A 72,089-nucleotide genomic window follows, 5' to 3' on the forward strand; every position below is an offset into this window, starting at 1 on the left:
TAAATTTTTCCTAAAATCATTGGTTTTTTTTTTTTTCTCTTTTGGATAACATTTTAGTATGTTACATTTTCTAAAAAATTTTCCTTTTCACCTGTTTACAATTTGGGGCACAAATCTATTTCTATATCCTACCTTTTTAATATCTACAGCAACTATAGTTTACTGTTTCATTCATAATGTGATTTTTTTTTTTTTTTTTTTGGCTGCATTAGGTCTTAGTTGTGGCATGCAGGGTCTTTTGTTGCTGTGCGTGGGCTTCTCTCTGGTTGTGGCGTGTGGGTTTCTCATCTCTAGTTGTGGTACACTGGCTCCAGGGTGAGTGGGCTCTGTAGTTTGTGGCACATGGGCTCCCTAGTTGTGGCACATGGGCTCTCTAGTTGAGGTGTGGGCTCAGGAGTTGTGGCGCACAGGCTTAGTTACCCCTTGGCATGTGGGATCTTAGTTCCCTGACCAGGGATCGAATCTTCTTCCCCTGCATTGCAGGATGGATTCTCTACCACTGGACCACCAGGGAAGTCCCCATAAGATGATTTTTTTAAATGATTGATTTTTCTTTTTTGATCAGTATAGTCTGAGGCTTGTCAACTTTATTGCACTTTTCAAAGAACCTGATTTATTGATCCTCACCGTTGTATGTTTATATTTAACTTTATTAGTTCCTACTTTTATTATTATTTCTGCTTTGATGGGGGTGGGTTTATTTCCAGTTTACCCTAATACTGACAGTACTGGCCTGTAGGTTCTCGGATCTACTAGGGGGACTCCTTATGCTTCTTTTCTTGCATGAAACCTAGCTTTTGAGTTCTCACCGTCAAAACGAAAGTTCAATGACACCGGGGTTTGGCTTAAGCCCACAAGAGCAAAGTGGATTACCTATCTAAATTCTTACTTTTACTATATTTCTGGCCTCTGAGAAGTCCTTTACTTACCAGCTCAGTGATCCATTTATAAAGGTCTATTTGTTAATGTTGTTTCAGCATGCTAGGTGTTTTGAGTAGGAGGGCTGCTCTGGGTGTCTAGTCTGCTCTGCTGATAGAAATAGAAGTCACTCCAGTTTACTGTTTCCCTCTTCTTCCTCACATCTTCTGTGTCTTTTGCCCCAGGTTTCTGGCTTCAGATTCCAGGGTCTGCATCTTATCCATGGGTCTTGTGTATCTTCTATGTTGACTTCGTATACTTCAGATTGTAACTCTAAACAATAAAGAACCCTTTTTATTGTTGATATTGATGGTCCTTCATTGCCTCATTAACAGATGTTACTATGTGCACATTGTCTCTGTTTCTTCTCTCTGGAAAGCCAGGGGCATGGCATATGGGAAGACAGAATGAATGAGAGGAGAGGTGAGTGTAAATCAAACTCCTCCCTCACTGCTCTGAGAAGTTCTGGGTGTTTCACCTCCTCCTCCTCCTTCTTCTTCTCTTTCTTTCACACATCACACACACACACACACACACACACACGCTTACACACTCACATGAGGGCCTTGTCCTAGACCAGGCTAACAGGGCAGACATCTCCCTGATGATGAGACAGAGATGGTCAGAGGCTGTCCCTATTTTTTTTCCAATTAAATTTTTCAATAATAAAAAGTTAGTTTCTTTGTACACACACACATAATTTTTCATAAATGTGAACATCTTCAAGAGTCTTTTTTTTTCTTGTCATTTTGTTCTTGACTCTCCTCTCCTGGGCTCTTCCTTATCGCTTCTTGTTTATCAGCCATGGACCTCCGCCTCCACCAAGTAACACATTATAGCCCAGGGTGTGTTCTTCTAGATATTTCTCCATGCACAGGTAATCATACAAATGACGATTTGTATGATTCATACAAATGAAGATTTGCTATTATGCACTCTACAAGAATAGTATATGATACACACCTGTGCTTTTTTTTTTTTACTCAATATGCCTCATGGAAATCCTTTAAACCAACTGATCAAGCTTTCACTCATTCTTTTAATGGTTATAAAAATCTCCTTTTGTGTGGATACGCATAATTTATTGGGCCATTCCCCTACTGCTGGGCATTATTTCCAGGTTCGTCACAACAAACAAGGCTACAATAAATATGCTTGTAAACTTGTCCTTTGTACTGGTAGTTTTATGTATATAGATTCTCAGGAGTGGAATTGAAGGGTCGAAGGATATGTGATATTTATTAAATCTTAATAGACATTGTCAGATTGTTTCCCAAAAGGCTATCCCAATTTATATTTCAATCAGCAGTGTATGAGAATACCCTCTTCACCCTACCTCTTAGTTTTTATTCTATCCCATAGTCACTTGATGTTTTCAATTTAAAAACTTTTCGGCATATAATGGGAGTAATTGATATCTCATTGTTGCATACATTTGCATTTCCCTAACTATAATTGACCTAAATAATTTTGCTATTTGGATTAGCTCTTTTTCTGAATTGTCTATTTACTGTGTATTTTGCTTGAGTGGTTTTTTTTTGCTACCAATTTGTAAATGCTCTTTTTATATTATATATGCTAATCTTTGGTCTGTCATGTGTATTACATTTTATCCCAAATCTATTATTTTCCTACTAATTTTATTTATGGAGCTTTTTGGCTCACAGATGTATAAAAATGTCTACATGGTTAAATATGTTTATTTTTATTTTCAAGCTCCTTCTGGTTTCCAATCTCAGTTTGAAAAGTATTTGTTAACCTTAGGATTCTAGGTCATAGTGAAGAGGCCCCAGTGCCATCGAGTGAGAGGTACTTACACTTAGATCCCCAGTCTGGATACTGGCTAATGAGGTGAAGGAGCTGGGCTTTGTAATTGAGTAGAATCAGTTCTGACAATGGTGAGTGAATCTGCTTCAGGCAGATGGACCTGCCAGTGAGAACTGACCAAAGAATGATGACATTACACCTGGGACCTGCACCATATCCAAGAGGACAAGACAACTGATACCACTACAAAATGACCTGGAGCCCAGGGGGAGAATTGAAGGAGAGGAGGGAGACTGACAAGGAAATGCCCTTCCCTTCCCCAGAAACAGGGTAGGACTTGAGAGCTCTAAGTCCAAGTGTGGATGAGGAAATTAAAGCTCAGAGAGATGATAAGACTGCCCCAAGTTCACACAGCTTGTTAAATGGCTTTTCCCAGATTTCATAGACACAACTCTTGTAGAATTTTGGTCATAATCATGATAACATAGTTGAAAGCTTACTATGTGCCAGGCAGTGTTTTAAGCAGTTTGCATGTAATAGCATGTTTCATCCTCACAAAAGTCTAGCAGATTGGAGCTGGTATTTTCTCTATTTTTTTAAAAAGCAAACTGAGGCATAAAGAAATTAAATATTTCATCCAAGTTTCCAAAGTTAAAAAGTGATAGAGCTTTGATCCAAAAACCTATACTACTAACCTTATGCTACACAGCCTTCTGACATAAGTTCTCTGCCTCTCTTCATCTGTTTTGCTTTCTACCCTTTGTAAGATATATTTATTGGTGTATATATTTGTTACATTTGTTTGCTTTTTCTCCACTGTGTTATTTTTGAGGTTGTTTCTCTGCCATGACAGTAAGTTTAGTTGAATAAAGTTCATTAGGTGGGGAATTGTCTCATGGCCAGGCCTCAAATTATTGATGGAATGACTGACCTTATGAAACGTATTTGCTGATGTTCTGGATTACAAAAACAAACAAAACAAAAAGGAAGAGTTTTAGAGGAGACACACAGTAAAGATACAGAGAATTCCTGGAGTTTGCCATCTATCTCCACAATGGGGTTGCTGGGGCTCCCGGAAGTTCTCCCAGACCCTTCCGGTTGACAGCACATTAAGCAGAGTTGTTTAGCGTACTGATCATTAGCTGTACTGGCTCTTGCTCCAGGATAAAGAAAAATACTTAAAACAAAAAATAATGTAGAGTGAGGTTTCCCCAGTCTCTGCTGGCATGCTCACATTGTTGAAGAGGTTTAGGACTTCTTTTCTTCTAGTAGAGTGAAAACATATTTTGAAACATTTACTGTGCACAGAGCATGAGGGCAGGGACACAATGCTAGGTCCGTGGCATTGCTAGGGACCATAAATGCATTAGTCTTCGTCTGTGCTTAATGTCCTTAGGGAGGGGGATATATACTAACGTTGACACGAAATTGACTTTGTTGTGTCCCACTAACAGGTAATCAAAATACAAAGGGAATGTAGGAGAGGGAGAAGTGAATTTTTCATGGGGGTTATGGGAAAGCCATCTTAGTGTGATGGATTTACAAAAAAAACTAAAACATTATATTTGAACAGGCAGATTTTTGAGAGTTGGGGGATGAGAAAAGAGGGTAATGATTTTCTCAGGAGTCAGGAAAATGTGGGTTCTACCTCCATTTCTATAATCCTTACCAGCTGTGTGACCTCAGGCCAATCACTATCTCTCTGAGACTCTGGTTGTTCACCTATAATGTGGGGATATTAAAAAGTAGCTACCCAAAAGGTATAAACTTCCAGTTACAAGATAAACAAGTCCTGGGGATGTAAGGTATAGCGTGGTGACTGTATCGTAGACTTCAAAGTTGCTGACAGAATAGATCTTAAAAGTTGTCATCCTAAGGAAAAAAATGTAATTGTGAGGAGATGGATGTTAATTAAACTTACTGTGGTGATTATTTCATAATATATACATATATCAAGTCATTATGTGGTACACCTTAAACTAATACAGTGTTATACATCCATTATATCTCAATAAAACTAGGGGGGAAGGCACTTACCTCGTAGGTTTGTTGGAAGGATTTTAGCTCAGTGTCTGGCATGTTGGAGGTTCTCAGTAGATGCTGGAAATGAAGTGCATGTGTGCATGTGTGCATTCACGTGTGAGTGTGTGTGTGTGTGCTTGAGTGCATGTGTGTGTGGGCTGGGAGAGTGCTTGCCGGTGGACAGGAAGGTGGGAGGGCTATGGTGACTGTGGGTACCGGTGGGTAGTGTTGGAAAAAGCTGGGGGAGGAAGATGAGGGAGAAAAGACTAGAAAGCTAAATAAGAATCAATGTGTAGAAAATCCTAGATTTTACTCTGTTGGAAACATGGAGCCAACAATGGTTTTCATCAGATGATTAGAAAAAGCTCTGGGGTCCTGGAAGAAACGACCAGCTCCTGTGCTTGGAGACTCCAGTATTTACTTAGCGTCTATTCAAGTGTGGTAGATTGATACCAATCTCTGAAGTTGTTCCCCAATCCCACCCTTTCTCTGTCTATTTAAAGGCTGTCTTTCCCTTGTGTTTTGAGGTCTGGAGGCAGAGGTAATTTGAGCTTTTGAAAAGAACCCAGAAAAGTGTTTCACCTGGTTACCTCCTTCAAATCAGCTCTTCCTAAGTTTCCTCCTCCATGCTCCAGAAATTAATGGGGTTGGGGGAGAGCTTTATAAGGTTAGCAGGAAATGTAGAACCACATGAAGCTTGATTTACTTCCATGGAACTGTCTTTTCTTCCCTGGTACAATACCTTGTAAAATTGTAAAGAAGACATAGGAGCTACTAAATCAATCCCGAAGGAGCCTTCTTCCTGCCAACCCATTCTCTGGAGAATAGAATCCTGAGGGCAGATTTAGGGAATTGAAATCCAAATCTGTGGTGTTGCCAAAGTGTCCTGCCTTGGCCTGCCAAGTTCAAGGCTGAACTTTTGCGAACTTTCAACAGTTTGAATCAGCTGCCTTTGTGCAATGCAATTCCAACGTATGGCGCTATTGAATACAGGGTTTCAGGGAAACGTACCAGGCCAGTGAGCTTATTTAAGCCTTGAAGCTTAATTGCCAATGTTAAATCTATGGCATGGGCAATCTTGTCTGATTAAAAAGCTTCTAGGAACTCAATCGCGCACCACTCTCCTTTATTACTGTTTTTCAGAAGAAAGTCTAAGAACTGCGCCTATCGTGAGAGTTAAGATTTTGAGTCAATGATTAATGGCACGATTGCATATGTTTTCGTTCTGAATTAACCCATGTGACCCATGGCATTTGCACCTCGTGTTAACCATTAGACGCATAAATGAGTGTTGTATTTATTTGAGTGGTAGAGTTCTAATGTCTATTGTTTCACTTTGTAGTGAGAGAAGGCCATGATCCGCGGGGCTTTGCCATGAGAGCTGGGCTGGGGGCTGCCTTCCTTCCTCTGATTTGAAGAAGAAGTTCTGTTGGCCTCTGTTTGCTCCCAGACTGAGTCTTGTCACAGCAGGGCCTCCTTTAAGTGTTTCATATAAAAGTCCCTTTGATTGTGCGGCCTGCGAGCGCTTCGCTACCCAATCTGGACCCAGCAGAGGCTGTTTTACACTTCTGGTGAAAATCAGGCACCCTTCTTTACACATGTCTGCTTTCCTTACAGCAAATGTTATGTATTTCCTATTCTTCAAACTCTTTCCATGCTTAATGGGCGAAAGAGGCTGCCTCTCGAGGTACTCTTGCCAAGTTATTAGTTTTAGGTAAAGTCAGCTTGAATTTGAGCAAGAAAATGCAAACTCTGGTTATCAGTTTGTCTGGCACTCTTCTTCCTGCCAGGGGCAATGCCCCTTCCCTCTCTCCTAATTGCTTTCCTGCATTGCCTGAAACTCTGTGTGTGTGTGTGTGTGTGTGTGTGTGTGTGTGTGTGTGGCGCGCGCGCGCGCGCGCGCAATTGCCTGTAATGCTGTGGGGAAGTGGGAAGGAGGGACGGGGATGCTTAGTTCATGGTCCTCTGGCTTTGGAGGGGGTCGCCTTCCTGTTACTTGTTCCCGTAATAAGAATTGGGTGGGGGGGAGGGGTGGGCAGAGAGAGTGAGTTGGGAGGTTAGGATTTCGTTTAAGGACTTTGTTTTATTTAATGGCCTCAATTTGTTTTAAGGGTTGATATTTAACTCATTTTGAGATTTCAATAACGTTAAATGAGGATATGGCTTTTTTATGTTTATCGAAAGAAAGCATGACTTTATTTAAATGGAAATGTATTTGACATACAGCATCGTGTACATTTAAGATGTACAACATATTGCTTTGATACATTTATATATTGTAACATGATTGCCACTGTAGCCATGGTTAGCCACCTCTACCATGTCGCATAATTACCATTTCTTTTTTGTGGTGGGAAATAATTGAGACCTAGTCTCAGCCACCTTGATGATTATAACACAATATTGTTGTCTATGTTCACTATTCTGTGTGTCAGATCTCCAGGACTTCTTTATCTACCAGTTGCCGGTGTGTACCCTAAACAACGGTTTTCCTATTGCCCCACCCTCCAGCCAAGAAAGCAGGAATTTGAAAGGCTGGGCAATGTTAGTATAAAGTCTCCTAATATAAAGGGTTCCCTCACCTGGATCTTCTCTGAAGGGAAATCCACTCATTTCTTTAACGCCTAGCTCACATGGCTCCCCCTCTGAGAAGTCTCTGCCCCGACCATCCCGGCCAGGAATCTTACTCCTTTAAAAATCCTGCTGCACTTAGTTTGAAGCTTCCTTTAAACAGTGTTTTTCTACTGTTGTTATTTATACACATCTCCAAAATTTATATGTTTTTGTACTTCTACAGTGTCTGACGTGAATTTTGTACAAAGGTTAGTGTGTACCTGAAGGTATGGATTCAAAAAATATTTATGGTGTAAACAAAAGAATGATCCAAAAATTCTGAGGAAAAAAAAAGAAAAGAAAAAGATATTTGGTTAGATGAATATATAGGAAAAACACATAACTCTTAGAGGACATCTTAGGTATCTGCGGGCCACAGAGTCTCACCCTATGGCTGCAGAGGTCAGAGGAATGCTCTTCTCCGGGTGGGAGGAAGAGAGGAGCAGACAGCAAGATCCCAGGGGAGCTGGGGCAGCGGGGTGGGGTGGGGGTGTCCTCTGCCCCTCGGGCTCTCAGTTCTGCAAGGTCTGTTCTCAATGGCCTGTATTCTTTTACTTTTCCTGTCCTATTTACTCTAGGCTCCTCAAAGTCAGATTTTTCTTTTTTTGTTTGTTTGTTTATTTATTTATTTACTTATGGCTGTGTTGGGTCTTCGTTGCTGTGCATGGGCTTTCTCTAGTCGTGGGAGCGGGGGCTACTCTTCCTTGCAGTGCACGGGCTTCTCATCGCGCTGGCTTCTCTTGAGGAGCACGGGCTCTAGGTAAGTGGGCTTCCGTAGTTGTGGCTCTTGGGCTCTAGAGCAGAGGCTCAGTAGTTGTGGTGCATGGGCTCTGTTGTTCCGAGACATGTGGGATCTTCCTGGACAAAGGATTGAACCCATGTCCCCTGCACTGGCGGGCGGGTTCTTAACCACTGTACCACCAGGGAAGTCCCGTAAAGCCAGATTTTCTAAGTTTGTTGATTCTGAACCCGAAGTTTCAATTTGTCCACAACTTTTTCTGAAAACCTACCAAGAAGCTTCTGGGCCCTATTGTGGGCTAAGGGTCCACAACTGCATGCTGCTTCCCAAATGCTTCTTTCCTTTCCTAGCTCAGACCACTGTATGTGGGGCAGGGGGCAAAGGGGATACTTTATATGTCCTTTCTGTATCTGTCACCAGATTCTTACATTGAGTTGCCTATTTAACATCTTCCCGTGGCTATCTGGTAGGCGTCTTAACCTTCACGTGTCCAGAACTAAACTCTTGACCTTGCCCAGTACCCACCTGCTGCTCTCCTCGTTGTCCTGTTTCAGCACATGTCAGAACCAGCTGTTCAGGCCAGTTATCTTACAGTCATCGTGATGCCCCTCTTTCTTTCAAACTCCACATCCAGTACATCATCTGCACCTTCAGAATATATTCTTAATCCAACTCTTCTCCTCTCAGCACCTCTCCTGCTCGTATGGGGCTTGGAGCCACCGTCATCTTTTGCCTAGAGTATTGCAGTAGCATCTGCCCGGTTCCCTGTTCTGCCCTTGCCTTGCCTCTGAAATCTCTTCTCAGCAGCCAGAATGAGTGTCAAATCAAGTTGTTCCCTGCTCAAAACCTTTCAGAGTTCCTAAGAATCTCTCAGAATACAATCAGAATCTCTTTACAGTGCCTTCAAAACCTTGTGTGATCTATTGTGTTGGCCAAAAAGTTCATTTGTGTTTTTCCATAATATCTTATGGGACAACCCAAATGAACTTTCTGGCCAACCCAACACATATCCACCCTCTTGAGTTCATCTCCTATTATTCATGCTTCCACGTAGACCTCTTTGCTGTTTCTTAAACATGCTGGCTGTTTAAGATCTGGCCTCAGGTCCCACTTTCTATTTAGAATTCTCTTTCTCCAGCTATTAAGTCACCTCACCAGAGAGGATGTTCCTGTACACCCGAGCCCAGCTCCTCTTAAATTTCTTCTTAGTCCTTCACATTTATTACATAAACATTTGTCAACTATGTTACTACTTTACCACCCACTAGAATAAAAGCTCTATGAAAGCAGAGACTTTCTTTCGTCTGCTCTACCTGGAACTGCTCCCAGCACATAGCAGGAACTCAGCAAATCCTGGCTGAGTGAACCCCATGAGGTGTAGAGAGGAACACTCTGCATAGGTGTTAGCGGGTGCTGTCTCCTGCAGCAGCTGTTGCGGGTCTAAGAAGTGAGCAAAAAGGCCGTGGAGCATAAGGTAGGGCAAACCCAACTGTGGGTTGAGTCCATCTTCTCTTTTTCCTACAATGAATGGTTCATCTGTTTTGTTTTATTTTTTCAAGAGAATGAGATAACATCCGTGGTTAGTCAAGTTAGTCTTTTCTTGGAGTAGGTCAATAACTTATGCCATGGCCGTGTCTCTGTGTGTAATATCCTAATGATCTTTCCCAACTTCCAACTATGTCAGAATAAATGTTCCATATTCGAGCTTGTTCAGACACACACATCCCCACTGCGGGCTACAATCGTAACATGACCCGTACTTCCCAGCCAAGAGACTAACACTCTATTCTGGACACCACTAAGAAGATCCAGTGTCCTCATGAGGGTCCAAACAGCTCTTACCAATGGTTTAGGAACTCTGATTTGTATTTCAAGTTGTTTTTTGGATTCTCTTATTTTTTAAAACAACAACAGCAATAATAACAATAATTTTAAAAACTCTTAGTTTTTAAAACACTCTGATTGCTTCAGAGATTATATTACTAAATACCTAATATAGTAATATTTCCTAATGCTAAATGTTAGGAAATCTTGAACATATAGCTAGACCTAAAAACTGTATTCTGGCATGAATTTCAGACGGTGGATTCAACATGCTTATCTAAGTTAGCTTTCTCCCCAAACCCAATGAAAATGACAGCAAGATTTTTTTTTTTTTTTTTTTTTTTAAAGAATAAACTCATAAAGACAGGACAGAGAGGGCAGGAGAAGAGACCATAGCAACACAATTTTGGAATTTGGACAAAAGATGGACACCTAATAGCTGACTTAGCAGACTGGAGAAAGCTGAAACTAGCAATGAGGAAAGCTGCTAACTAACTTGCACAAAAGGCATAAATGTTTCTGGAGCTGTCACGAAGGGGGAGCTAATAGAGGCAGTAGGGTGAAACCTACTTGAGAAAGTTTTGGATCTCTGTATCACCTTCCCCCAACCCATCCTTCTGAGGGTCATGCCTACCTAAAAGGTATTTAGAAGTCTATTCTCTGGAAAAACAAAAGATCTCTCATTGGGAGATACCAGGTAGATGGGCACCGTGGCCAAAAGAAGAGGATTAAGTGACTATATGAAGACTGAACACTTATCAGTGTTCCCCTCTCCAAACTGACAGGGAGATAGTTTAAGCAAGGCCCCAGGAATAGAGGGAAAATGAGCGACAATTAGACCTTGGTGAAGGAGCCTCTGTAAGCAGCAGGGTCTTGGCCCTTGACAGAATGAAAGCCACAGTGTTTAACAACCAGCAAGGGCACCAGCCAATCAGAAAAATAGCAGACATACACAACTGGGAAAGCTATACCCGGTCCCACATTGTCTGGTTGTGCAGGCTGTGCACTGCACAACTACAGGCAGTAGCTTGGCCACATCACACCATGCAAGCTGAATATCAGTTCTAGTCTTGGGTGATCTGTCCTCATTTTTATGGGACTTCTGTGCCTTATGGGTAGAGCCAAGGAGACCCCCTCAGAATTACGACTTTTGTGATTGGTTATTCTAAGACTGGGAACACATTCTATAGAGCGGGATCACCCTGCAGGTCCCAATTTCTGCCCCCCGACATTTCATATTAGTCAATTGATTTTAGACTCATAATTGTTAATGAAATAACCACAAGAAGCAGTTCCTGCTGGGAAAAGAAAGATAAATATTCCAAGCCTGTCTCCAAATCAGTGTAGTCGAAAAACGATGTTAATTGAAAACAGTTTAACTCAGCAGAACTCACAAACGCAAACTTCTTTCCAATGAGTTTGCTAAATTAATCATTTTAACATTTCTCCTGCATTCTTAAAGCAGGATCATTTGCAAACGAGTGACCTGACTTTGCCACTTTCCATTGCTTTATAGGATGGGGGAAGAAGAGGGGAGAGAGGTAGGTCTAGGATTCTGATACAGTGAGGCATCTAGCGCTCCCCTTCTTTACCTGAGTACTTACTTTGAACTATCATCTTACGTTAATGAGCTTCAAGCTTGTCTGAGAAAATGCCAGCTTTTCATTTAACAGGGCTAAATTCTTTAAAGTCTGAATTTAGGCAAAGGTTAAAAAAAGAGAATCACAGTTATTAATGTTACTGCCATCTTTTAAGCCTTCTGGAATCTTGCATTTCAACTGGGTTTTCATCATTTATTGTGGATGAGTGATCCAGAAGGTTAATGTGCTCCTTTTATAAATAGTCTAGTTGTAAATCATTCACTAGTTCCCTAACTGGTCTTCAGGTGGGGAGAGAAGGAAATGCTTTTAGGCCCAAGGCCCCTCCCTTCTGTGCAGGTTTCCCTGTGACGGTCTGGATTTCCACTGAAGTTTTGCTCTCTTGGGTCTAGCTACGGACCTGCACTCCGAGTGCGTGCCTCTTGGCAGGGGTCAGACCAGCTTGGATGCTGCCACCAGCTATTTCTTGAGATGGAGCGGTGGGTGCGGCTGCAAACAAAAATAATTTCATCCTGATGAACCAGATGGTCGGGACTAGTGTCAGCAGGGCGGATCCCTGCTTGCTCTTGCCCAAGCCCAAGGTGAGAGCCTGGAGTCACACTCTTTATCTGCGGCTCCTGACCCAGGGTCAGTATGCCAGTAAACCCGGCTGTTTCAGACAGCCCTCGTGATGTGTCTGGACACTGGACTGTGGAACGTGATTCCACAGATGTTGGCCATCATCTGACAGTGTTAGAGTGTTAAAGTTTCGTTTTTGGAAAAATCTGGAAGGTTTTGGATTCATCCCCCAATGGATTAAAATGACCTCTTGAATACTTGTTAGTGTTAACAGGCCAATCTTCTTAGCTCCAATTCCCAATAACTTCCAGCCGGCAATTTAAGTTTCTGTTCAGAGTCAGCCCCTGCACTTCTTCCAATAGGGCTGTCCTCTGAACTTGTGCACGTGGCTGAGGCCACCGCTGGGCGTCCAACATGTGTGTGAGGCCTGCCTGCAAGTCCCTGTCACTTGTCCAGGGCCCTGATCTGGCTTTCTTGGGGGAAGTTCTCTCCTGGCCTGGCATGTATAGCCCAGGTGAAAGAGTTACAGAGCTGTTCCTGTCAGTTTCCTATACCGCAGCCCGAGAGATTCAGATTCAGTTTCAGAGTTATTAAGACAATAAAAATAGCTCCTGTATATCTCTGTCAAACACCAGCCTAGGGTGAATTTCCCCAACACCAACGCTCGCAGGAATCTTTCTTCCAAACGATTGATCTAGTGAGGATGCTCTAAGTCTTCCTATTCTGGAAAGCTGGTTATTGGTCCAGTCCAATGACTATAAACCCACTTCTGTAGGAAGGGCCTGACAATCAGATAGATCTCAGCACCTTCACTTCCTAGCTGTGGAGGGATTACTTAATCTTTCTGAGTTTCAAGTTCCTCATTTGTTAAATGGGGATAATAACACCTACTCTGTAGTGTTGGGTTGTTGGAAGGATTCAGTGAAATAACATGCCAGGAGCGGGTGGAAAGAAAGCATTTAATATACAGAAAGACTGTTTCTAGTAAGTAATATGTACCATCTATGGACTAGGCACTGGGCATAAAGGTGAAAGTCCATGCATGGTTTATGGGCCAGTGGGGAAGTTGGATCCACGAACAGATGGCTTCAATAGGGTGGGAGCAGAAACTGAGAGGCACACAGATGGCGCCGGGGCAGCTCAGCTGAGTGCAGCCGGGAACCTGGTATTGCTGGAGTTCCTTCATCTTGTTTTGTAATTGCCTGGTAGTGATGTGTTTTCTGGCCAGGTGGAGTCCTGGGTGTAACTAGGTGGGGCAGGTGAGGCCGGAGGCCAGGTGCAGCCTGGGGAAGAGGGGTGGGGGTGGGGGAGGGAGGGTGTGGTGTGTGGGGCCCTGCCCCGCCACACACGGCCTGCAGGGATGCTACTTCCTGGAGGGGCGAGACTCCATTGCCGAGGTTGGCAGTGAGGTTCAAGACAGTCCACTGCACTGCCTGATCCCTCTGCCCTCGTCAGGACTGAAGGTGAACATACCTGCAGTTGCACCTGTGGCCGAGAAGCTCTTTCTCGTCTTTCCCCAGAGACGCAGCCTGCTCACCGTGGTTGTAGTCACGGAAACCGTCTTGCTGTCATCTTTCCTTCTCACTGGTACCTTTTACCACGAGTTGTTTTTGTGGAGGCTCAAGCTGTTGATGACTTGAAGTTCTTAGAAAAATGCAAACTCTGGGCCCAGTGAAGGGCGTGGTGAAAATGGACGTGATCAATTTCGTTAAGTGAATTTGGCCGTAAACTCAGAAGCCCGGCCTTGGAGCCGTGCACAGCGTGGCTTTCCTGATCTTCCCATTGAATCTCTCCATAGTTCATATTCCGTTCCATTCAGCCTCTGCACCTTAGTTCCTTCTATTTGAAATGTTCTTTTTTCTTGACTCCCTCAGATTGGATACAGTGCTTCTCTTTTTCGAAACCACACCTAGCAAAATTTTGGCACTCCTCTCAGTATATTTTACATGTGTTGTCTTTAATTATACTTAAGTAAATACTCACCCTTTCCATGAGATGGTAAGCTAGTGAGTTGCGGGTAGGAACCATGCCTTCTCCCCTTTGTACGTAGGATGTGCTCAATAAATATTTGTTGAACTAAAGGAAATTAAAAGAACATGATTAAACACTGACAGCGCACCAGATGGTGACTGGAGAGGCCTCTAAGCCACAGTCCCAGTTTTCATAATAAGTCTTTCTGACTCGAGCTGGTCTCGGGTTATAAACACTAAATTCATTTGGAACCTTCAGAGTGTTTTAACAAGTGCTTGCCCTTGATGTGGCTAATGTCAACTTTAGAAATTGATAATGGACAACAGTGGGTAGCGGTGATTAATAATATCCTCTGTAGAAGGGCTGGTGTTGGATAGCTGGGGTTTCTGCAGGTATGTTATATGACGTGTAAATCACTAATTTTTGTTCATACCACTTTCCCCCTGACTAGTCGTTCTGCAAATACCTCAGATGGCTCAGTGAAGCTCATCATCTATAGGGTGTTTTAGATTTCAATTCAAAGAGCAAGAAAAGTCCCAGTGCGTAGGTTTGGAATATAGCGCTGTATGGAAGTGAATTTGTCAGTTTTTATTGCGATAATGTTGTGTAACAAACAACCTCAAGATCTTAATGAACTTCAATAACATATATTATTTGTTCATGTAGCGTGTCAGTAGCTGTGAGCTGTGCCGTGGTGTAGGGCTGCTCCCATATATCTTCTTATTTTGGGACCTGGGCTGAAGGGACAGCCCCCATTGGCCTGCAATGTTCCCATATTGGAGGGCAGGTGTTCAAGACAGCTGGCAGATATTGGCAATGCCTCTTCAAGGCGTCACTGGAAACTGACATGTTATCACTTCGGCCCACATTTTACATGGCAAAGTTCCCAATCAATGTGGCAGAAACTGGGGGAGTGAGAGGAGAAGGCAAAATAGATGTTTGTTAAACTATAATCCAGTTGACTATAAGATGCTTAGAACGTTTTTATTCTTTCTGCTGATGGAGGTATAAATTCCTTGGAGAAACAGCCCAATACCTTGCTCTTTGCCAAGCACATTGACACTTGGCATGTGTTTGTTGAATGAATAATTGAACTGTCATGGCTCAGTTTAACTAGGTGCATGGTCTTTCTCCATTGAATCTGTTTTTATGGAGAAAGACATTCCTTTTAGAAGTGCGGACCAGATAGACGTTTTATGTCATTAGAAACCCTAATCCTATGTTTACTGCTGTCCCTGTGGTGGTGCTGTCAGGAGGGCAGAATCTGTGGGTGGAGTCATCCTGGGGAGGACCTGTGAGTGAGAGGATGTAAAGAGGTGGTTTGGGCAGCTCCGCACCCACTTCCACGCCCAGCGCAGGACCAGTGGTGGATGGAGAGTAAATAGGAGGTTTCACCTGGTGAGGCCGCACCCACCCAAAAAGAAGGATGGGTGTGCCTTGTTGAGGGAAGCTCGTTATATAAAAGTTTAAACTTACAATGTGGGTCGTTGGGGAGGAGCTAGTTCTGTTGCAGAAGCTTTCTCCTTTCAAGAGAAATCACAACAGCATTGCTTTTACTAGTGCAGTGGTGAGGGCAAGAAGGTTGGAATTTGGAGTTTGGAATCCAGCAGGCCTGTGTTGGAGCCCAAGCTCTGCCACTAGCTGTGTGACCTTGGGCAAGTCACTGCACCTCTGTCAGCCTCAGTTTCCTTGACCATAAGCTGGGCAGAATGAAAAAAGCTTCCTTCAAGGGCTCCTGTAGGGATTAAATTAGCTGATGTGTGTAAGCTCTCGGTACAGCGCCTCGTACGTAGGAAACATAGTGATTGGAAGCTATTATTACAATTAGTGTTACTGTCGACACCACCATCATGATTTGGAACACGTTTTCCAAATTTCAAATCTTACCAACTTTAATTAAATACACATCCCCAGGAAAGTATTTTTCAAAGCAAAGAACTCCTGTAGCTCTTTTAAAGAAGAGTGAGAGGCAAACATGTGGAGAAGGAAAGGAGAGAAGGCACAGAAAGAGAGTAGAGAAGAAAGAAAAGAAAGAGGATTGCTTTTTCAGGGCATCTGAAGAAGAGACATTAGTCAGGAAATGGCTGGAAAAAGAACTCTTGGGGTTTGGGAGCGGGTGGGGAGGAGGAGGGATTCCAGAGCTCATGCTGGAAGTTGGGCTTCAAGGAACCAGAATCAAGAAAGGGGCCACTCCTTAAGGCAGTGTGACATAAGGAAAGCCAGGGACAAGCTATATCAGCCTTGCCAGAAGGAGGCAAGAGCCCAAAACTTGGAAGGTCGGAGAGAAACACCTATTTCACAGGCCCAGGGGTCATGGCAGAGGCAGAGTTTGAAGTTCAGTCTCCAGAACAAATGGGCTGGGAGTGAGACTAGGTCAGGAAGAAGAAAGGGGGCTTTGGGGTAATGGCTGCAGCATCTTGGGACAGAAACACCCTGCCAAACAGGCTGGGGCGGGTCAGGTGTGAGAAGACAACAGGCGTGGGGAGAGCAGAGGCAGGGCGGCGGCGTGATGGTGACAACACTGGTGCCGCCGTGACAGGACTGATCTGCCTCGTGGGTGCTCAGGGACAACCTCTGGTTACGAGGAAAATGAGGCTTTTCCCCAGTTTACCTCCCTGTCTACTTGTTCTTCTGGGACTGAAATTTTTAGGATATCATGAAATGGTGACTAGAAACCCCCGGGGCACTGGCCGTCAACCAGTTGGAACATAGTACAAAAGGCACCTCTTTTTATAGGAAGCAATTTCTCCGCAGAACATCCAGGGTTATTGGTCTCTTGGTCCGACTTATTCTCACGGCCCCGAGTGTGTCTGTCTGTCCCAGACGCGTGCCGGCTGTCTAGCTCAGCGTCTGATGCATAGGAAGTGCTCAGCAAATATTTGTTAAGTGAATACATGGAAAATGCTGGAACATCTGAAACAGCTCTTGTTAAGAGAATTTCAAAAGTTTTCTTCTGTATGAAAAAAATGTGAGAACTCCAAAAGGGCTAAACGTTTATGGATCTGAGAGAAGGATGAGAGAGTTCCAGAAGCGATTTGGCATCATTGCAATCTGTCTGAAAGCAGAGGTGACGGACCTTGGCCATGTCCAGCCCAGCCCGGCAGTGCCTTATCCAAGGGCTGGCCATGTTACATGGTATGTCAGTCAGGGTCCCAGCGGAGAGCAGATGGCACTCTCATGTTGGGTAAATTGAGGAGAATTTAATAAAGAGACGATTTATAAGGGATGGGCACGCTGTAGGGAAACCACAGGGGTTGGGTTGGGAGCCTGAGGGTGGTACAATAGGGCTGTTGCCACTCTTGGGAGGGAAAGAGCAAGGAGAGGCTGTGGGTGGGGGACCCTGGAGAGAGCTGTGTAAAGAGGGCTCCCTGACAAGGCAATGACCGTCAGTGGGAGGACTGGGCATCAGCACTCAGCGAGGAAGCTGAATGAGTGGCTACCCTGGTCTCAGACTATCCCTGCCCTCCTTCCCCTGCGGTGCTCCCGACTGGCTGAACCAACTGGATGCTGTGGAGTCCCTTGAGGCGGCCCCTACAGGTCAGCCTCCCGGGTACAGAGCAAGCTGGAGAAGGATCGGGCTTGTAGATGGAAACGTACATGGAGGATTTCCAGCCCAGCGGGTCCTTTAAGGGCCTGGGGAAAATAAAACTTGAGGTGAAGTCTTCAGGTTCTTGGGTATGATCACTGCTTAAGGCAACGTGTGGTCTGACCGTGGAGTCCAGCTTCTCCAGCCAAAGTGTGATCCCATAAAAATTAGAAAGCATGGAAGTATCATGAAATACAGGGATGAAACTGACTCAGGGTGGAGCCCTGGGTGGGACCAGGGAGGTCAGTTTAGGTGTTGCCCATTTAATCTTTATTAATGATCCATAAGATATAAACATCTTGATGAAATTGCCCAAGATGACCAAATTACAAGGTGTTACAAACTCCGGCAGAAACAAATTAATGAAAGACTTACCAGTGGAAAATGCCTCTGTACTTATAAGACAGGATTTAGCCAAGTGAGATTTAGGGATCTGGGGGCAGCATGGTTCAAAGCGTGCACATCCACTAGGAGGCAGAAGACGGGAAGGCAAGACTCAAAAACCATGACTAAGTTAGGGTGAAGCAGGCTGCAGGAAATGCCAACCTCCCGGGGACTTTAGGTAGAAGGAAAATCTGTGTTGGCTGATTCATTTGCAGTATAAATGTACTTGTAGTTTGGCAATCATGAACTCAACACCCAAAATCACTTAATTAACCAGGAACTCACATAGGGCCAAGTCTAGAAGAGTCATATGTGCTGATGGAGGCCTCTCATAAAACTTAAAAGATTATCTCTTGTGGAATAAAAATAAAAGAATTGTTTCAAGTTTTTACATATCCTTTGACCCAGAATTCTACTTCAAGTAATTTATCTTAAATAATCAGGGCAATTCTTAGAGATACAGGTATAAGGATGTTCACTGCAGATTTTGTTATAATGGTTCCAATCTATATATTCAATGGTAGGGGATTGGTAAAAGAAATTTTGCTACATATGAATAGATGTTACGGGGAAAATTGAATGATGTTGGAATATATTCAATATGTGGTCTACAGTGGGAAAAACAGACTCTGCATCACTTTAACCCCATTTTGGTTACACACACACATATACACACACACACAGGCACAGAAAGAAGCCTGGAAAGATGTGTGAAATGATTGAAATTGACTAACTCTAAAAAAGGTATATGAATATATATGATATATAAGAATTATTCCACTTTTTTTTTTCTTGTCCAAACCACCTCAATTTCTACAGTAGACATGCATTACTTTCTGGTGTGAAAGCAATATTTTTTTTGTTCCTCTAGTGAAATACAGTTTTTCTCCTAGGAACACATTAAAGATATGTATAATTAAAAAAAAATCTCCACCTTCTATTCTTCCCATGTCTCATTTGCAGTGATGAAAATCCATTTGGTAACTCATCCTGACAAATTTTCAGTGTCCTCTTTTGGAACATTTTTCAAAATTAAATAAATTTTATTACAATAATAAGCCCTACTTTTTCCATCTAAACCTCTCAACATGTTTCTAGAATTTGGGAGGATCACACATGTTGTATTTTCCCCTTGGGGGGGTTATTTTATTTCATATTTTATTTTTTAAACTCAGAGAGAGAGGACTTTCTTGCCTCTCCTGCACCTGTTAACTCTGGTGTTACACCCAGATCAGTAAGGTGGGATAGAGACAGATGTGCAGAGGTACTTACAGGAGGTTGGATAAAGAACTGAGAGAGCACGAAAGAGGTCATTGTGTATTTTACATGACGTTGAAGAATATATCTAAAAACCAATGGAAGATCATTGATTACTGAATCTCAAGGAAGATACAGCATTTGGCTTATGCGCTATTTATTACTTGACTTTGAATAAAAATAATACCAAGCCAATTGTAGGAGGGGATGGAGTTCGGGTGAATTTAATAATAAATTGTTAGACTGAAAAGAATTATAGAAATTATTAGTCATACATGCCAGAGGCTCATTCTAATACAAATAAAGAAGTAAAAACTTGCCAAACATCTAAATTTCTAACAGAAGGAATTTTTCAAAGTAATTTTTAATAAACCTCAACAATGGAATACAATGCATCCCTTAAAATGAGGTTACAAAGGCATATACTTCAGCCCTTGCAGGTGGCTTCTAAGGACCCTCCTCAGGTTTGCAGGAAGCAATTTATAAACATCAAGATCCTCTGAGCTCTAAAATGTGATGATTTCATGGATCTAGGATTCCTTTTCATCCAAAGGGCCTCATTTAAGGGAAATGATAGGACTAAGATGTAATTTGCATTCCAGGAAGTAAGGAAGAAATGTTTTTTCCCATCATTTATAAAAATTTATGGAACACATACTCTATGCCAGAGCTTGTGCAAGGTGGTAGAGATAACAAGATGAAGACACAAACTTGTCCTTTAAGGGGTTCACATTCAAGTGGAGGAAATAGATCCTGAAACAGACAATGACAATAAAGTGAGGCAAGTTCTTTATCAATTGATAAAAGCTCATAGACAGTAATACTTACATATTTACTGAGGAAGATAAGGACCTTGAGTATGACTTAAGAAAAGGGATATTTAAACCATGCCTTGAAAGACAAGTGAAAATCTAGCAGTCAAAGAAAGGAGTCGGGGTGTGTGTGTGTGTGTGTGTGTGTGTGTGTGTGTGTGTGTGTGTGTGTAGTCCTGGAGGACAATGTATTCATTAAAGTGTCAAATCTTTTACTCACTTTTCATTGGGTTATTTTGTTAATCCTTAGTTTGAGAGTTTTGTATGTACTTTGGAGTCAAGTCCTTTGTCAGAAATGTGTATTGCAAATATTTTCTCCCGGTCTCTGGTTTGCATTTTCATTACTGGTATATTTGGAGGAGCAAACGTTTTAAATTTTGATGAAGTTCACTCTTTTCTTCTATGACTCATGCTTTTGTGTACCAAGAAATCTTCACCTACATTTGGACTGCAAGGATCGTCCCCCATGTTTTCTTCTAGAAGTTTTATACTTTTAGTGTCTAATAGCATTTCTAGTTAATTTGGGGATATTGTGTGATTATAGGTCAAGGTTCATTTTTTTTCCCCACATGATGATTCAGCTGTTTTAATAGTATTTAAAATACTATTCTTTCCATCATAGGAAATCAATGGTTGAAAATCAATTGACCATATCTGTGTAGGTTGATTTACCCACCCCCTAGGCTGCTGCATTGATCTGCATGCCTATTCCTATTCCAATACCAGGCTCTCTTGATTACTGTAGCTTTTCAGTAAGTCTTAAAATCTTGTACTGTAAGCCTCCAACTTTGTTCTTCTTTTTAAAAATTGTCTTGGATATTCTATGTATTTTGCATTTCCCTACGTTTTATAATTAGCTTGTTAACCCCTACCAAAAATGGCAGCTGGAATACAGACACATATGTTGAATCCATAGACCAATGTGGAGGGAATCAATAACATAACAATTCTGAATCATTCAATTCATGAATGTGGTATATGTCTAAATTTGTTTAGTTTCTCTTTGCTTTTTCTCAGTGAAGGTTTGTAAGTCTCATTGTACCAGTCTTGCACATATTTTGTTAAAATGATCTGTCTATATTTTATTTTGATGCTATTCCAAGTTGGTTGTTTTACTTCAATTGCCATTTTTTTAAACTAGTATATAGAAATGTAATTTTTATATTATTCTATCTTGTGACCTTATTAAACTCATTTATTGGTTTTAGTAATTAAAAAATAGATTCCTTAGGATTTTTTCCACACAGGGTCATGTCGTCTGCACAAAAGAGAATTTTACTTCTACCTTTCCATTCTTAACACATGTCCTTCCTTGCTTCCTCCCTCCCTTCCTTCCCCTCTTTCTCTTTCTCTTTGCCTTATTACACTGGCTAAGAACTCCAATACAATGTTGAATAAGTGGTAAAAGTGGGTTTACTTGCTTTATTCCTGATCTTAAAGGGAAAACATTTAGCAAATGGCCTGACACATGGAAGCTGCCAGAGAGTGCCCCAGGGCTCCAAGAGATCTCTGAGGTGTGCAGCAAACCCAACCACTTCTCACTTCTTCACTGCTGACTTTGGACCTCACCATTATCTCTCCGCTGAACCCTCCCAGGAGCTTCCTGACTGCCTCCCTACCCTTGCTCCGTATCCCTGCCCCAGCCCCACTCCCAGTTCTAGTCTCTAGACAGCAGCAGTGTTACCCTTTTAAGTCAAACACGACCATGGGGGCTCCTCCTCCTTCTCCCCCTCACCACATCCCTATTTAATGCAGTGTCTTGATTCTCCTTCCCCAGGAGTGACATGCTTGTTCTTTCCACAAGTACCAGAAGATTGATGGGTCTTAATTCTTCTCTTAGCTCCTTCTGAAGCCTGGGATTAAGCTAACCAGGCTCAACAGGGTTGCTGACAGGGGCTTTTAGAGCCTCAGAATGTCTGTGTCTTGGAGACCAAGTATAGAAAAGTCCAGGAAGGCTGGTAGGTTTGCCAAATCTCAGAAGACAGACATTCCCTGGGGCCTCTCACTGGAAACCCTAAGTAATAAGAGTGCTTCCTAAGGTGAGACATAATGACTTTTTATCTTTCTTGCAAGTCTTCTAATTAGAGACTCCATCACAGATACCTCGTGTTAAATGGGACAGGAATTCCATTAGAGGAAGGAGCAAGTGGGAAACTCCTTGGCCGGAACACAATGTGCAACCAGTTTGACATTTGTAATAATGTCTTTGCTCCTGAAGACTGCGTCTGTCATCCCGTAGCTTCTGGTGAAAAGTGCTTCAAAAAAGGCAGGGAGGGCTTATCGCCCAGGCATTATCAATCACTCAGGCCCTCAGTCAATCAGCAACACTTCTTTGGGTACCTATCACTCCCTCAGAGTTGGTGGAAAGCATTTTCAGATGCTTTGTCTCATTTATTCCTCTCAGCTCCGCTGTGTGGGCAGGACAGATGTCTCTCTCATATGATAAGGAATCTGAGTCCATAGAGGCTGGGTAGCGTGAGATGGCTAGACAGTGACGGAGCTGGGGCTGGAACCTGGATTTCCTGATCATCATCTACTCTTTACTCCCAGGTTGCATCTGTAAGTACCTGATGCTGAGTAAGCACTGGGAGGTGAGGTACAGATGCCATGTGCTTGGTCAGCAGACACGTCTTTATACTGATTTGTGCTTTGAGGTCGCTGTCGATGCTATCTTAAAAAGACTTTCTCACCCTGATCAAAGTCAGCTATGACAGGAAAAGCTGTGGCATTAGGGGTGACCACCACTTGCTGCAGAGAGAGGACAGGAAGGAGGGCAAGGAGGGCTCAACAGCAGCGGTGGCGGTGGTGGTAGTGGTGGTGGTGGTATAAAGGGAGACCCCGCCCTCCAGGTCTTTGCTGGCTTCTCAGGCTGCTGGAGCTCTCAGAGCTGTTAATCTCGGCTCCTTTTTAATCACTAAGTTCTCTTTTAAAGAGTTCTTTCCCCTGCTCCTCCTCCCCCTTCCGCCTCTCTTAGAAAGCCCTTTAAAGCAGACCTTAAACTAAATAAACATGCAAGTGAAACAAGCCAGGGCCGTCAGATGTGAAGGATGCAGCCAGTAAGGTAGGGGCATTCAGCAGTCTTGGGCAGTTTGTGTGTGTGTGTGTGTGTGTGTGTGTGTGTGTGTGTGTATGCGTGAGCACTGACATGGGATGGGGCTACCGGGCCCCCACAGCCCTTGCCTGTCTCTCCTTTGTTCTATTTCCTGGGCCTTGTTAATGAGTCTTTTAAACAACTACCACCTGCCTTGGTAGAGGAGCTGATGCTCGCCTTAATCTTGCTTTGTTTTCATCTGTACCTGCCTGCTGGCCTTCCTGCTCTTTTTTCCGCCCTTCTTCCCTTTTCCACTCCTTCCCTTCCTTTGTTTCTCTTTCCAGCAGAGTAGATCTTTCTGTGATCTTAAAAGATACACATTGGGATGATGGATAGGAGGAGGAGCATGGGCCAAGGTCCCCATGTATAATGTGTGGTTAACTGTGGTAACCTTCACTGATGGTTGAGAATATTACATGGGAGAACACAGGTTGAACACTTAGAACAGCGCCTGACACACAATAAGGACTCGATACTGTGAAATGTTAGCATTACTGAAGGATTTTCTGTCAACGAGGCCCTGGGGCCAGCAGCAGTGTGTTCTGCTTTGAATCCTGGATTGACATTGACCTCTGAAGACCAGGCTTTATGATAGCAGGTAAATACCATTTTCTGTGTGGCCCATTTTTTGCTTATCTGACTAGAGAACTGCTGGACTACATATAAGATTTTCACAAGATCCCTAAACTTAATGGAGGACAGAGAGACACCTGGACAGATCTGGAGCTTGACAGTTGGCCCTCCCTATGGTTGGGACAGGGCCACTTGAAAGATGAGAGCACTGGGTCTGCTTTTTGTGACAGTTTTGTGACTGGGGAGATTAATGAATCTTTCCGGGTTTCCCTTTCTTAAACAATGAAATGGGGATGATTAGCTCCCTTACAGGATTTCGTGAGGGCCAAGGAGCTGAGGTCTGAAAAAGCTCTTCAAACTCCAAAGGTAGACGGGTGGGAGTTGAACTGCTGAGCCTCCAACACAAGGAAAGAACCTTGGGGAAAGTCATAGAAATTTAGAGCTGGACTAAGCTTGACCTGTATGGCCCTGTGAAGGCAATTCACAGATGAGAAAACAGGGCTGAAAGAGGAGGTGATTTGCCCATGGCCACCCAACTGTTTAGTGACAGAGCTGACACTGGGGCCGGAGGGTGTGCTCCTGCACTAGACCACATTGAGGGGCACAAAAGGAGTACAGATCCCAGTGCAATCCCACTGATAGACTTCCCATGGGCAGCTCGAAGGGAGCCCATTTGGATTCTTTGGATGTGGGAAGCCAGGTTTGAATTCTAGCCCTGCCCATCTGCTTTTTTCCCCCCCCCAACCATTCTGTTAGTATCGACAAGTGCATGAGTTCTTGAGACAGAACACTTCCATCACTCCACAAAAATTCCTTCATGCCCCTTTGTAATCAACCCCCCTCCTCGCCCCACCCCAGCAACAATGGGTCTGTTTTTTTGTCTCTATAACATTTTGCCTTTTTCAGATCATCATGTGTCCTAGTTCATTCAGGGTTATTATAACAAATATACCATAAACTGGGTAGCTTAAAAAGAACAGAAATTCGTTTCTCACAGTCAAGAGACTGAGACGCTCAAAATCAAGGCACCAGCAGATTCGCTGTCTGGTGAGAGCCTACTTCCTGATTCATGGATGGCCGGCATTTTGCTGTGTCATCACTTGGCAGAAAGGGCGAGGGGGCTGAGGTCCCTTTTATAAGGGCAGTAATCCCATTCATGAGAGCTCCACCCTCATGACCTAATCGCCTCTCAAAGGCCTCACCTCCAAATGCCATCACACTGGGGGTTTGGATTTAACATGAACTTTGTGGACACAAACATTTAGTTTATGGCATCATACAAATGGAAAATATTGTGCAGTCTTCTGAATCTGACTGTAGTCATTCAGCATAGTGGGTGTGATATTTACCCATGTTGTTGCATGTATTGGTAGTTGGTCTCACAGCTTGTTTAGCCATACACCAGGTAATGGATATTTGGGCTGTTTTAAGTTTTTCACTATTTAAAATAAAGCCACTATGAGTATTCACATACTTAACTTTCTTTTCTCTGGGATAAATACCTAAGAGTGAAATTCCCGGGTCATATGGCAAGTATATGGTAAGCAAATTTATTAGGAACTACCAAACTCTTTTTTAAAATGCTGTACATTTTGTACTCCTGCCAGTAATGTAGGAGAGTTCTACTTGCTCTGCATCCTCACTAGCACTCGATATGGACCATTACTTTTTCCATTCTAAGATGTGTGAAGTGTATCTCAGTATACTTTTAATTTTTGTCTCCTTTGCTACTAATTATGTTGAGCTCCTTTTCATGTGCTTATTTGCCATTTGTATGTCCTTTTGGCAGTGTTGGTTCAAATCATTTGTCCACTTTCAAAAACTGAGCTTTTGTTTTCTTATTATGGGTTTTTGAGAATTATTTATATATTCTGGATATAACTCCTTTATTTCTTTATCTTGCCTAATTTCACTGGCTAGAACTTTCAGTAGAATGTTGAATAGAAGTAGTGAGAGTGGACATCCTTGTCTTTTTTCTAATCTTAGGTAGAAAACATTCGACGTCTCATTATTATGTATGATGTTAGCTGTAGGTTTTTCATAGCTGCTTTTTACCAAATTGAGGAGGTTTCTCGTTTCTGAGAATTTTTGTCAGGAATCGGTGTTGGAGTTAATAAAACGCATTTCCTGAGTCTATGGAGATGCTCATATGGTTTTCCTTTTTGTTAACGTGGTGAATTTCAAATGTTAGACCAATCTTGCCTTCCTGGGCTAAACTCTACTAAGTTATGATGTTTTTATATTGTCGGAATTAATTTGCTAAAAGTTTGTCTAGAATTTTCCTACCTGTCTTGGTCTGTGGTTTTCTTAAAATACATTTGTCTGTTTTTTGTATCAGAGTAAGGCTGGCCTTATAGAATAAGTTTGGAAATACTTCCTCCTCTTCAATTTTCTGCAAGAGTCTGTGTAGAATTGGCATTTTTCTTCCTTAAATGTTTGGTAGAATTCCAGTGAAGCCATATGGACTTGGAGTTTCCTTTGTGGGAAGGTTCTTAAACTAAAAATTCAGTGTTGTTAATGGAGATAGGGCTATTGAGGTTATATGTGGTGAGTTTTCGGAATTTGTGTTTTTAAAGGAATTGGTCCATTTTATCCAAGCTATCAAATTTATCGACATACAGTTTTTCATAATATTCTCTTATTTTCCTTTTAATGTTTGTAGCATCTATAGGAGAAGTGATATCACTTTTCTTATTCCTGATACTGATAATTTACATTTTGTTTCTTTTTTTCTTGATCAGTGCAGCTAGATACTTTTAAATTTCATTGATGTTTACGAAGAATCGGCATTTGGTTTCATTGATTTCCGATCTTATCTTTATCATTTCCTTCTTTCTGCTTGCTTTGGGTTTAATTTGCTCCTCTTTTTATAATTTCTTAAGATGAACACTTAGATAATTGATTTCCATCCTTTTATTTCTAATGTAGTCATTTAATCTTATACCTTTCCCTCCAATCTCTGTTTTGGTTGCATTCTACAAATTTTTAGAAGCTTTATTTTTATTTTCATTCAACTCAAAATATTTCCTAATGCCCCTTGTGAAATCCTCTCTGATCTACTCCTATTTGGAAGAATGTTGTTTAATTTCCAAACATTTGGGTATTTTCCTTATGTATTTCTGATAATGATTTCTAATTTAATTCCATTGTGGTCTTAGAAATATTTTGCATGATTTCAATTAAAAATTCTGTTGAAATGTATTCTATGGCCAAGTACATTGTTTACTTTGGTTAATGTTCCATGTGTACTTGAAAAGAATGAATGTTCTGACATTTTGGAGTCTTCCACAAATGTCAATTAGGTCAACTTTGTTGATAGTGTTATTTAGGTCTTCTTTAGCCTTACTGATTTTCTGTCTGCTTATTCTATTGATTACTGGGAGAGGTGTGTTGGAAGCTTCAACTAAAATTGAAGATCTGTCTGTTTCTCTTTCCTGTTCTATTGATATTTGTTCCACATGTTTTGAAGCTCTGTTGTTAGATGCATACACATTTGGGATTTTTATGTCTCCATGGTAAATCGATACCCTTTATGATTCTACAGTGCTCCTCTTTATCCCTGATAATATTCCTTGCTCTAAAGTCTGTGTTTCACAGCTGTTTTTTGCAACCAGAAGGCATCGGGACCCAGGTATAGGGGTTGCCAACAGGAACCCTTCAAAATCTTTCTGTCTTCCTTTTTCCATGATGAGGCCTTCTTAAGCATTGCCTGGACACCCAAGCTCCCTGAGGGAGATGAGATAAAAGAAGCAGATTGGATGTTGATTTTTTGGCTCTTTTAAGAGCCAAATACTGAGATATGTCAGTAATGATCTGGCTCCAGCCCTGGGATACTTGGAGTGAGACATGGCAACATAGATGCTGAGTGTTGCCAGGCAGGCAGGACAATAAGCAGCACTTGGACATGCAGCAACCAGGTGTCCTGCAGTTCTCCAAACTAGGCTCATATCACAGCCAGCTGCAAACACTTGAGAAGCTGCAGGAGACTGTGGAGTTTCCACTCTCAGCTGAAATCCCCCAGCCTAGAGAAAGTGGCAGGCAGCCCTTAGGGATTTGAAAGGGCTGTGTATATGGTGGGTATAGTGGTTTAGGTGTTTGAAGAGTGAGATGGGGAGAAGAATTTGAACACCAGTCACTGTGGGAGGAAGAAAAAGCTAAAACAATCTTATGCACATTTGGGCCCTTTTTCTCCTAATATTATTAATTTTAAATCCCTATCACTGTCTGGAACTTAATAAGAGCTCGTTAAGAATTTGTTGAGTGAATAAATGCCTAAACTTGAGAATAAAAGGATATTATATCTATATTTATATATACATGTTATATATATATATAATCTCAATACTGTGACAATGTCCTTTTCTTTGATGATTATGTATTAGTTAGCTATTGCTGTGATAATAGTGCATAACAAACAACTCTAAAAACCTTAGTAGTTTACAACATCAAGAAAATTTGAGTCATGGGTCTGTGGGTTGACTGGGTGGCTTTATTTTAGTTTGGTTTCAAGTCTGGTCCCTAAGTCTCTCATGAGATCAGCAGCCACCAGAGGCATATACTGGTCGTGGTGGATTCAGAAAATTAAGAGGCCAAACCAAGCTGTAAAAGTACATTTAAAGCCTCTCATTACATCATATCTGCTTAATATTTCATTGGCCAAGGCAAGTCATAGAGCTCAAAGTTAGGCAGGGAGATATAGATATTGTTATATATAGTGTTTGTTATACACTATTATCACAGCACTAGCTGACTAATACATATCTTTCAAAGAAAAGGATATGGTCATAGTACTGATATATATAAGACATGGAGGTAAGGTTCTTTTTTTCCTTAGGTTTAGGTCTTTACTCACCCAACAAATTCTTTTTTCTTTTTCTTTTTTAAATTTATTTTATTTATTTATTTTTTGAGGTACACCAAGTTCAATCATCTGTATTTATACACATATCCCCGTATTCCCTCCCTCCCTCAACTCCCCCCCACCCTCCCCATTCCAGTCCTCTAAGGCATCATCCATCCTTGAGTTGAACTCCCTTTGTTATACAGCAACTTCCCACTGGCTATCTATCTTACACTTGGTAGTATATATATGTCTATGCTACTCTCTCACTGTGTCTCAGCTTCCCCTTCACCCCCCACCCCCCCAAACCTTGAGTTCTCCAGTCCATTCTCTGCATCTGCATCCTTGTTCTTGTCTTGTCACTGAGTTCATCAGTACCATTTTTAGATTCCGTATATGTGAGTTAGCATACAATATTTGTCTTTCTCTTTCTGACTTACTTCACTCCGTATGACAGACTCTAGGTCTATCCACCTCATGACATATAGCCCCATCTCATTCCTTTTTATAGCTGAGTAATATTCCATTGTATATATATGCCACATCTTCTTTATCCATTCATTTGTTGATGGGCATTTAGGTTTCATGTTCTGGCTATTGTAAATAGTGCTGCAATAAACATTATGGTACATGTTTCACCCAACAAATTCTTAATGAGCACTTATTATGTTTCAGATATGGACACACACAAGCACACACACATATACACACACACACAATTTTACATTGTCCTCACAGCTACTCTGGAAGGCACAGCAAAACCACATCACAGAATATGGACATAGAATTCCATTACAGGGAGAGAGTAAAGATATGTGAACAATAATTCAATCTGCCACAGGTACCTTCAGTAATAACTGCTAACACACACTTACGGCAGGCATTGTTCTAATCACTACATATATGGACACATTAGGTTAACAGTGCCTTTTATTTGATGGCTTTAAGGATGGATATAAATGTAGAAGTTTAGAGTGGTTTTTGCTTAGACTTACAGGGTTGTAAAGGAAACCGAAAGTTGTGCTTGTGATAACATTGCAACAGGCACTAAAATTTTAAAATTCTATGTAAAAAAAACATACATCATAGAAGGAGTACAAATATTTTGTATTGTTATTCTAGGAGTTGTATGAGAATATTTCAGTTCTTGTTTTAAAATCTTCTAGAAGCTGTGTACACCTTTGTGTTTTTATCGTATATGAATATCAATCAGTAAATATTTATTGTATTGCTATTGTATACAAGACCTTACTGTGCTGTACCGTGGGGGTTCCTGCCCTCAGGAAACTTAAGATTTAGCCAGGAAAGAAAGTCATTTCCATGAGGACAGCTAACCATAACTTAAGCCAGTAAATGCCAAGTGCCAGTGGCAGCCATGGGGACAACAGAGTTCCAAAGAAGGCATGGTCTATGCCTTCATCCTCCTACAAAAATTCTTAGAGCCCTGTCATTAAAAGGAGGAGCCATTAGAAAGCCCTGGATGCCTCCACACACCTATTTGTTTGCTCACGTCCTGTCCACAGGTTTCTTTGTTCCAGACATTCAGAAAGAGAAGTGAATTGTCACGTATTGAATCACTTCCTAAGACTCCAAAAGTGTCCTAGAGAAACAGGGAGCAAACTGTTACACTTCATTGGTCTGAAGAACATTTTGGCTGTCACTGCTCCTTGCCTTCCTCTATCCTTCACTCTTCATTTCTAGGTATCAAAAAAGCGTGCAGCCCAATAAAAGTAGAAGATGTTTGTTCCAAGTCTGGAAACCAATGCTCACAAAACCATTTGCCACCTTATACGTCAGCGTCTTGATTTCTTTGTTTGCTCAAGGGTCCCATGATAGTTCCTCTTCACACATGGGGAATAGAAAGAGAATTTGGAAGTTAATTTCCTTTCAAAACCCTGCTTTTGTTTGTTTGTTTGTGTGTTTGTTTTTTGCCAATCTCAAGTGTGAGACAAATGTAGGAAGAGAGAGGGATGCTGTGATTCCTGAAATGTAAGTACTATGAAAATTTATGTTTGACCTCAAGTTTTTCCTCCTTGAATAATATCATAGGGATAAGGGACTTTTTTTTTCATTTTCATTTTTCTCTCAGCCAGTTCATTATTGATTTTAGGTATTTTTGTTCAGACCACATTATACTTTTTGTAGTTTTATTTTTATTTATTTATTTTTTGGCCCTTAACTCATATGAAACACTATGTAAAATGGAGATCAGCTTAAGACCTCAAATTTGTACAAGTCATAAAACACTTGTGAAGTGGCTCTGGCCTTTTTTGATCCATGAAATAAGATACCTGTCCAAACACTCCCTTACCCTGGAAAGTGGGCTACACTGCCCGAGGTTTCAACTTCCATAGTCAAATTTCTGGATTGAAAGTGTTGAAATATGCCCTTGGAAACCAAATAATAATGAGTTTATTTGTATTCACTTATTTCCACAGAGAAATCCTCCCTTTAAATTTTGAGACACAGAGGAAAAATGTGTGCCCATCTCATCTTTGAAGAGTGGTTATGAAATGTGTGGGTTTAATAACCCCCTTAACCACAAGGCTGCCATTTATACCTTTCTGTGATTTTATCCACCAGGTTTGCTTACCTACCTCTCTTATGCTTCTGACTTGTGTCCTGAAGACCACAGTGTGCAAAAACCCTCAAGAGGAGCTGGGTTTTCATAGACCATTGTCTTACACTGCCCTCTGCAAATCTTAGGCCTTTCTCTGCCAGAGAAGTAAGGAGGCTGGGAGGAAGGAAGGAAGAAAGGAAGGACAGGGAGAGTGGAAGGAAGAGGGAGGGAAGAAGGAAACAAGGGAGGTAGAAAGGGAGGGAAAGAGAAAAAGTTTGTGTGTTTTTTGTTTTGTTTTTTAATGACTTAGAACACTGACACAAAACGAAAATTAGTTTCTACTTCATCAAAATTGAAAATTTTCCCTCACCAAAAGATATGATAAATATGGAAAAAACAGGGCACAAATTGGTGGAAAATATTAGCAAACACATACCTGACTAAAGACCTGAATGTAAAACCTAAAGCTATAAAACTCTAGAAGAAAATGGAGAAAATCTTTGTGACCTTAGGTTAAAAGATTTCACAGATACTACACAAAAGCACAATTCATAAGAATTAATAAGCTGAGCTTCATCAAAATAAAGAATTTCTGTTTAAAGATACTGTTAAAAGACAAGCCACAAACTGGGAAAAATATTTACTAATTGCATATCGATAAGAGATTTGTATCTAGGACAAATAAAGAGTCTTGTATCTCAGTAATAAGGAAAGAAACAATCCCTCCAAAAATAAGTGAAAGATTTGAACAAAATTCTCACCGAAGAGGAGATGCAGATGCAAATAAGTATATGAAAAGATGCCCAACATCATTAGTCATTAAATAAATACAAATTAAAACCATAAGGTACCACTACATACCTATCAAAATGGCTTAAAAAAAAATGAACAAGCAAACAAAAAAATCTGGCAATACCAAGTGTGCCTGAGGCTTGGAATGGTGCAGCCACTTTGGCAAGCAGTTTGGCTATTTCTTATAAAGCTAAACATACACTTACCATGTGACCCAGCAATCCCACTTCTAAGTATTCGTAAAATGTATATGAAATAAAAACATATGTCCACACTGAACCCATCTATTTATTCATAATAGCTCAAAATTAAAAGCAACCCAAATGTCTATCAACTCATGAATGGATACACAAATTATGCTATATCCATTCCATGAACTGCAAATTCATGCGAGTATATTTTTAAAATTTGATGCTAAGTTAAAGTCAGATTCAAAATGTTACACATGATATGATTCCATTTATATGAGAGAAAATAGATCAGTGATTGAGAGTGGAGAAGGGATTGATTACAGAGAGACTCAAGGGAACTTATTTGGGGTGATGGAAAATTTGTATCTTGATTGTGTTGTGTGTATTTGTCAAAACTCAGCACTATATACTAAAATGTAATTTTTTTCTGTATATACAGAATATACCTTAATAAACCTGAGTGAAATAATTATCCACCTTTACCATAACATTAATAGATGTATTTAACAGTAGAAAAAGATAATCAGATCAAATTCAGTGTAGAAAGTTTAGAAAATACATTAATAAGCAAGAAAAATTAATCAACTGTAATTACAGTACCTATAGACGGTCAGTGTTGACAACTTGATGTACATACATTTTTTGATTTACATTTTTGTAGCTCACTTTGATTTCTTAACATATTTACATGTTTCTCTACACTATCACTTCCCATGGCTGCATGACTTTCTGTTGTATGAATGTACTATGCATTATTTAACGAATTCTCTATTACTGGACATTTAGGTAATATATAATCTGTTACTTTCATAAGTAGAGCTGCAATAAGCATTCTTATATGTATATTTGTGGATAATCATGATTTATTTCTTTAGGATAAGTTCCTAGGCATGACATTGCTGGTTTAAAGGAAAGGCATATTTTTAGGGATATTGATGTAGGTGTCATCAAATTGCCCTGCAGAGAGTTTGCGCCAATTTCTATGTTTATTTTTAAGCTCTCTTTATTTTAGCCCAATTTCACAAACTTCCTCATCTTTCCCTCTCTTAACAGAAAAATTCTAGCCAAGAAACAAAGTATAAGAGGACTTTATAAAGGGCTGCCCATAGAGGAAGGGGATGGTGTAGAAGAATCATATCATTGCTTCCGGTCCTCTCTGACCTCCTCCTTCCCGCTTCATTTCTCATGTGTTGGAGCTTTTTTTTTTTTTTCCCACCAAATAAACTTATTAGTTAATAATTCATTTTTCTCACAAATAACTTTAGTTACCAAACTAAGGGGTCTGACGTTCAATGGAAGAAAATCAACCTCACATTGAATTTAGCTAATGTGTGATTTCTGATCAACATTTTGTGTATTCAAAGCTTTGTGTAGAGGCCCCATCCTGATTGCAAGGACTTTGAGAGGTTTGAGACCCCAGGCTTGGGCCCCTGGATCTTATGGAAACAACCTTTGACCAGGAATAAGTGCTCTGAGTTCAGAGACCACCCTGTCGCTGGCCTGTGCTGAGCTCCAATCATATCAGCTCACCTTCCTGTGGCCTCCTGTGCTCACTCATTACTTTAATGAGATATAATAATGTTCCTCCTACCTGTTGTTGTGAGGATAAAATTGGATGATGCTTCTGAAAGCACCTCGAATAGTATCGAAAGTGATTTGAATGTGCACATGAATATTTCCTATTTTTTTTTTGTGATAACACTGGCGAACAGTCCCAACAGGACCAGCTGCAAGTTCTCAAGCCCATTCAATCCCTCCCCCAACCAGGAGAGACAAGCAGGGTCCACAATCCTTTTGCTGGGCCTTGGGTCTCACCTGGGTGCTGTGGGGTGGTGGTCTCACAGAGGTCCTCTCTGACCAGCCTCTCAGATACATTACTATTATTATTTTTCAGAGTTTGGTCTTTATCCTGTAGATGTCAAGGAGCTGTTCTGATTACATTTAGGGGAGCTGGGGGGGACAGCAATGTCAGATCTGCAGCAGCAGCACAAGTGGGAGAAGAATCAGAGGGGTGCCTGTAGGTTACCTATTTGCTCCCAGTCCCACTCCCTACTGTCCTGGCTCTGTATGGTGTCCTGGCAACTACGTTTCCCAGGCTCCTTTGCCATTTGGCTTCCAGGTCAATGGGGCTCTTGGAAGGCTCTGGCAGAAGCCTGGTGGGAAGGAGTAGGGGAGAAGCCAAGATATTTTCCCTCCTTTGGCCTCTGGCAGCATCTTCTTTAGAGGCTGCATTTCTCCATTTCCTCTGTGGGAGAGCCCCTCCAGACATTCCAGCTCCTGCCATGTTTCAGCCCTGGTCACACAGAGCTAGCCTTTGGGCTCTGGCCACCCTACTTCCTTCCTCCAGCAGCAGCTTCCTCCAGATACTAATTTTTGAATTCCCTAAGATCTTCTTTTGGCCTCTTGACTCTTTTTTCGCAAACCAATCCCCTGTGTTCAATTCTCACTTTTGGAAACACCTAGAATGGCTTATTTTATTCTGACTGAACTCTAATGGCTACAGAGGGAAACAGTAGTGGATAGCAGTTCAGCTCAACAGGCATTGATTACAAGCCTAGAGAGCAGGTCCAGTCTTTTGGGAATGCAAGCACCTACATGGACAGTTTCTCTGTACCGTTGTACTAAGTGCAGCACAGCAGCGGGCATGGGTCTGAAGGGAGACCAGTGACAAGGCAGTTATTGCAGTGGTCCAGACAAGACACTCTAAATGCCTGAACAAAGGCAGTGGTGGGTGATCCGAGAAAGGACTTGATGATCAATTAGATATGAAAGATGAAGGAAAAGAGGGGCTGAGAAAGATGCCCAGGTGGCTGATTTAGCTTTCACCACCTCTAGAGCGTGAACTTCTCTCCATCCTTCAAAAGACAGTTCCAATCTACCTCCACCATGATGTCCCCTAGTGGAAATTCTTTTTCCTGTCTCTGTGCTTTCATAGCACTTTGTCTCGTCACAGTTTCAGCATCCCTCCCACTTCTCTTATATCCAAACAAATTGCCTGTAAGAAGATCTGGCACTTACAAAGCACTTACTATGTGCCAGAAAAGTATTAACCTGTTCATCATTTTGTTCTCACAACAACCCTATGAGGTGGGAGCTATTGTTAGTCTCTGTTTAACAGGTAAGGAAACTGACTTAGGGGAGATTTCATGATCTGCACAAGGGTACACAGCTAGTGAATGGCAAAGTCAGAAGTTGGTATGTCTTTAGGGTTTATGTTCTTAACTATCACATCACATAACTCCCTCTATAGCATAGCTCTATATACCATATTTTGACTGTTTTCCTACTGAGGAGCAGTAAGTTTCTCAGGAACATATTTGGGGCATTAAGGAGCACAAACTCACACAGTTCAGTTTCTTGAACACTCCAGGCCTTTGCATGTGCTCTTCCCTTGCTGAGAACATGTTCCCTGAGCTTTGCACAGTGGCCTCTGCTCATTCTTCAGTTCAGTTTTCAGTGCTGCTCCCTGAGTGAGATCCTCCCTGCTCAGCTAATAAACCAGACCCTGTGCCCCTGCCTTGTTCTCAAGCGCGGAACCCCTTCCATTTCCTTCAGAGCACATCGCTCAAACTATGCACTTCTTTGTTTACTTGCATAGTTTCTACCTCCCCTAACTAGTCTAAGAAAGTCCAGGAAGGCAGAACACACATCCGCTGTACTCACCACAGGTTGCTCAGGGCCTCTCAGGGCCCCTAGCACATAGCAGGAACTCAATAAATAAGGAAAGATGGTGTCTTCTCACTCAAGTACATAAAACTTGTTCTCACTCTCATATGACACAATTGTGAAGAATTAATTCTGAATATGAATTAGATGGAAGGGGTAATCAGGCAGAAATTAAAAAATGGGAGTTTTAAGAAACATCCCAAATGAGGGATTAAAAGGTACAAACTATTAGGTATAAAATAAGCTACAAGGATCTATTGTACAACACAGGGAATATAGACACTATTTTATAATAACTATAAATGGAGAATAACTTTTAAACATTGTGAATCACTATATTGCACACCTGTAACTTATACAATATTGTGTATCAACTACACTTCGATAAAAAATAAATTTAAAAAATTATAGATAAAAAATTGAAAAGATAAAAACAAACCAACAAAAAGATCCCAAATGTCCTAAAGGCCAGAAAAGAATAATATTAACAAAGTGTTCTCAAAGAGAATAGTGCTGGTGAACCAATCAAAAGAATGTATAATTTCCCTTCATAAAATGACTGTCTGCTTGGCCTGAATTTGTTCCTGTTTTGCTATCACTTTCTTATCTGAGAAGAACCCCACCCACATCTCAGTTGGCCTGAGCTGTGGGTACTTTTTCAAAAATTCCCTTTGCACCCTAACTCAGGCTCTGGGCGAGATGCTGTGGAAAACCAAGATGTCAGAGTACAAAGGGTGCATTTCACGGTTACTCATGAAGCCTCTGAATTTAATATCCGTTTGATAGCAAGTATAAATTTTGCAATTTTGAGATGAGTGATATGCTATCTAACCTGAAAGCTAATTATAGCAAGAAGACTGTATGTTACCAAATGCCTGTCACTGAGTTAGGAAATCAGCATACACAGGCCCTGCCTTTTCTCAGGGATTATGACGTATCCATGAATCAGGTTACCTCCAAAATCATAAGAAACCAACAGCTTTTGAATTTTCAGCTGAAGGACTTTAATACTTTAAATAATTCTGCTCTTTTGCATAATATATCCTACTTGAGGAACTGTCATCTGGCTAATAATAGTACAAAACCTGAAGTAGGAAAAGGATTTTTAAAAAATTATCTAACTAGGTAAAGGAAATACTGACAAGATATGAGGACAAGCAGTTTGGCAAGTCTCCTAGGGATCCTTACTCAACCAGCAAGTGTCTGTCAGTAGTGGGATCAGGTCAGAATCTGCTACAGATGAATTCATATCCGTGTTTCTCTTGCCCTTGGAAGTCCATTTTACAGACTAGAAAACTAAAGCATAGAGAAGTTGAAGAGTTCAGAAGGTCATCTAGCACCTTGCTACTCAGAGAGTAGTCCTTAGACCAGTAGTATTTACCTGGGAGCTTTTTAGAAGTGCAGAATCTCAGGGCCCCCAAGACTTATTGAATCAGATCCACATTTAAATAAGATCCCCGGTGATTTGGATACTCAGTCAAGTTTGAGAGGCACCAGTTTGGTAAACCATGCGGGAGGTGGGATTGCCATCCTTATCTTCTGGCTTGATTAGACTGCCACAACTTGGGTCTTGACTAGATGGTACCTCCTCGGGGAAGCGTCCCGTGACTTTCTTTCTTTCTTTTTTTTTTTTTTAAGACGAAGTTCTGTCTTCTTTTTTATTTTTTTTAAGAACTTTTATTGAGATATAGTTGACATACAATGAACTGCATATATTTAAAGTGTACAATTTGATATTATTTTTGTTATTAGTAATGTATATATGGCAATCCCAATCTCCCAGTTCATCCCCCCCAACCCTCCCCGCTTTCCCCACTTGGTGTCCATATGTTTGTTCTTTACATCTGTGTCTCTATTGTTGCCTTGCAAGCCGGTTGATGTGTACCATTTTTCTATAGTCCGCATACGTGTGTTAACATACGATATTTGTTTTTCTCTTTCTGACTCACTTCGCTCTGTATGACAGTCTCTAGGTCCATCCATGTCTCTACAAATGCCCATGACTTTCTTAATTCGATTAGTTGTCCTTGACATGTGATTTCAGCACACTTTATGCTTTCCCGGTCATAGAAATTGTCACATTTTGTGGACAAGCAGGGCAGACAGGTAATTCACTGGGCAATTACGATAAACTCAGTAAGGGCCAGGATCATATATGCCTGTCCCCAGGTGCTCAAATATTCACTGGATACCCCAAAAGGGCCATGCATCCAGAGGTATCTTCTTTCCAAAAATGGTTTCATTGCAAAAACACCAAGCACATCTCTGTATTTAAGACGACCATTTGACCTTGGTCTTTGAATGATCTCCAGTTAAGGGCTTCAGGGCAATCTGTAATATTGTCACTTCCCTTTAAAAGCTCTAGCCTGCCATTTATGAGGTCTAGTTAATGAACTTCAACAGAAGGTAATAACCACACCTCAAGTATCATCCCAATAAATTGCAGTAGTTAGTACAGCACCTTTCCTATCATTTTCAGTCCAGAGAGCCCCTCCCTGTTCCTAATTATCACAGTCCGTAGGGCACAGCCCCAGGAAACAGACAAGGCCGCCCTTCTCTGCCAGCTCTTCCTCAGTTTCTTGCCAATTTACAGAGTGACCCTGTCCCTTCCTGCTAAATTCACTGTGTTGTGGATTGGAAATGAATTGTTGCCTCTCTTTAAATGATGTTTGAAGTTCTGGGTTCAACAGTATTTGCAGTCAGCAGAGGTCACCTCGCCAGTGGCTAATTCATGGGCAGGGAATACAGTCCTTGAGGAAGCAAGCAGTTTGCAAATGTCCTGCACACACACGCACACACTCACACACTCACACAGGGTCATGGAAGATGTATGAATTGGCTTTGGAGGCTTTCCAGCTCTTGTAAACAAAAAGTGGTCAGTTCTTCTCCAGTTGCTTTTTAAAGTTTCCCTGGGATTAAGGCAGCTCAGGGCCTACACTGAATTTGTTTCCAAAGCCTGCTTCCTATGTTAATCTGGTTCCTACATAAAACTTTCTTGAAGATTGGAAAACAAAGGGTACAAATGATGGTATAAAAGGAATTGGAGACAGCCATGATATGAGGTGTGAGTAAATTTACACTACACCAGGGGACATAGGATTGATGGGGAGGAGGCAGTGGGGCTGAAATTTCAGGTGAAAAATCTGTATTGAAAAGTAGAGAGAAGTGCTTGAAGGTAAGAGTGTAAAGAGTAAATTTGAATGGCTCTAAAAGATACTACCTAGGTGAGATATGAAACTACATTTCTAGAAATTCCTTTAGAAAAGAGTATTTCTGGACTAGTTTAATTCTCTCTAGAATGGGTGGCATAATCTTTAAAGGGACACTTTAATTTTTTTTTCAATTCTCTGATTTCTCTTTCTGGCAGTATCTGAAAAGGTCATGATTGCTGTTGGCCCCCTGCTTTTTACTAGTCAAAATTCTTTAAAAGATTCACCTTCTCCATTAAGCCTTGATAAACAAACTAGAAACAGATTGCAAAGTCTGTTTTTTTTCTGAAGGAAGAGAGGGCAACTGACATTTCATGAGGGCCTCCAAAGTGCCAGCTCAGTCTAGGCTCCTGGGTTTATCTTATGTCATCAAGTGTCCACGACAGCTGTGTCTGTCTGTGTTATTCAGTATATTTCATTTATTTCATGTATTTTTCAGATGCGAAAATTTTAGAAAAATTAAAGCATTTACATATGTCTAAGCAAATTAACTCAAATAATTAACTCAAACTCATACTCTTTTCCTTATTTCACACTGCTTCTAAACTTGCCCCCCCCTTTTTTGTATGCAGATAGACACATGCACACGTAGACAGACACATAAGAGTTAGCCGCAACACTGAACAAAATCTAAAGATTTTTATTTGTACCTACATCAGATATCTGTACTGTTTGTAACAACCATTTTTAAGCTTTCTATGATTGGGCTCAAATGTTGAGAGTATATACACGCGCGTGCACACACACACACACACAATTTATTTATTTATTTATTTATTTATTTATTTATTTATTTATTGACACTGTAAATTCCTCAAGGGAAGGGACCAACATTTTCATTGGTTTCTGTTTCCCCTCCCAGCAGGCCCCCTGGCTGTAGCATATACAGTGCTTACACTCAGTAGATGTTTGTACACATTCTATAACCAACTAATGATGAGGGACATAGCTATTGAATTTGCTTGTTCATTAGTCTTCAGAAATCCTGGCAAGGAAGCACATGAGAGTGTCCCATTTGTAAAGGAGAACCCACTACAGATGCCTTTCATTAGGCTGGCATCAAAACTGCTCTTTTAGAAATTAAGTTTCCTAACCAGTATTCCATTTTAGAAATGGGAATATCCTAAAAGGTCTTTGTCAACAGCTAGGATGTGGCTGGGCACCGTGACCTGGCCTTGTCAAAGTCCTTTCAAAGCTATGAGATTGTAATGTAGGATGAGTCAGGACAGGAACTAACGCCAGTGAATCAGGCTGAGCCGTTTCTGGGATTTGAATATTACACTGGCAGCCTGTGCTCTGTTTTGAGTGTCTTACAGGATTGTAACTGCAATTGGCTATTAACTAGATTTTAACATATTTTTCTTATGTTGTCATGTTAGACCTTTTTGTCATGGATTTTAAAAAGTGCATTGGTCAGGGTCCTAGCAGGGAAAAGCGTATATGCAAATGAGGTAAATAAGAAAAGAGCACTTTAAAGGGACAATTTACCAAGGAGTAGGCAGCGTTAAGGGAAATTAACCAAGGATGGAGCAGGAACCAGGATGGATTAGCAACCTTCGGGAGCAGGTACCACACTCGGCCTGAAGGGGCAGGAAAAAGATTGGTCACTAGAACTTGGAGGAAATCCCTGTGTACAGAGGGCCACTGTGACCTTTAAGTAGCAACAGGCAGTAACCTTGAAAGGAATGAAGATGAGCTGGGGAAATCAATACTTTGACCTCACTCTTTTCCTACCCTTTTATTTCTCCCATTGGTTGGACCCAACTCAGAAGACACTTCAGACAAGTCAGCCTTTGCAAGCACAGGGCAGCAAGAAGAAGAGCAAGAAGAGACCTGTTGGGGCATGGAAATGTCCAGTGAAGCGGCATTCCTCAAATCTTCTTGTTTGGAAAGTCTCTCTCCTGGATGTCAAGAAGTGTTCTTTAGGAATAAGAAAGAGGGTTGAGCAAGAGGCTAAGTTTGGAGAACACTGAATTTTTTTTTTTTTTAAGATTTATTTTATTATTTATTTATTTATTTTTGGCTGTGTTGGGTCTTCATTGCTGCACATGGGCTTTCTCTAGTTGTGTGCAAGTGGGGGCTACTCTTCTTTGCAGTGCGAGGGTTTCTCATTGTAGTGGCTTCTCTTGTTGTGGAGCACAGGCTCTAGGCATGTGGGCTTCAATAGTTGCAGTATGTGGGCTTCAATAGCTGCAGTATGTGGGCTCAGTAACTGTTGGTGCACGGGCTTAGTTACTTTAAGGCACGTGGGATCTTCCCAGACCAGGGCTCAAACCCGTGTCCCCTACATTGGCAGGTGGATTCTTAACCACTGCACCACCAGGGAAGCCCTGGAGAACACTGAATTAAATGAAGTTAAACAGATCTGTTTATTTAGGATGTCTTAGGAGCTCTAAAATGTGCGTTATGGTTCTTTGATGGACCACACTTAGTTGGTCCATTATTTTGATGGGCCATATGATTTACCAAACTTAGTTAGCCATGACCATGGATCCTTTCTTTACTTTAAGAATTATCTCATAGAAGAAGCGGGAGAGTAGTACAGACATATATATACTACCAACTGTAAAATAGTCAGTGGGAAGTTGTTGTATAACAAAGGGAGTCCAACTCGAGGATGGAAGATGCCTTAGAGGACTGGGGCAGGGAGGATGGGGGGGAATCGAGGGGGAGGCGTCAAGGAAGGGAGGGAATATGGGGATATGTGTATAAAAACAGTTGATTGAACCTGGTGTACCCCCAAAAAAAATAAAATAAAATAATAATTAAAAAAAAAAAATTATCTCATAGCTCTTGCATCATCAAGAACTCACTTTAGTTTAAAACCTATCAATTAAAAGCAAAAGCAAAAAAAAAAAAAAAAAGACAGAGGATAATAAATCAGGAAATCTTGGATGTTGATGTTGCTATGTTACAGGCAACAGTACAATTTTTAACAGTCAATGAAAAGTGACCCCAAACCAAAAAGGAACATCGCCTTTATTTTACTAGTCTGCGTTTGGCTTTGACATGCAGGAGTGAGAACCCTCATGTAAAGAAGGCCAGGCCATGTTCCATGACATCAGCCCCCCACATGGTTCCAGCTGGGGATGCTGTCACTTTCTTCTTTTTTTTCTAAAACTATGGAAAATGCCAGTTGCTTCTCTAGACCACCGACAGTTGCCCAATCACCCTCTTCATGTGGGTGGCCTTGTCTGTACTTGACAACAGGACAGCCTGATTCTCAAACCAGCATGAGTTGAACTGGTCATCCGGTTAACTCATTTTGCTTTTCCTTATCACTCAGCTCTCTGAGACACAGTATGCGAAAACCAACCAACCCACCAACCAACCAACCCACTACTTATCTTGTTGATTGATCACCAGCTGCATAAACAGTAGTTTCCTTGCTAATATCACTAACAATCTGTTCATCTAGAGCCTTTTACCACTTCTAAAGATTTCCACATACATTCTTCTATCAGCATCACAACAGCTCTGGGACATGATTGTGGCTATTTACCAGCAGGGAAGTCAAATCTCAGGGATGTGAAATGACTTACGCAAGGTCACTTGGCAATGTTGGAAATGGAAACTGGGTCTTTGGGTCCCTAAACTGATGCTTTCCCTATCTTGTTGTCTATATAATGTGAGGAGGAGAATTGCTATTTAAAACACAAAGCACCTAAGGGAGACTGCATATATTCAGACAAGAGAACCTACCTCTGTAGTGCCCCCTTTCTCTCACAGAGACTAGAGGGAGATAGAAAAGAATGGTCACATTTCAAAACTTATTCTACTCTTTATTGCTGCTAAGAGGGTCACACCTGGAGTGGACTGCCCAGGGCTTGGCAGGGCAAAGTAATGAACCTTCAGTTACGCAGTGGAGTGGGGGGAAGAGTAGAGATCAATTCACCTCAATTAAAAAGTGAGGAGAATTGAGCTTGAGGATAAGAAGAAACCAAAGAGTAGTAGTGGGGAACAGAAAATAAGGAAGTCTAGAGCAAGATTAAGGGGACAAAGACACAGTGGAGGATTTACTAGTAATAAGACAGAAGGATTTACAAGAAGCGGAAGGTCCATTGTTTAACTTGAAGCTGTTTAGAGTTTTGATGCCATAATTCTTTTCTGAGTCTCAAACTTAAGCCTTGCGTGGATGGTGTTTTTGGAAAAATCAAGGGAGCAAAATGCATGTGCCCTCGTGTGGGCAGCCCATGGACAATGGCAAGGTAACTCATTCACTGGACTGATTCAGGGAAAAGGAGCTCACAGATGGACGTGATGGGGGTGGGGTAGGGAGGTGGGGGGGGGGGGGGAGAGAAGACCCAGAGAAACTTTTCCTAACCCTGAGAGTTCCCAGAGGATTTGGAGGCACAAGTTCTACCACTACATATGGGATGGAGTTGAACAATTTTATTGGCTCCCCAAACAGCCAAATACTTTGACATTTGGGTTCTTTCTACGTGTCTCTCAGCTATCCCAACACATTGGTTTGATTGTCCCAGAGGAATTCCAGGCTTCCAGATGCCCACTTTTCAAGCCATGAGCGCTCAAGTTCTCTCTTCATATTCCTGTCAGCCACTGGGTAACTGCAAGAAATCCCTTGTTCCTGCTTCATACTCCTGACTCTGAAAGTCCTTGATGTTGTGATACCTGCAGTTAACAGGAAGCTGTTTGTTTGTATATTTATAACTGCTCGGCCTCAGCTGACCTGGGCAGGGCTCTCAAACACTGATGGGAGTTGGCCTACTCTTGCACGAATACCACACCCATCAGCAGCCCCTTTCCTGTTGATTCCCAGAAAGCAGTGACTCTGCACTTTGGATGTGAACCCAGAATTCCAGAGATGCTCACTGGCTACTTATCTGTCCTCTGCCCTGTTATGATGCCTACTTTTCCCCTGCTATTCATCTCTCCCATTTGGTTAAGACCTTGTCGGCATCACCCAGGAACATACAGTACCCAGCAACATGTGAGCACAGAGAGGATGGTGAGATGATCTACCCCCAGTAGTGAGAAATGGCCCCCCAAAGATGTCCATGTCTTAATCCCTGGAACCTGCGACTATGTTAACTTCTGTAGTAAAAGGGACTTTGCAGGTGTGATTAAGTTAAGGATCTTGAAATGGGGAGATTGTCTTGGATTATCCAGATGGGCTCAATGTCATCACAAGGATCCTTACACGAGGGAGGCAAGAGAATCAGAGTCAGAGAAGACGGGATGATGGAAGCAGAGGCAGAGAAGGACATGTGACAACACTACACAGCTGGCTTTGAAGATGGAGGGAGGGGCCCTGACCCAAGGGATGTGGGCAGGCACTAGGAGCTGGAAAAGACAAGGAAACAAATGCACCCCTAGAGCTTTCAGGAGGAATTCAGGCCTGCTGATTTTAGCCCAGTGAAACTTAGTCTGGACTTTGGCCTCCAGAACTGTAAGATAATAAATATGTGTTGTTTTAAGCCACTAAATTTGTGGCATTTTGTCACAGTGGCAATAGGAAACTAACATACTACCTCAACAGAAAACGGAATCCTAAAGAAATGAAACATGGATCAGAAAATATTTTGTATTGTAACAGTAACCTGACATTAAAGAACTGCAAAGTCAAAATAAAGTTTATCCAAGTCCCATCACCCTAAGGCAATACGTCTGTCATTTGACCCTGTTGCCTTTCAATATCTGGCGCTATGTACTTTAAAAATGTGGTTAAGATTAGAATACATGTAAAATGTGATTGCTTAATCATAAACAAACTTCTAAATTGCTACCAAGTCTTCATAATCATCATCTTAAATTACTCCCCTGGGAGAATCTGCCATAAATTACCAAACGTTTCCATGGTTGTTAAGCATTTTGGCTGAAGCCAATGCTTTGCTCTAATAGCAAATGAGTTAAATAAGCGTGGATTGTAGGTGAGCACAGGTTTGGTGGCTGGGTTGCTGAACAGACTTGGGAAAAGTACTTCATGCCTCTGGGGCCTCCCTGAAAAATGAGACCAATAGCTGCTCTCCAGGGGGTTGTTGTGGGAATTAAATGAGATACTGAATGTCAGGTGCCTCGTGTGGTGCTGAGCACATTGTGGATTTCCAATAATAACTCATGTTATTCCTTTCTTCAAATGGTAATTGTAATTTGATAATAATTCTTTGTCATACAGGGTGTAGATTTCCCCAGTTATTTCCTAATTATTATTATTATTGAAACTGGCTGATAAGTGTCTTTTAATCTATAGATTCTCCTTCCGTATCTTTTATTTATGTGTTTACTTCCTTTACAGCTTCTTTGTTGAAGAAACAGGGTCCTCCGTCCTGAAGAATTTCCCTCAGTCTGGTTTTGCTGGTTGCATCTCTGTGGTGTTGTTTCATGTGTTCCTGTTTCCCCTGTACTTTCTGTAAATTGGTAATTAGACCTAGAGTTTCTATCAGATTCCGATTCAATTCTTTTGGTAAGAATACTGCATAGATGGTGCGGTGAATTTTCATAGGGAGGCACATAAGGTCTGGTTGTCACTCTTTTTATGATGTCATCCTCACTCGATTTTTGCCTACGTTCATTAATTTGTTAGGACTTGCAAAATAATATTTTAATTCTTTTATTTTTTTCATATATTAGCTGGAATAATTCTATAAACTTCCTTTCATCAACTATTTGGCACCCTGAAGGACATTTTGTAAGGAAAAGGCAAGATGAATGCTTGATTCTTTATTTACCAATTATTTTTAAATGAATTGGTTTCTAGTATCTGCTAACAGGAACAATAAATTTTTAAAAATCATTATCACTATGAACTCATGAATTGTAGTTCATTGAAGTAAAAGTCCTTGCTGAGGCTCCAAGTTTCCCATCTTTGACAAGTGAGATCCTCTTCAGATTGGCTCCTGTGTCTGTTGACAGTATAACACTTGTAATCTGATAGCCTCCTTATTTTTTTAAGATATTCATACTTACTCCTCAGACATTTCTTGTTTAGACCTAGAATCAGTCATTTCTTCAAGAGTCCTTTTGGTACAAAAAGGTATTTAGAGACCACAATCTGGGGACTAAGTGTATTCAGTGCTATTGGGTTAGTCACTATTTTTAGGCCTTTTCAATAGTTGGAGTTAAGATTTTTAAATTAAGGATAAAATACATTAAAAGTGTATACCAATACTTGCAATTCAATTTCAGGACTCAGTTTTTAACTTAATCTCATTGATCTAATATCTGTATCTCATTACTCTCTGGTTTTTTTTTTTTTTTACAAATTGTATTTTCTTGCCTCATCATTTATTTTTTTGTATAAATTTACTTTATTTATTTATTAGCTGTGTTGGGTCTTTGTTGCTGTGTGAGGACTTTCTCTAGTTGCAGAGAGTGGGGGCTACTCTTCGTTCCGGTGCACAGGCTTCTCATTGTGGTTGCTTCTCTTGTTGTGGAGCATGGGCTCTAGGTCCGTGGGCTTCAGTAGTTGTGGCACATGGGCTCAATAGTTGTGGCTCGCAGGCTGCAGAGCACAGGCTTTGTAGTTGTGGCACACAGGTTTATTAACTCTGTGTTATGTGGGATCTTCCCAGACCAGGGCTCAAACCCCTGTTCCCTGCATTGGCAGGCAGATTCTTAACCACTGCACCACCAGGGAAGCCCCACCTACTTGGTTCTTAACAACACCAACATATTGATACTAATCCCAAGGCTTTAAGTATAATTATATAAGTATGTATACTTATCCTGTAATACACAGACAACAGCCTCAAAACAATTATACTAGCACTACCACTAACAATGAGTACTGAGAACAATTTAAGATTTTATGTAGCGCTCTTTTTTTTTTTTTTTTTTTTTTGGTCTTAATTTATATCCTCCTCAGGTGTCAAGTCAACGTACTATGTTTTAAAGTCATTTAAAATGCCTTCTGTGTGGTTATGCCACCAATTCCATGTACTATTAGGTGCTTATATTTCATTTTAATTTTCAACTTTAGGGATTTAATACACTTTTATTTCATAATTACACAAAATATTTACATGTCCCTAAATCAAAACTACAAACCATGGTGCATTTGGAGAAGTTCAGCTTCTGTTTCTGTACATTCTACCCTATTTCCTCCCTCCTGTGCATAACCATTAAAAACCTGTCTTGTTCTTCCCTTGCATCTTAAAATATAAGCAAACACATATATTTGCTATCCTCCCATTTTCTATAGAGGCTAAGCACACTTAAATAATAGACAATTTTTCAAGAACAGTGTTAGATTCCCAGGAAAATCAAGTGGAAAGTAGAGTTCCCATACGCTCTCTACCCCCTCACATGTACAGCCTCCTCCAATGTCAACATCCCCCACCAGACTGGTACATTTGTTTCAACTGATGAACCTACATTGACGCATCATTATCACCAAAGTCCATAGTTTACATTAAGGTTCACTCTTGGTGATATACATTTTATGGGTTTGGAGGAATGTTTGATGCCATGCATTCACCATTATAGTATCATACAGATATATAGGTTTCCTTTCACTGCCCTAAAAATCTATGCCTCTTCATCCTCCCTATTTGCAGCCCAGATATGCATACATTCTCAATTTTTTTTTAAATCCGATATCTTAGAGATCACTAGAGAGTACTGAGATATTTCTTGGGTTTTTTTTGTTTTTGTTTTTGTTTGGTTTTTTGTTGTTGTTGTTTTTTAATACCTACAGAGTACTCTGCAGTGTGGCTGTACCATAGGCTATTTAATCTCTGTTAAATAGAGAGCTGCACTATAAAATTGCATTGTATGAATACATCAAGATTTATTTTACCATTCCCCTGTTACTCGTTATTTAAGTTTTTACAAAGATTGCTTTGCTATTATAATTAGCACTGAGAAGCTTTTCCATATTTTGTTGGAGTTTCTGACTGTATCACTAGGATGGATTCCTATCACAAAGTTATTAGGTAGATCATACAGCTATTGCAAAACAAATTAGCTCAAAACTTTGTGACTTAAGCACCATTTGTTTAGCTCACAATTCTGGGGTCAGCAATGTGGCTTGGCTTTATCTAGGTGGTTCTTATCCTCTTGACTAGTCTGAATCATGCATCTGTAATCATCTGCTAGATGAGGTGGGGGCCAGCTTGCCTAAGATAGCCTCAGCTATGACAGCTTGTCCGAGCTTCACGTGGTCTCATTCTCTAGAAGGCTAGCCCCAATTTGTCACATGATGGATGCAACAGGGTTTTAAGAGAGCAAGCAGTGTGTGCAAGACTTGAAATCAGCATGCCATCACTTCTGGTACATTCTATCGGCTAAAGCAAATCACAAGGCCAGTCTAGATTCAAGGAGTGGGGAAATAAACTCCACCCTTGGATGGGAATGCTGTAACGTCACATGGCAAAGAACATGGATACAGGGACTTCCCTGGTGGTCCAGTGGCTAGGACTCTGCGCTCCCAATACAGGGGGCTGGGATCGATCCCTGGTCAGGGAACTAGATCCCACATGCCACATCTAAGAGTTCTCATGCCACAACTGAAAACCCCGCATGCCGCAGTGAAGAGCCCACGTGTAGCAACTAAGACCCAGCGCAGACAAATGAATAGGTAAATAAATACTAAGTCAACAAACAAACAAACAAAAACAACACGGATACAGGAAAGGGCAGAGAACTGGGGTCATTTTTGCAAGCCATCTATAACTTTGGCTCAAAGGATATGGACCTTTAAAAGCTCCTAGTGTGTACTGGAGGGCCTCATCCTTTATTCTGTTTTCTCCCACATGACTGCAGTTCATTCAATGTGAACAAGCTGTCCTCCGTTTCCATCTGGGCATAAATCTCTATGAGTAATCATGAGTAAAATTTTAGGCAATATATCTTTGAAGTCTCATTGACTGCAGTGCCTGCAAGAAGAATTCATGCACTGTACATCCCACCAAATTCAACCTGATTACCTGATGTGGGTCTGAGAATTCCATTTTGCTTAGGGGCCAACCAAGCAGATTAGATTTATGGGAGGGTGGTATCAGTATTTGGATTTGATTTAGATCCCCACGATTACTCTGGAGCTACTCCAAACTTATGCCCCCTCCAACTCACCTAGAAATTTCTGGATTCTCATGGGCTGCTCCAGATAAGAATGAAGATACTCCCCAGCTGGTGCAGTGGAGGGGGCAGTGCCCTGGAAGACAGGACAGATGGGTTCTATCCCTGTGTCTGCTACTTCCTCGCTTTGGGTCATTGGACAATCATCATCTCTCTGAGCCTCAGATTCACCATCTGTAAAATGGGGAGAATAAGACCCGCCTCATAGAGTTAAAGCGAGGATTCACTGTAATGTGTTTTAATTTAACATAGTAAATGTAACATCTTTCCTTTACTCCCAGATTTAACTTTTGAGGACTGCTCCTAGCTGATAGGAGGTGGGGGAGAAGGTAGAGTGAATCCTCCACTAGCCCACAAATAACTCAGCCCTCTCAAGGCACAGCTGCCAAGGCATCCCTTTGTCTAAGCATCTGGCTTGGGCATTGAATACTTTACACATCTAAGTAGTTACTTTTAGAAGGGTCAGCAATGACACAGTCCAGGTCAAAACTTTAAGGAATATAGTACCCAGGCCAATGCCAAAGCTGTGGGCGGCTATGCTGCCTCCTTGATTTGGATGAGTTCTGTCTGCCTGTGTCTGCACAGGGCCCCATGTGTGGGGCTGCTGCCTCTTCACAAGCCCCACCCTCACCCCGATGCAGGTGTCAAATAGCACAAGGAGAGAAAACTTGTTTGGTTAAACACCTGACTCATCACTCACTCATAGCTTGACAGCCTTCTGAACTTGTTTCAGACTTGGCTTTAAAAAAAAGGTGGAGGGTGGAGTGGAAATAGGATCCTTTTATTAGAGTTCACTTTCCTGAGGGGTTATTTTCTTGAAGGTTAATCCAGACCTGGGTTGTTATTCTAAAGGTGCAGTGGAGGTAAAACTTCAGCCTGGGTTTGGCTATTAACCCATTACTGACTCACTCAGTGATGGCACCTGGGGATTTGTATAAGGGCTAAGATGCTACAAGAGCTGCCTATTGGGAGTCAAGGACCCTGGTTTTTCTCTGCAGACTGAAGGCCCACTTCTATCATTTGCCCTTAAGATAAGGAATTCTTGCTTATAGGTAGAAAACGCTGCTGGATTCCATACAACATCCCTGTGTCTGGCCACTGTCTGGTAACGGATTTCTTCTGGAATTAAGTTTGACCCAACATTGATAGCCATTTGCATGGAGTGCATGGTGGTTACACAGAATGCCAAATGGAGTTTGAAAGCAAAAATGCAGGCCCCGGCAATGGGGCAAGGGTTGGAAAATTATGGCCCACAGGCTAAATCCAGCCTGTTGCCTGGTTTTGTTTTGGTTTTTAATTAATAAGCTTTATTTTTATAGTAGTTTTGGGTTCACAAAAATTGAGCAAAAGGTACAGAGATATCCTATAGATCCCTGTCCCCACACATGTATAGCCTGCCCCGGTTCCTACATTCTGAACCAGAGTGGTTGATTCTAAATCAATGAACCTATATTGACACATAATTATCACCCAAAGTTCATAGTTTACATTAGGGTTCACTTTTGGTGGTATTCATTCTATGGCTTTTGACAACTGCATAATGACAGTCTCCACCATTGCAGTGTCATACAGAATAGTTTCACTGCCCTAAAAATCCTCTGAGCTCTGCTTATTCATCCTTCCTCCCTCACTTCACCTCTTGGCAACCACTAATCTTTTCGCTATCTACATAGCTTAGCCTTTTTCAGAATATCATATAGTTGGAATCATATAGAATGTAGCTTTTTCAGATTGAATTTTTGCACTTAGTAATATGCATTTCAGTTTCCTTCATGCTTTTTCATGGCTTGATAGCTCATTTCTTTTTAGTACTGAATAATATTCCACTGTCTGGATATATCACAGTTTATCATTCACCTACTGAAGGACATCCTGGTTGTTTCCAAGTTTTGTCAATTATGAATAAAGTTGCTATGAATATTTGCATGGAGGTTTTTGTGTCACTGTAAGTTTTGAATTCATTTGCGTAAATACCAAAAGATGTGATTGCTGGATTTTATGTAAGAATATGTTTAATGTTGTAAGAAAACCACCAAACTGGCTGTATTATTTTGTATTCACACCAGCAATATACGAGAGTTCCTGTTTCTCCATATTCTCGCCAGCATTTGGTTTGGTCAGTGTTTGGGATTTTAGTCATTCTAATAGGTGTGTGGTGGTATCTTATTCTTTCAATTTGCAATTCTCTAATGCCATATGATGTGGAACATCTTTTCATACACTTACTTGCCATCTGCATGTCTTCTTTGGTGAGGTGTCTAATTTTTTTGCCCATATTAAAATCTGGTTTTCTTATTAAGACTTCCTTGTATATTTTGGATAACAGTCCTTTACCAGATGTGTCTTTTGCAAATACTTTCTCCCAGTCTGTGGCCTGTTTGCCTGTTCATTCTCTTGAGATTGCCTTTCACAGAACAGAAGTCTTTAATTTAATGGAATCCAGCTTATCAGCTATTTCTTCCATGAATCCTGCCTATGGTATTGCTGCCTATTTCTGTAAATAAACTTTTATTGGAACACGGACACACTCACTCTTTTATGTATTACATATGGCTACTTTTGTTCGAAAACAGCAGAGTTGAGTGGCTGTGACAGAGACTGTATGGCTGGCAAAGCCTAAAATATTTTACTATCTGATTCTTTACAGTTGCCAGAGGCTGGGTTAGACACATCCTTCCAGAAACACAACCCCATTCCTACTGTCTATCTCTGTGGGACACTCTCCTCTCTCTAAGCTGGGCTCCCTTGAGCCAGTGTGCGTCTTGAGTGTAGGGGAGGGCTTAGCCCCGGAGCTGATGGCACCAAGGACTGGCCCGAAGGCCTTCAGGCAGCAGCAGCACAGTGGGGGCACCAGCATTCCCACAGCAGCCTCAGGAAGATGGGGAGGAAGCCTTGCTGTCACGGTGAGCACTGGGCCTTCTCAGATTTCACCGCACAGCTCCCCTCTGCTGTCCACTCTCCTAGGGTTCTAGGGGATTCCAATCAGTAATGGGGAAACAAAGCAATTACTTTGATGGGACTTTATCAGTCTCCTGGGGCTTCTGTGACAAAACAATACAATCTGAGTGGCTTAAATAAGAAATGTATTATCAAATAGCAGATTCTAGTCCTGGAGGCTAGAAATCCAAATTCAGGGTGTCCGCAGGGCCACGTTCCCTCTAAAGGTGCTAAAGGATCTGCTCCAGGCCTTCTTCAAGCTTCTGGTGGTTTTCTTGGCTTGTAGATGCTGTTCTCCCTGTATCTTTGCATCATCTTTTCTCTGTACATGACCCTGTGTCTAAATTTATCCTTTTTATATGGACATAGTTATATTAGATTAGGGCCTACCCTAATGACCTCACTTTATATATGTAATGACCCTATTTCCAAAGAAAGTCACATTCTGAGGTACTAGGAGTCAGGACTTCAACATATGAATTTTGAGGGGATACAATTCAACTTATAACAGGGGCTCTCTGTCCGCTGCAGGCCTATGCCACACCATAAGAGGAAAGTGTTAAATGCAAGGGACAGAAAAAAAATCTATACCATATAGCTCAATCATTTGTTCAGCATGTTCATACAAACCACCATGGGGAATTCTGAATCCTCTAAACCTTACAAGAATCCTTTGCAAATGAGAAAACTGAGTCCCACTTGCTTAAGTAATATCGCAAATGGTAGAGCAGGTTTCAAACTCCAGTTAGCCTGATTTTGAAGCCCACCTCCTTCCCATTAGGCCAGCAGTTCACAAACTATTATTCTGGAACCATCAGCATCACTACTACCTGGCAACTTGCTTGACATGCAGGCTTGTAGGCCCTACCCCAGACAGACTGAACCAGAAACTCTGCTACAGTAGTAGAGAGGGATTGTGATACTACCAAAATTCTAGAATCTCTGCCCAGGCTCGAGCAAGAAAGTAGGCAGGTTGACACTTTTTAAGCACTTATGTGCCTGCACCTGGCTGACTGCCTGTATGTAAACCTTCTATACAATTGTGGGAAACAGAATAACACCACCCCTCCCTCCCCCCCACCCCATGCCCATGTCCTAATCTCTGTAAACTGACTAGGTTACCTTATGTGGTGAACAGGAATTTGCAGATGTGATTAATTAAGGATCTTGAGATGGGGAGATTATCTTGGATTATCCATGTGGGCTCAATGTCATCTCAAGGGTCCTTATAAGAGCGAGGCAGGAGGGTCAGAGTAGGAGATGTGACGACAGAAACAGAAGGGGAGGCAACCTGATACTACTGGCTTTGGAGATGGAGGAAGGGGCCACAAGCTAAGGAATGCAGGTGGCCCACAGGAGCTGAAAAGGACAAAGAAACAAATTCTCTCCTACAGCTTTCAGGAGGAGCGCAGTCCCGGTGGACTTTGATTTTATCCCAATGAGACCCATTCTGGACTTTTGAACTCCATAACCACATGTCTTGTTTCAGACCCCTAGGTTTGTGGTAATTTGTTACAGCAGCAACAGGAGACTGAAACAACGATCTCCCTAATAATCCGCCTAGCTCAGTATTGCATCTCTCTTGATGAAGGGAAACTTAAGGTCAGAGAGGTTAAGCAACCCCATGACCCCATAACTGAGAGCTTAAACCCAGGTGTGTCTCCAAGCCAATTAGAGCCTTAATAGTCAATGTGTGGTCTGTGGACGAGAGCAGCAGCATGACCTGGAACTTGTTAGAGAAATGGCATCTAAATCTCCATCCTAGGCCCACTGAAGCAGAATCTGCACTTAACTCATGGGCACAAAAAAGTTTGAGAAGCTTGCACCATAGCACACTTCATCCTATGATGTTTCCTGTTTCAGAAATTCCCCCCCACCCCCTTCTGAAACATACAAACTTGTTCCAAGTGACTAAAGCACTGCCAGGGGTCAGGATCCCTGCTAGAAAAATCCTCTTCAGGAGACTGGTTAATACGTTTTGATCTATGCAAATATCCAACTTCAAGCTGCAAAAGCTGATGCCCAGGGCAGCCTTGCTCTCTGCAGTCAGGCCTCTAAGCTGCTGAATCAGAAGCTAGTTCAAAGACCCACCACACTGAGGCCAACTTGGGCTTCTCCAGCAGGTAAGGCAATAGAAGGTAGAGGCTGTTTGAATGATGTAGAGTACAGACCAGCGCTTCTCAAGTGGTGATGTGCACATACATCACCTGAGAAGCTTATTGAAATGCAGATTCTGCTTCAGAAGTTTTGGTATTCTGCATTTCTAACGAGCTCCCACCAGGGGATGCTATTGGTTGGCAGGGACACTTGAGCCGCAAGCTGTGGACACCCACTCCTCAGAGACCACCTCCTCATTCAAGGTCTCTTCTGCATTTAGTTCTCCAGGCAAAGGCTTTCAAAATCTGGTGGGTCATCAGCCTAACTTGGGTACCTTTCAACAAAGGATGGACTCCAGCCCAGGCCTTTGGAGCCAGGAATCTGTAGGTTTATCAGGCGCCTCAAATCTGAGGAAGCTGGTCATATACAGGTGTTTGGAAATGTTGCTTGAAACCACAAAAGCAAACAACTCCTCAACCAATCACCTCCACCTCACTTCTGATTTTGCATACACGCAGAGCCACGATTGGAAACACCAAATGCTCTCCTCCTCACCCTTAAGACCTCAGGTGCCCCGAAGACCTGCCCACACTGCCCTGGGAGGGTGGCTTAGGGGCAGTGGGACACGTGCCAGGACAGCAGAGAGCCCTGAGAAACTTAGCCGAGGGCGACCCAGCTCCCACTACAAGGTCAGGGGCAGGCCGACTCCATCTCCTTCTTGCCCTCTGATCCCTGCGCACTTACCTCCTGACAGATACTATTCGTGGGAGTTCCACCGCCCCTTGGCAGGGAAGGCAGAGGGCAGCAGCCTGCAGGTACAATTCACTCACAGCATGTGGTCGTAAAACACAGCAAATGAAACTTCAAAGGCCTCAGGCGGGCACCGCCCAGGGACCCACCTTTCTCCAGAGCTTCTTAGCAGCCTGTGGAATTCTCCTCCACGGTGACCTCAGTGTCTTCCCCACCCCACCCTCCATCAGGGCTCCCATTAAGAAAGCTGCTTTTATGACATCAGCGATGATTAACTGAGCTAATGTCTCCCCAGCTGGCAGAGTCAAGAGCCCTGGTCAATACAGAAACCTATTCTGTGAGCCTCAGCTAAGCCACCTGAGAAAAAAAAAGACCTGTGACCTGTCCTGGGAAGGAAAAACACGACGTGCAGCTGAGTTAGGCCTGGGTAATTTTGCTCAGACCCCCAAAGAGATGGAGCAGGAGAGACCAAGCCCTTCGCACAGCCAGCCTCTCTCTCTGCTTGGGACTGGGGTTCCGGAAATGGTCTGCGCCCCCCAGCATGGCTGCCTGTTAAGTTAGAGTGGTTAAAGTTAGTGATCTTTCCCTTGGGGACAGCAGCAGCTTCCTCGCCTGCCAACCTCATCTTTCTCACCTGTGGTTTCTCATACCTGACCAAGCTCCTCCAGCCTCTTTGTTCATGATTTTTCCCAAACCTAGAGTAGCCTTTCTTTTGCCTTGTCTGTCTAATGAACTCCTATTCATCCCTCAAAACTCCACTCAGGCTTTGATTCTTCTGAAACTCCTTTCTCCCCACCAGTCAGAGTTAATTCCATGCATACAATTCATTCCAGGGCTCTCAAATTGTCCCCAGGCTGGAAGCGTTGGCGTCACCTGGAGACTTGTTATAAATGCAGATTCTCAGGCCTCACCTCCAGAACTATGAGATCAGGACTCTGAGGGTGGGGCCCAGTGATCCAAGTTTTTATAAGCCCTCCGGGGGATTCCGAGGCACGCTAAAGTCTGAGAAAGATTGGATTCGTTCATGCATCACGTTATATTCTAAGCGTTTTCATCTGTATTCCACGGTCCTCTGTGAGCTACCGAGGGTTGATGTGCTCTTACATTCATCTTTGCCTCTCTAATCCCTAGTCCCAGATAAGGCACAGGCAGGATGACTGTTTTAAAGGACCAGTCTGACAGATGAGCTCTCTCCTTGACCTTTCAGTGGCTCCCCATTGCTCCTTGCCATGACCTGACTATCCCTGTGCGTTGGGCTTCTGACTGCCTTTCTCTCCATCTCACTATGCTCTGGGCAACCCCTCTTTGCTTAGTCCCTCACACATGCCCAAATGCCTCTCTGGTTTGGGGCCAAAGCCATGCTGGCCCCACCACGTTTCCTGCCCACTAACCTACTAATTTCTACTAAACTTCAGTTCTCAGCTTAACCATCGCTTCCACATTTAAGCCTCCCCAAATCTCCCCCGGCAAACACACATGCTCAGGACCCCAGTGAGAAAGCCACCCGTGCAGCATCCTGTGCCTTTCCCCTGTGGTACTGGTTGCAATGGTCCCATGCGATTCTTCGCGTCATATCTGCCTCCCGCGTAGACTGTGAGTTCCACGGGGGTCGGGATCTCAGGTGCATTTCTGTACCATTCTGGTGTCACCAGTGCCTGCAGCACAGGCGGGGGCACTTCTCCCGAGCCCATCTTTCCGTGCTCAGGCGTCTGCACCCTGGAGCTTGCCCATTTCGGGTCCTACTCACAGTTCCCTTCCCCAGGTGGGCGAGGGGTGTCCCAGGCAGAGCGTCTGGACTTGTCAGAGCTTGCTCACCACTGGCCTGCTTGCCGAATAAGGAAAGAGCTGGGGGAGTTTCCAAGTGGCCCTTTGATGGATTTGTCTCTGCTGCCTGATTTCCATTGGACTCCCCCCGCTTTTTTGTTGTTGTTGTTGTTCCCTGGCACAGAGCTAGTGCTTTCGTTCCTGACTTTACATTTTCTGACATTATCTGATCAGAACAGGGGAATTCTTCATGAGAGGACGCTGATTCATTCTGCAAAGCGGTGCCTGACAGCACCTCCTACGTGCCAGATGTCTCCCAGATGCTGAGGACAGAGTGGGGAGCAAGACAGAGAAAATCCCAGCCTCATGGAGGCTACATTCCAATGAATGCCTTTGATTTGTGTTAACAGAGCAGAGTGATGTGTTCCCGGTAAGCAACATTGTGCCAGATATGAGAAACCGTATTTTCTACAAGGGCGAGCTATGGGTTTAGGGTTGATTGGGAGGCGTGGCCTGTGCTTCTCAAAGATCGTCTAAATTTTCCCTAAGCGTTGGTGAAGTTCATCCTAGGCTCCTAGGGGCTGTAATGCTGCAGAAGTGATAGGTCTCAGTGAATAAGGTTGGCATTTTAGAGCTGGAGGAATCCTATGGACCAATTAACTGCTTCTTTAAGGAGGACGGTCGGCGGCTAGGGAGGCAAGGGTACTCACTGGAGATTACTTAGTTAATTAGAGGATTCAGTGGGTCTCTAGCAACTAGGGTAGAAAAACTTCACTGTTGGGCCAAACTTGGTTGTCAGCGAATGTTCTACACTTGAGAAGTTCATCTAGGAGTGAGAGATGAAACCAAGAGCCAACTTCTTCATCGTCTAGCACAATCCACCTGTTACTTGCTTTCCTAGAAGCCTGTGCTTTCTGTTACAAATCACTTCGTTTATACAGGATTATTAGTTTAACCTCTCTCCTTCCTCCTCTCCCTCTTTCTCTCCCTCCCTGATCTGTGAGTGCATCAAGGCAGAGCTTCCCCTGTCTTGTTCACTGCTTATCTCTAGACGTTCATTTCGTGCCTGACCCAGGGTGGCACCCTAAAAACTGGGGTCAGGGGTGAGGTGGGGGGAACACACCCTCAGATCTTTCTGAGACCTGCAATGCTTGTGCATTTGATGTTTTAATTTTCGGGCAGATGAGCTTTATTTCTGAGATTTCTGGCCTGGCGTAGCCCTTACCAATATTTTTAACACTCTTCTTTCTAGTTTTGGAGGAAATCTTTTCATTACGAGAAATCACTACCTTTTTCGGGAGTTTCCCCCAGAGCAGGACATTTGCATTCTGCCCCCTAGCTCTGTCTCTAATTAAGTAATCTCGAGCGAGTGCCCTTGCCTCCCTAGCCGCCGACCATCCTCCTTAAAGAAGCAGTTAATTGGTCTGTAGGATTCCTCCGGCTCTACGATGCCGACCTTATTCACTGAGACCTATCACTTCTGCAGGGTCTCTGCCCAGGATGTCATGGGCAGTGAAAATCTTCCAGGAGGTTCTCCTCTGGAGCTGGGGATGAAAAGGAGCCATCAAGTGGCACCACTAGCTACCTGAATTTCCCAGCCTGCCCCACCACAGTGATGTTGGGGGAAGTGCCAGCAGGCGCAGGAGCCTCATGTCTGCTTGTTCTGATGATGCGCAGGTTGTCAAGACAATTTTCCTGCTGAGATGTCAGTCTTCCTCACCTGCACGTTGGCTGCTCAGATAGTCTCAGACTCATGACCCCTCTTTGATGCTTTACAAACAGACTCCCTAGAACCTCCTTGCAGGTGTTGTGTGTCTAGATCTCTTCTAGAGCTTGATTCTTCTGGACCTCTTCTGGAGGAGGTGCAGTGACTCATGGACCACGCGCACTTGCCATCTAGCTTTCGAGCTGGGCTCATGACTCTCCCTCCTAGTCCCTGCCCCGGGCCTCACCAGCTCCCCGTGAACCTGTCAGCACACTGAGGGTTAAGATTTCATTCCTCAGGATTTGCATTTCAACTCAGCTATTCATTTGCTTTGAACAGGATGCTACATAACCAGTCTCCATGCCAGGGGTTCTCACCTGAAAAACAGGACTTAAAAAAAAAAAATCCTTGGCTTAGATTTTCTGTGAAATGGCATTTGCTACAAAAGTGCTTGGTCACAGGAAGTCACACTGGGCAGAACTTCTGTTTCTCCTCCTTCTTCCTCCTCCTCCCCTTCCTCCACTCCTCCTCCTCTTCCTTCCTTTTCCTTCCTCTACTTTATATTTTTCTAATGGGACGTTGTAAAACACACACACACATGCAAAGTGCTCAGTCAATTTTTGTAAAATGAATACCTGTGTAATTACCACTCAGGTTGAGAAACAACATAATATCAGCTCCAGAAACTTCCCAGGTGCCCTTTCCAACAGTAACCTCTTCCATCCGCCCTGCTGGAAACACCACTCTTAATTTTATCATTTCACCTTGTTCAAAGGCCAGACACAGATTTCTTTACCGATTCCACAGATTTCTTCATTCTACAGTAATAATAGCTGGCACCTATGCAGTGCTTCCCATGTGCCAGGCGATGGTTAGAGTGCTTGACAAATACCAACTCTTTTCATCCCTATAGCAACCTTATCAGATAGGTTGTCACCTGGTTTACAGATGAGGAAACTGAGGGCACAGATGGTTAAGTAACTTGTCCAGGGTCACACAGCTAGTAAGAAGCCTGGATCTGAACCCAGATAGTTTGGTTCCCGAGATTGCACTCCTATCAGCTGTACTGCTTGTCATTCAATGGGATCTGGAAGCTGTGCTGAAGTGTTCTGATACCTGTAATGGGATTTGGAAGCTGCGCTGAAAAGTTCTGATACCTGTAAAGTCCCTCTCACAGATGTGTAAGAGATTTGAATATTATAGCAGCAATTATTATAGCCTCAGACTGAGGCAACCCAACCCTGCCTCCATCTTTGCAGTGAAACTAATTTAGCTGTGTGTGTGTGTGTGTGTGTGTTTCTGTTTTGGACATCATACTCATCTCAAGGATCAGTTAACTAACATTACCATTGGCGGTCTCTTCCAATACAGATGGGACCAAATTTCCCAGCACCCTAGCCACTTCGGGTTCTACTCTTCCCAGGGAATGACTCTCATTACCAGAATGGCGTAACAGCTCTTTCCAAACTTTTTGCCACGAAGGATTGCTTTCCCTTATTCCTCTGCCTTGACTAAGTAAAAATAAATGTCCCTCTTTTCTCCCATATGGTGTTATTCAAAGACATATATATCTGTCAAACATGGATGGTGTCTGATCGCCAGGAGATAACTAATAACCAGTGAAGCTCAGTGTTTATATTTATGAGCTGTGCTAACCTGTAATGGGGAGAACAAATCTGACTCCACATTGGATCTGTTTCTTTTACTTTAACCTTTGTATTCTATTGCTTTTGCTACAAGTTAAGAATGTTGCCTATAGTCTGACATATACAGGATAGCCCATTCACAAGGCTCTGACCTCCAAAGGTATAATGCTTTTCCATTCATATAGAGAGAAAAAGTTGCAGAACAGAGAATAACATTTGTCTTGGTGGAGGTTTACAGGAACATCCTGACCACTGTACATGGACCATTGTAAGAACAAAGGATTCTGACACCAAGAAATGTGCAACAAACCACCACATCCCTCCCCTTTTAGTATAATAGAAGCCTAAAGTCTAACTCAGGCAAGATGGTTCTTCGGGACACTAGTCCACCATCTTCTCAGTCTGCTGGCTTTCCAAATAAAGTCGCTATTCCTTGCCCCAGCAAACTGTCTCTCAATTTATTGGCCTGTCGTGCGGTGAGCAGGACGAGATTAGACTCGTTACTTAATCTCTCTGTGCCTCAGTTCTTCATTTATGAGAAGGGGAATAATGTTATCTACCTCATTGGGTTGTTTTGAGTATTGGATGAAATGAATATACAGTGCCTACCACAAAGTGCTCAGTTAGTATTTGTTCTTGTTTTTTCTTTTCTTTTTTTTAAAGGCAAATTCTTTTTTTTAATATAAATTTATTTATTTATTTGATTGGCTGCCTTGGGTCTTTGTTGCTGTGTGCGGGCTTTCTGCAGTTGCAGAGAGTGGGGGCTACTCTTCGTTTAGGTGTGTGGGCTTCTCGTTGCGGTGGCTTCTCTTGTTGCAGAGCACAGGCTCTAGGCACGCGGGCTTCAGTAGTTGCAGCACGTGGGCTCATTAGTTGTGGCTCGTGGGCTCTGGAGCGCAGACTCAGTAGTTGTGGCGCACAGCCTTAGTTGCTCTGCAGCATGTGGGATCTTCACGGACCAGGGATCGAACCCATGTCCCCTGCATTGGCAGGCAGACTCTTAACCACTGTGCTACCAGGGAAGCCCTACTTGTTCTTGTTTTTGCTGTTATTATTAAGTTGAAGGTAATGATAGTTATATTTCATTTGAGTTAGTCTTGAACTCCAGCCTGAAGCCAAGATCCTTTGATATTTATTTTGGCCTGTTCACCTTAAGATATGTGAGTGATGCTAGACTTGTTAAAATATTGAAAATAATTTCTAACTGTCCCTTGCCTTATTCCTTTGTGAAAATCCAGGTATCTTGGGATCCCAGGTAGGAAACAACTAGCTTAAGTTTTAGCCATGGAGGGCTTTGAGCACTTACAAATTCTGCCCTAATTGGCTTTTTATCCCAATTACATAATCAGCCCTTGATTACTTGGGGGCTGCAGTCCAACTGGAGGAAAGTCCGTGGTCCTCCCGCTTTCGTTATCAGTCCATTCATGTCTTGTTGGCTCTTTCACCAAAATTCAAGAAGGACTTTGAACAGCAGAGGATAGAAAAAAAAATCAATCAGCCAAATTTATTCCTTATTATTGAGGTTGAAAGAAGAGAGTGGAACTACTGGCAAATATGCATTTGAGATTGCTGTCCCAGTCTTCTGTTGCTGTGGAAAATTAAGATTTGCCCGCATGTCAGCTTCTAGGCTTTTGGGCAGACAATGCTCTAGTAGGAGAAAAGCACAGATGTTACGGTCAGCTCTAGGTTTGAATGGTGATGCCTCTATTCACTACCTCTGTGATCTTGACTAAGCCTCTCTAAGCCTCGGTTTTCTCATCTATAGAATGGAAATAATACCCCTCTCACTGTGAATATTAGATGAAATGATGTATGTAAGATGCCTGGCACCTGCAAGCACTCAAAACTTCGCTCCTTTCTCCTGGCTCATCCTAGTCGACCTGTGAAAACTAAGTGATGAGTCTGATGAAAAATAAGAGTCGAATTTGGTGACCTGGCTTGGCTGAGCCTAGCAATTTATTCACTGACCATATTGTCACCATTTTATCAGTGTTCTGAAATTGTTTAGAAACAGCTTAAGTGTTACAGAGTAGTCACAGAATTCTGAAGGGAACAAAGTGGGGAAACTTCTACAAAGGCAAGCTGGCTGCATCCCTCTACCGCTGAGACATTCCTTGCACCTAAGTCAACATCTCAGATTCTGACGACGGTCATCACCACCACCACATCATCTTCTCGCGATGTTCCTACACGTGCATTGTTTTGTTTCTTTCTGGCATCACTACAGGATGGTGGGATGGTGGATTACATGTTGTTATCTCCATTTTCTGGTGAGGAACTTGAAACTCAGGGAGGTCTAATGACTTGTCCAAATGCACACTTCTAATTGGTGGGTGGAAAAAGATTTGAATACATCTCATCACTCTAGATCCAGAAGGTCTTTTTATCATTTCGTGTTGCTGGGCAACAATTATAAAATAATTTTTGTCTGCTGTATTTGGCATATTTCATTCTGCTCTTACCTTTTCACCTCCTTAAAGAAGATTTACTTCCCTCAAAGAAATATTTTAAACCTCAACACTGTCCTATTCATTGGTTTTATTACAGATCAAATTTAGTGGTAACAAGCGTACCAGAAATCTGTATGTGTGTGTGCTTATGTCTGTGTATGTATTTTTTTCCTTCAGAAGCCAACCAATAGCCCAGTGAAAAAGAAAAAAATATATTCCATTTAAAATCCCAAATAAACTTGGACAGTTTTTTTGAGTTTGTTGTGATGCAATTTAATTTCTATGCTATTTGGGACTCCTACTACTTCTTGGATGAGAAATGGTTTTCCAGGAGACATAAATGACCACTTCCAGAACAATAGAAATGGAAGAGGAAACAATTAAGAAGAGAAGAGTTATAAGCAGGTTGGCCCATATAAAAATGTTGGGATAGAGATTCATAAAATAGTAAATAAAAAATTTTAGTAATAATAAAGGAATAGAAGGCTACCTATTAGAATGGTCTTCAAAGAGTGGTTCTAACTCCAGGTCAAAAATATATACGTAAAATAGTGAGTCACAAAATTCTCTCACCACAACTGAGATTTGCAAAGAAATTGTAATTTCTTTTTTCTTCAAAACTGCTCCTAGCTCCTCATGAGTCTCAGCCCTCAGGGTATCCAGGAAAGTTCAGACTTGACAATAAGCAATATTCCAGTCTCTTCTGGGCTGAACAGTTTCCTCTCTATTTAAACAGTCTGTTCCAAGTTCAGCTGGGTATCACCTCTTGTGGTCTAAAAAAACCTCCTCAGGGTAAACCTGTCCTTTGGGATAAATAGCCTTTTGGAGTGCGTCCATTCCTTCCTTTTTCCCAGGACGGTGTCCACATGCCACGGGGAGACACTGGGGGACTCTCTCTCTCCTCGTGGTATGTCTGGACAGACCAGATCCCTGACTGGTGACTGCCAAGTGAGGTCTGTCTGGATTCTCATCCTGCCTGTAGTCTGATCATTTGTCCCTGCCTTCCGTGGCCTCTCTGGCCAAACCCAGGGCTTTGCCAAGCCCTTCGTCTACTCAGAAACCCTGTGTGCTCTCTCAGGGGTGCAACGGCTCCTCTGGTTGTGAGGAACCAAACGCATGGTCTTGGACTGATGGTGATGAACCGTCTTCCATCACCTCATCATTATTCGTGGATCTTGTTAAACATGTCCCCAGCCTAAGAACCTGCCACCTCCTTTCATTAGGCCTGGAGAAGTTGTCATCCACCTTCTCTTGCAACACCCCCCAAGAGGTTCTTGAGTTTCCTTTCCTAAGCTTTTGGCTCTGACCTACTTTTTCTTCCACTATCTCTTGTTTCTTCTCCCCATCTTGGTTTATAAATGGAAGGAGTGTTTTCTTTGCACTGGGGAAGAAACTGTAGGTCGGAGTCTTCCAAACTTGACCCTGATACGTATTGGGAGTTAAAGGAATTCAGACTGGCTTTAAAGAGCTTTGCCTGGGCTATCACATTTCTTTTAAATGTCAAAAGCTGCATGTTCTTTCTTGAATTCATGCTACAAGAATCCTAAACCTTCTTGAGAAAAATAGATGCCTGTGGCAGAACTGGGAGAGAGCTTGTTACATTAGTGAAATTTCGTTAAAAACTCTCATAAAAACTCTCACATTAGATAAAAAAATATAAGAATACATTATAAATATACATAAACAAATAACACATATACAATACAAAATGTACAACAAAAGGAAAACTCCACCTTGCCTTACACCCCGTACTACCATCCCACTTTCCTTTCCAGATACACCCATCATTGACAGTTTGGGGTACATCCTTCCAGACCATTTTCTATACATTTATAGATATTACATATGTGAAGGTACAGTGTATAAGTTTTGCTTTTACTTTTATTGAAAGTGACATCGTGGTATAGTATTCATTTATTTAACAATATAGTTTGTAAGTCGTTCTATATCCATACTTATAGGTCAACCTCATTTTTAAAAATCGATGGGTGGAAATCCACAGTGTGGATGAGCCACTATTTATTCCACCATTTTCATGGCATACACTTGGGTTATTTTAGAACTCTTTGCTCCCCAGACAACATCCTCCTCTACATCTTCTGTACAGCACTGCAAGCATGTATGCCTCACAGGAAGTTAATACAGAAAGTGAGAATATTCTGTGCCTGCCCTTTGACTACCTGTAAACATGCAAAGCACCACTGTTGGGAACCTGCACTGCCAGATGCTAAACCTCTGCTTTAATTTGGGTCATTTGTCTTCATTTTTACCACTCAACCAATTCCATTGAAAGAGCACAATCTTCTACTTGTTTTTTCCCTTTATCAAAAAAGTCCTACGTTATCAGTTGTGTAGGCATGGACATATTTTTGTGTTATTATTTCAGACGATAAAGCTGAGACTCACCGTGTTTCACCGTAATAGTTTTTTCCCTTTATCAAAAAAGTCCTACGTTATCAGTTGAGTAGGCATGGACATATTTTTGTGTTATGATTTCGGAGGATAAAGCTGAGACTCACCGTGTTTCACCATAATAGTTTTTTCCCTTTATCAAAAAAAGTCCTACGTTATCAGTTGAGTAGGCATGGACATACTTTTTGTGTTATTATTTCGGAGGATAAAGCTGAGACTCACCGTGTTTCACCCTAATAGTTTCAGGAAGGTGGTGTTTGAGCTGGCCGAGTCCTGGCGCTGGGCTCTCTCAGTGGTGGTGGCGACCCCAGCCGTGTGCTCAGGTTACCGGCATGGTGGCAAAGACTTGAAAGGCTCCCTCCTCTTCACTGTGCGGTGGCCTTGATGGAGCACAGTGACCCGTTCTCTTACTACATGCCTGTCGCCATCCAGTCTAGTGATTCACCACTGGGGTGACCCCATGCTCCCTTCTCTGCTTCCGGTGCCTCTGTCACTGGCAGCTCCGTCATCGTCTCTCCCCCTTCCCCAAACCACTCTCTAACAGAGTGAGTGTTCAGTGCTTCCACTGGACAAAGCTCCTGTGCCTGGCTGTCTTAGTGGTCAATGGCGAGCTGAGCCCCTCTGGGTGCTCTCACCTGTGGCCAGGGAAACATGGCCACATTACATCACATTTGCAAACTGAGGAATTTCCAAGAGGGGGCCATCTCAGAAGGGGCATCTCAGGAGGGGACAGAGTAACTGCTGTATCTGGAATGGGCATCTTGCTAAAACTTTTGTCCAGAAATTCCTTGTCAGTGTTTTCAGCCGGCAGGAGCAATGTTGGAAGCCGCTTAGATTAAATCTGATTATAATGTGTTTCTCAGAGAAATAAATAGCCCAAACTGAAGCATACTTCCGGGTGTCAATTTTTTACAGGCACCCTGGAACTCAATGACAGTTCTTCAGGATTGATCCAGTCCTCTGACAGCTGATGGATTGTTCCAGCAGAGATCTTTAATGAAATTGTTCACACTAGTAAGGAACCACCATCTCCAGCATATTACAATGACAATGGCAGGATCTTGTGAAGACAGAAAGCAAAGCAACTTTCCTGCTCACTTCTTTTTGGAAGCACCAAACCCTAGCAGCAAAGCCTTCTTGTTAATTAGTTGTTAATTATTGAGGCAGCACATGAAATGTTTATTAAAGAGCTGTACCACTGACAAAGAAAAGAACTCAGAGCAAGAGATTGAATTGAAGCGTAATGAAAGGAATGAGTAAGCGTTTACACAGTTGGCTGGCACCAAGGAAATTCTAGACATGTACCCCTCTGGTAAGAGATGGGAGGTACTGTAGAAATGCATAGTAAATAGACCACAATAGATGAAAATATAACAGATGCAGAGACCTGGAAGTAACCTAGCAATCCTCTCCCCTCATTTTACAGATTGGGAAACACATGTAACAGGATAAAAATGAACTGCCCAAGGTCACACTTCTAGTTGGCGTCCCAAGAATCAATTCAGCCCAGAGAACTCATCACTACCAGGCCCTGTGGAAAGGTGACTGTTGGCACTTTTGGCTTGGCGCTCTCATTCATGATATGCATCTATCCTAGCCTTCTTTGTTGACTCTTGAAAGAGATTATAAAAGAATAGTCAAAACAACACACTGAAAGATTTAGAATTGTCCATCATATCACTTTAAACCTGTTCTGTTACTATATAAGCAGACTGTGCTACTTTTGATGCATTATAAATTAATACTTTAAAAATAAATTCTGTGTGAAAATTATATTGTGTTATTTACTTATTTTTTGCTGCTGTAAAAGATAATTTGTTAGATGCATGAATTTAAAACATTTCATAGTTTTTGTAATCTTGTTTTGGCATTTAAATTTTTTAATTATTTTTTTCATTATAGATATAATTTATTTTTACTTGTTTTTATTGAGGTGTAATTGATGCATAACACTGTGTTAATTTCAGGTGTATGACATAATGATTCAATATTTGTATATATTGTAAAATGATCACCACAATAAGTTTAGTTAACATCCATCATGAACATAGTTACAAATTTTTTTTCTTGTGATAAGAACTTTTAAGATCTATGCTCTTAACCACTTTCAAATATGCCATACAGTGTTATTAACTATAGTTTCCATGCTGTACATTATGTACAGCCACATAACTTATTTATTTTATAGCTGGAAATTTGTACCTTTTGCCTCCCTTCACCCATTTTGCACACCCCCCACCACTGTTTCTTTATTTTTTAAACGTTCTGAAATCTCCAAAAAGGGAAGTGGCGCAGGCCTCTGAAAACCTCTTAATGTCTTGTTCCCTGCTCTTCACTCTTTCTTTGTGAAATATAACTTTCATCTGTGATTTTAGTTTACGCAGGGTCAGGTTCTAGTTATCTTAAATGCAGGGTGTCTTAGTCCATTTGCACTGCTATAACAATACCACAGACTGGTAACTTAAAAACAACAAACATTTATTTCTTACCATCAAAAAGGCAGGGAAGTCCAAGATCAAGGCACTGGAAGATTCAGTGTCTAGTGCAGGCCCACTTTCTATTTCATAGTTAGTTGTCTCCTCCTTGTGTCTTTGAGCTCTCTGGGGTCTCTTTCATAAGGGCACTAATCCCATTCATGAGGGCGCCACCCTCATGACCTGATCACCTACCAAAGGGCCCACTTCCAAATACCATCACATTGAGTGTTAGAATTTAACATACAAAATTTGGGGTGAGGGTGGAGTGTCACAAACATTTAGTCTATAGCACAGGGCATTCCATGTTGTACATCCATAGGGTGATTATTTGGAACCCAGAATATTTCTATCCATCTCCTGGTAGGTGTAGACTACCTGGATGCTACTCTTGATAAACTCTTAGGAAAGAGCAGTTTCATTCTCTATATTGGCCATTGCAATCTTTTGGGAGCAGCTCTGTAACATGCCTTCAAGCCTATTCCCACACACAATCATCTTTTAACTTTATATTGCAAGTAAAAAGAAAAATTAAAGTAGGAGTAAAATAAGGATGTTGTTAAATACACTTTTATCCTCCTTTGGAAAGCTGCTGCAAAATGTTGTCTTTTCATCCTTGCCTTCTACTTTCAGAAGCTGTTTGGAAAGCATTGCTGGATTATATCAAATTTATAATGAAGCTCTGTGGAGGCTCTATGCAGCATATGAGGACTGAGAGGAAAGATGCAGCCTATTCTTGAGGAATCCTAATTCCCCCACACTGACCCCATTATGCAGTGCCAGGGGTCCGGCCCCACCTGACTCAGCCAGTACTTCTCTGTTTCATTCCTCTTCCAGGTTTTACTGCATGGACTCAGTGTTCTCAAACTTCAGCCTGAGTAAAGATCACCTGGAGGACTGGTGTAAAATACAGAACCCAGCCTTGTTCCCAAAGATTCAGATTCGCTAGGTCTGGCATGGGCCCCAGAAATCAGCATTTTAAGAAACATTGTAGGAAGTTTTGTTGCAGGCATCCTAGGACCACACTTGAAAAACTCTGATCTGCCTTTGTTTTCTCACTAGGTCCCTTGGAGGGATATATTGTTTCTTGTTTCTTCAAATTATGGCCTTTATGTCTCCATTTGGGTGAATCACTTGTGTAATACCATGATTGATGCCCCTCCTCACCCAACCTGACACCCAGGATTCACCTCCCCTCCCCTTGCATCTGTCAGGGAGGATGGAGGGGGCTTGGGGAAGAGCAGACCCCCATAAAAATCTGTCCACTGGTGGAACCTCTCTTCTAGACTCACTTGAATTGCCTGTGAACATTCTTCGGAGTGGATCTGGAAAAAGTCTGAACCATTTGGGGCCAGTTCTGGTGAATTGAGTTTATGATTAAGTAGAGAATTACTATTCAGAATCAAAAGCTATGCCTGACTATAATACATATTATGACTGACATTCTGGCTTGAGTCATAAATGCATCTAAGGCACCAGATGGAGAGTTTCAAAAACATTCTCTGCAATGGTGGTGACTATCACAGCCAGGCTGCCCCAAAATGGACACACAGGCTGCTTGCAACTTGTTTTTGTTTTAATTGGTTAGGTGGCCATTTTTATTGTTCAATCTCTCTTTTGATTAAGTGGCACTTTACTATGCCAGTTGATAAATATTTGTACTACTGGAATCAGTATATAATTTTTCTCTTGAAAGACAAAATGCTCTCAACTATCTCAATTCTGAGTGGTTTTGTTTTCCAGGTCTTTATTGGAGTATAATTGCTTTACACTGTTGTGCCAGTTTTTGCTGTACAACAAAGTGAATCAGCTGTATTTATATGTATATCCCCATATCCTCTCCCTCTTGAGCCTCCCTCCAACCCTCCCTACCCCACCCCTCTAGGTCTGAGTGTTTTTTTAAAAATTCAATCTTGGTGACTACGTAGAAAGTGCGTGGGAAATGCCAGCAATAATTATTCTTTCTGTCATTATTATTAATCACAGGATTGTTATGAGGATTAATAAAATAATAGCTGGCATTTGTTGCATATTGAAAAAAAATTCAATCTTGGAATTAGTGGTCATGCTATGTCAGTTGTATAAGTCATATGGCTCACATTCTAAGTAAGGGTCACACTAAGCAGGTTATTATTTGTCCTGTAACATTTATTCCAGGCATTAATTCATTATGGACTCAAAGCATGAAAATCTCCATGCTGTGTGGCCACTGTTAACAGCCATTGTCTTTTGAACCACAAATAAGGCTGATGACTTAGACCCCAAATACTCCAGCAAAAAGATGCCTTCAACTCTCTTGGCCACATCTTTAGCTTGGTTTCCTACAGATGGTACTCTGCTAATTCATTTCCTGCAGGGGCACTTGATTGTTTTATTCTTTTGAAGAATGTTATAAATTGCACAGTTGGCTTACTATTGACTGATGGGGGGTGGGCCAGGGTTTACAGTTGAGAAAGATCACTTTAGCTTATAATCAGAAACGTCTGATTTAGGTTCACTGACTGGGTTGGAGGAAGTATTTATAAATACAGTCAGCTCCCTGTATCCATGGGATCTACATCCTCAGATTCAACCAACTCTGTATCAAAAATATTTGGAAAAAAATTCCAGAAAGTTCCAAAAAGCAAAACTTGAATTTGCTGTGCACCTGCAACTATTTACACAGCGTTTACATTTTATTAGGTAATAAAATTAAAAGTAATCTAGATATTATAAGTAATCTAGGTATGATTTAAAATATACCTGCTGGAGGATATGAGCAGGTTATATACAAATACTACACCATTTTATAAAGGGACTTGAGCATCTGTGATTTTGGTACCCATGAAAGTCCTGGAACCAATCCCTCATGGATACCAAGGGACGACTTTAATTACATGTCTGGGTATGTGTATATGTGTTACACAGCTACATTTGTTTTTAACCATATGTAGAATATAAATTAAATATAAAAATAATTACACGCATAGTAATGCAAAAGCCATTATACCATTTAAAAAATTGGTTTGTTAAACTCCAATTTAGGGAGTAAAAAGAGTGATCAATTCTCAGTCTTCATCTTACCTGACATATCAGTGGAGCATCTGACAAAACTGACTCCTTCCTTCATTTTGAAATGTCACTTTAGATTTGTTTTCCTCCAGCTCCCTGGCTGCACCATCTGTTAGTCACCTTTGCCTTTTCCTCCTCTTCTGCCCAACCTCTTAGCATCGGGGTGATTAGGATTTAATCTGTGGACCTCATCTCTAGCTATACTCACTTTCCCAAATTCCAGACATATATACTGCCTAGTCAACGTTTCCACTTAGATGTCTAACAGACATTTCAAACTAAATTTGTCCAAGATAGAACTCCTAATTTGCAAGTCCCTTTCAATCTACTGTTGTTTTTCTTACCTTAGTAAAAAGTAACTCTATTATTCTCTTGGCTCAGGCCAAAACCTCAAACTCCTTACTGACTGCTCTTCTTTCATACTGCACTTTGAATTCATCAGCAAATCCCATTGGCTCTTCCTTCAAAGTATAATCTGCCAACTTCACAATACCCATCACCTTCCTGGTCCAGGCCTCTAATCTACTTTATTACTGTTATGACCTAATTACTAGACTCCCTGCCTCTTGTTCCGCCTTAGTCTCTTCTCAGCCCAACAACCAGTGCAATCCTGTTAATACTGATACTTAATTCTAATCATGTCACACTTTTGCTCAAAATCCTCCAATTCTTTCCCAAATCACTCAGCACAAAACCCAAAGTCCCTTCAGTTCTCTATAAAGCCCTATTCTTCCCCACCATCTCTAACCTCATCACCAATATTGTCAGGTGTGTTCAGGCTGCTCCAGACCCACGGGCTCCTCTGCCATCCCTCCAACATTCCAAAGATGCTGCCACCCCAGTGTCTTTGCATGCTCTGGCCCTTTGTCCTGGAAAGCTCTTCTTCCAGATACCACTCCCTCTCTGCCTGCAGATCTTTGATCAAACGTGACTTTCTCAATGAAATTCTCCCTGACAATCCTATTCAAAGTGCAATCCTCCACCCTACCCTTTGCAATCTCAACCCCCCTGCCCTTCTTTAATTACCCTTCATAACACTTATCCCATCTGATATACAGTTTGTTTCCTTGACACATTTAGAATTAAGATCATTAAAGTGGGGGTGTTTGTAGGCTTCGGAAATTCGTATTTTTTTAAGACCAAGGACAATGTGCATGGTAGATACTCAATAACTCTTTGTGGAAAAAAGTCACGGTATAGCACAATGAAAATACATAAGCGCGTGAATTAAATATACATACTGCGGCAGCTTGTCTCCAAGATGTGCCCCAATGATTCTCACCTCCTGCCCTTGTGTAGTCTCCCTCTCACACTGTATCAGAGTTCATCTGTGTGACCAATAGAATATGTGAAGGTGTGTAACTTCTGAGACTAGATTATAAAAAAAAGTAGTTTCCACCTTGCTGTTTTGGTTCACTGACCCTGGGATACACCTGTGCCAATATCATGAGAACACTCAGCTGCCCTGTGAAGAGGGTCACATGGCAAGTAATGGAGACCTCTATCCAACAACCAACACTGTTTTGCCAGCCATATGAGTGATTCATCTTGGAAGTGGACTCTCCAACCCCAATCAAGCCTTTAAATGGCTGCAGCCCTGGCCAACATTTTGACCACAACCTAATGGGAGATCCCAAGCCAAAACTACTCAGCTAAGCTGTTCCCGAATTCCTACAGAGATTACGTGAGATTTTTTTTTTTTAAATGAACATTTACTGTAGGTTTAAGCCACTAATTTTAGGGTAACTTGTTATGTGGGAATAGTAACTAATACAGATTTTTGTACCTGGAAGT

General features: G+C 41.9%; 1 long non-coding RNA gene across 3 annotated transcripts; it reads right to left on the bottom strand.

Annotated features, from left to right (window-relative positions):
* Nucleotides 1–6,808: 6,808 nt before the first annotated feature.
* Nucleotides 6,809–49,570, bottom strand: LOC130849469 (uncharacterized). Of its 3 annotated transcripts, none has more exons than XR_009052748.1 (4): nucleotides 49,461–49,570; nucleotides 49,004–49,183; nucleotides 13,513–14,115; nucleotides 6,809–7,599 (listed from the first exon to the last, which is right to left on the bottom strand). It is a non-coding gene; the product is annotated as an uncharacterized LOC130849469 (long non-coding RNA). The 3 variants fall into 3 exon arrangements; XR_009052749.1 differs by lacking the exon at nucleotides 6,809–7,599 and adding an exon at nucleotides 11,081–11,970; XR_009052750.1 differs by lacking the exons at nucleotides 6,809–7,599; nucleotides 13,513–14,115 and adding an exon at nucleotides 39,847–40,891.
* Between the last annotated feature and the right edge of the window lie 22,519 nt (nucleotides 49,571–72,089).

This window comes from Hippopotamus amphibius, chromosome 3 (assembly GCF_030028045.1).
Source record: "Hippopotamus amphibius kiboko isolate mHipAmp2 chromosome 3, mHipAmp2.hap2, whole genome shotgun sequence".
NCBI classification, from domain to species: domain Eukaryota; kingdom Metazoa; phylum Chordata; class Mammalia; order Artiodactyla; family Hippopotamidae; genus Hippopotamus; species Hippopotamus amphibius.